This window comes from Mizuhopecten yessoensis, unplaced genomic scaffold (assembly GCF_002113885.1).
Source record: "Mizuhopecten yessoensis strain PY_sf001 unplaced genomic scaffold, ASM211388v2 scaffold11133, whole genome shotgun sequence".
NCBI lineage: Eukaryota > Metazoa > Mollusca > Bivalvia > Pectinida > Pectinidae > Mizuhopecten > Mizuhopecten yessoensis.
The window spans coordinates 2,864,986-2,927,517 of NW_018408896.1; the positions used below are offsets into that span (position 1 = coordinate 2,864,986).

Here is a 62,532-nt window from a genome sequence, read left to right on the forward strand (position 1 = left end):
TGCACTAAGGTAATGAGCAGGAGACTAGGGCAGGCTGTTACTCATCTACATGTTAATTAAGGTTTCTAATTAGTTTGATACTGATTAACAATGAGTGGCACTCCCTTGGCCTGTCACACCATTGTACACACACCTACACCTAATAGTGTTAAACTGCTCCTACCTGACATATAATGTACCAAGTAACACCAGGCAGCAGTGTGTTCTGTATGTATATATAGAGTCAATAAAATGTAAAACTCATTAAATTGATATTAACGTGGCTGGGATCTACAAAATGTCTAGCCTATATAACCTTAATAGAATTTGTACCACCAATCAATACTAACAATGTCTCAAAAAATAAATATATAATTAGGAAACATCAAAAGTGGCGATGGTAATTATATATAAAACTAGAACACGTCTGTAATACATGAATGCCCTCATTGCCATGTGAGTTTAATTAGTTTCAGTGTTTAATCATGTTCCATAAATAGTAAAAACTTCTTTGGTCTTAACACACTTTAAGGTTATCATACTTAAAGTTGATAAATGGAGAAATACAAAGAAAAAATTCTACGAATAGCAACATGCAGTGACTTTTAAGAGATGACACAGAATCGTTTGATGACTTGCTATATATAGCAACTGACTTTGGCCTTGACCTTCAAACTCTGAAACACAAAGATGTCTGAGGTATTATCATATCTTGACCTTTGAAACATGAACCAATCCGAGGTACTCTCATCCTTGAAATCTGTATATGAAGTAGCTAGCATTAGAACACTGAATTAGTTGATGGTTTTCTATACGCAGCAACAACGACATTGGCCTTGACCTCGGAACCCTAAAACACAGTGATGTCAGAGGTATTCTCATGCTTGACGTTTGTAAGTTTGATCAAAATCCGCCAAAGCATGAGTTGCCAGAGTGTTTACATTGGATTGCGACGGGACCGGTCGGGTCGGAACGGGGACGGGACTGGACGGGTCGGAACGGGGACGGGACGGGTCGGGTCGGGTCAGGACGGGACGGAACGGGACGGAACGGAACGGGACGGGGGACGGGTCTGAACGGGGACGGGACGGGTCGGGTCGGAACGGGGACGGGACTGGACGGGTCGGGTCGGGTCCGGACGGGACGGGACGGGTCGGGTCGGGTCGGGTCATGGCGGGCATGGTCAGCACTATATCCCTTACTATTACATGCTTCTTGCACGAGTGAAGGCTGAATAAATAAATACCTTTGCCTATATTAAAGATCACAGGGTCTAATGTGTTAAACTCTTTAAATGTCCCTGTTTTATTAACCGTAAGGCATATGGAAATGACATTGGCATATATATATCTTGCAGGTTTAAGGGCCTGTCACATTTGTCCAAATAAATGACAATGACTTATAGTCAAGATCACGGGTAATACATATAGCGGAACTGGACTGAGTGGATCGTCGGCGACCAGGTAGCTCAATTGGTGAGAGCGTCCATCCAAAGTTCGAAGGTTCCCGGGTTCGAATTCCGGTCTGGCCATGTATTTTCCCGCTCCTGTTATATATATACATAAAAATCTCAAACAACTCCTCAGACATGTAAGACCTGGATGCATTGAATAACAAAAGATCAATACAGATATCAGAGGCCTCTTGTTTTAATTATATCATAAATAATCAATTAGCACTAGTCGATAACAGTATCTATGTCTTTTAAGAAGTCCGTCAAACACTGTCAGATTTCCTTAACATGATTTAAATGTATATGATATATGTATACATTGATATACATATATAACATCCATTATAAATACCTTGCATCAAAATATTTCAAAATTTTGACAAGGCGGCGTTGCGCGAAATTTAATCTCCGCGATTAAGTTCTGGTCTGGACAACAGCGAAATAGTAGCCCGCGAAATTAAACAACTACTGCATTATTCTTTCGTACATTTCTTGTCTATATTAAATGCTCCGTCAAATATGACTTAAAAAGGAAGGAGATTAGAGCAATCCTCTCTCAGGCTGCTGGGGACTATTTGGACGACACCGGGGTTTTCTTACCAAGGCGTCTCCTAACAGCTTTTAAACAGCTATTAAAATACTGAGTAGAAATAAAGAGTCTTTTTGAAGATTTTGTCTAAATCTGCCAAATGAAATATTTGTAAGAATACTTATAGAAAAAAAATGAAAAATGTGTCCTTCCAGATATGACACTTCGAGGAGCAGAAAAGAAAGACAAAAAATGACTGTCTAGAACCTCATAAATAACCGGCCAGGGACACTGTGTATTTAGGTGAGAGATTATACAATGTACCGGGATTTCTAGAGTCCTTAATACTGATCACCTGTATGTACTCGGTGATAAATCAGACTCGGGGTAAATGTCACGTTGTCCCAGTTATCACTTATCATCATCTCTTACGGCCCAGCTTGTTCCCTACGGAGGTAATGCTTTCAACATTACAAAATATCTTACAATAGTAATTTTCACACTCACTTGTTCATTTTTACAACTTAATGCCTTGCGTAGATTAGATAGTCTGTATGTGTATTTCCTATTTCCGATATCGAGTTGTTTAAATGTCTAATTTGTTTTTGAAGTCAATGCATTGATTTTTTTTATAGAAGTTGCAATGTAAAATTTGTCTTTAATAACATTGCAAAAACAAACCAATAGAAAAAAACCAGCATGTGTTCCAATTTTCAAGGAAATGGGAAGCATACATGTATTCCGTCCTGGTGATTTAAAGCATATTGTTCCAACAAGAGATAGTTTTGTTGTTGTGATCTGTTGAGAGTATAGGACTGTTGACCATGTATAACATCCAAACCTTCTTACTGAGAAGGTCTCTACGGCGTCATGACCAAAGTTGCGGGTATTTCTTGGATAGGCGATTTGGTGCTAGAGATATTGAGTTCGAGGCCTGGACAGGACAAGTCAAAAATGTCTTCATGTGTAATTTGTGTTTCCATGGTACATATGTGAGTATGTGCGTGCGTGCTTGCGTGTTTTATATCAATATTTGAATTTCAGGAAACAGGAATTCGAAGAGGGAATGAGAAAAAAATGAAAATATATCAAACAAGAAAGAAAGAAACAGAAAGATCAATTTGTGACAGCGATCGTCTAGAGTTCGGAGGATCTAGGGTTCGAACCCCGGTATGGCCGTGCATTTCAAAGGACCTGCAAGGCCTAAAGTCGTCATAAAATAACAAATGAGTGATACAGGGATCGTAGGCCTCTTGTTTTAATTATCACATAAATAATCAATAATCACATTCGATAACAGATGTCTCTGGAAAAGTCCGTCAAACATTGCTAGATTTCCTTTACAGAATTTACATATATGGTTACGGATTTCAGGTGGGAATCAACATTGTTGAACTTTGTTGTAAGGTCTTACCACTTTAGTATACTGACTGTATACATGTTTCTGTACTTCATTCAAAGATTATTTTAGTTTGCAAGTTTTTAAGGATTTCGAGCATTTTGAAATTGTTCCAAGGAACGTTTCACAAAAGTATTTATTGTAAAAATCAGGACCCGCGCAGCAGGCCCGATGATCAAGATGTGTATTTGAAAGTAGATCATATACTGTATAGTTTGTAATATTCGCGGGGATTTAGTTTTGCTTTATTCATGGTCACCGAAGATAGTGTGATATTAAAAGTCAGCTATTATTAATATCTTGCATTAAAATATATTAAAAAAAAATACAAAGCGGTGTTGCGCGAAATTTAATCTCCGGTAACTAGTTCTGGTCGGGATGACAGCGAAATATTGCACCTTTTAGGTGTGTTTGTCTTAATTTCCTAAATGAAATATTAGTAAGAATAAAAACCCTTACAAATTAAGCATTCATAGGGAAAAAAAACTTTATGAAAAACGTATCCTTCCACAAATGACACGTTTAGGAGTAGAAAAGAAAGACAAAAAATGACTGTCTGGGCCAAAGGTTAGAACCTCATATTTAGGTGAGAGATTATACAATGTACCGGTATTTCTAGAGTCATTAATACCGATCACCTGTATGTACTCGGTGATAAATCAGACGCGGGGTAAATGTCACGTTGTCCCAGTTATCACTTATCATCATCTCTTACGGCTTGTTCCCTACGGAGCGGAACAATTACATTTTTTAACTTTTTACCTCACTGTGTTAACTTTTAGCACACTTTTTTGCCCCCGCAGCACTTAATTAAAACGTTGTATATAAACAAATCCTGACGCTAAAAGATTTTTTTCTATTTAAAGCATATGATTCCTCATTGCTATCTATAGGTATTCATTTCGCCAAGAGATGATTTTGTTGCATGATCCTGTCGTGATTATAGTACTTTTTGACCATTGCAACGTCATATAACCTTCTTACAGACAGGCTCGTATAACTGTCTTTACGCTGATACGGAGGTGAATTCAACAAGTTTTCAAAACGAAAAACAAAACAAAAACACTGTTTGTTGTAACCCATTGTCCACCCTATCAAGACCCTGCCCTGGGCCCGCTCCTGAATGAATCTACTCCGAACAAGGGCTAGGCCTCTACGGCGTAATGGCCAAAGTTGCGGGTATATCTCGGCTAGGCGATTTGGTGCCAGAGATATTGAGTTCGAGGCCCGCTCAGGGCAAAGAGGAAATGTCTTCCTATGTGATTTCTGTTTTAATGGTACATGTGCGTGTGAGATTTTCAGGTATTATTAGAATTTCAGGAAAGAATGGAAATTCCAACAGGGTCAGAGATAAATACGTAAATTCATGAAGAACGAGATGGGGACAGAAAGAGCGAAAAAGCACGGACAGACAAGCTCGGTACTAAGCAAATAATATCTTACAGGAAGGAAATAACACTAGGCAATTGCGAGACAGGTAGTAGCAAATCAAACAGAGGCCAATAGGAAATAAAAAGTGTTGGCGAAGTAGAAACAACAAGGCCATACAATGAGGCAACTTCAAAGACAAAATTGGATACTGGTATTGTTTTTAAAAGACAAAAAAACGCACCTGGATAGAGTTTATCTACTCAAATTAACACAGGTGTCCAAAACACTAGTCGGACTACTATACAATTTCAGTAGTTTAATGACAAGGCGTTCGTTTTTACAATGTTCATATAAACAATTATCAGACAACATTGAAAGCACTCTGTTACGGCTCCACCTCCGATTTGACATATTTAAATTAGTAATTATTCCATTTTGTTTAGAATCCCTATTTATGAATATATTTTTAGGATGTCATCGATTCAAAGGCAGCACCCAAACGATGATACAAGTATAATTGTACCGTTCAGTCGTTCATTGGCCGACAGCCCCAAGGTGGCTTTACTGATTAGGGCACTGTTTAGCTTTGCGAAGTTAAAAGTACAAAGCGTACATTTTCACTAATTATTATCTAAGCTTATTAAAAGTTTTAAACAACATTACCAGCATTCTGTTTGAGCTTTAGCCCGTTTTCATATGTTTGAAGTAGCAATTATTTCATATTAAACGGAATTTCAATTTTCAAATTTGTTATGAGGATGGGCTTGATCCAAAAGCAGCCCCAGAACGTTTGATGAAACGCATGGTATGTATGCAACTGTATCATTCATTTGTTCAAGAATTCTTCCTTAGCCACCAAACCACTAAGGACTCCGAGTGACATACCAAGCGGCACCCCCAGGAAATATCGAGCCACAAACCCTCATGGTACTCGATGTCAATCGCTGATCCTTCGAAACAAAGCCAACAAAAAGCACATTTCAGTCCTGATGACAATGAGCACAAGAGCGGATTAGTTACTCGGGAAACAGGGCTATGTCAGTGTCGGAAAATGCAACGAATTAAAGCCTGTATTCAATAAGAGTCTTTATAACTCGTGGCGGTAGTTCACATAGGGTTAATTCACATATAAAAATAAGCCTTGCAGTATTGTATTTGTATGACCAAACTAAACCAGGTAACCTTACCATCCTTCATCGTCAGACTGTGTCTTTTCACATACCATCAAAATATGTCACTCAAACTGACATTAATTACAAATCGGCTAATAATCCCGATCTTGATTATATATTCAGACCAACCAGATGATGCTGGCGACAATAGAACATTGTCCCAAAGAACATATCACCTTTTACATGTTCAAGTTTCCAACTACCCTTGAAGGAAAAACAAACGACCACGTGTCTACCAGAATAAAAAAAACAAGGAAGGATTGACGGCGATATATGTCAAAGTCCAAGAAGCACCTTAAAAGGTGAAATTGTCCATGCCAATTAAAGACCCAACAGTATCATAGGAACTACCATCTGTTCTTGTATGAATGAAATGAAAGCAGCACGCTGGAATCAAAGCCAGGTACACTTTACCCACAGCAATTTAATTCAAGGACGTCTGTTCAACCTTGATCCATCGAGTTTCTCTAGTATTTCTTTTCCCTTTATTCTGGTACATTTGTTATTTAATTGTAGAAATGTTAAAGTTAAATGCAAAGGATCTCTAAGCCTATACCACAATAAAAACATGATCTGTCTGGTGGCTAACTTCGAGGCTCTGTTTCGGGATACAATCAAGTACCTAGATGTACCTCGAAGTTGGAGTGGTAAAGGGCCAATCTTGGCGTTGGCGGCGCGGCGGCTTAGAGGTACACTGATACAGCGGATAGTCACGGCAAGAACACACTTAATAACGTGAAAAGATGCAAAAATTGGGCAACTGGCCATATCTTAACTGTTGTAGTTCGCAAGTGTGAGATCGGGGAGAAAAAAATAATATCTCATGACAATCATGTTTTTTGTCAATCAAGAGTGCACTCCGTATTCATTGCAAAGTGAATTAGTGGTAGTTGGCAGTTATGGCTAAACTTGGGCAGTCACATTCGCACTGAAAATCCTGATGTTCCTATAACGCTGGCGGTAGAATTTTTTTCATATCTTATATTTTTTACAGGGTTACATATTTAGACATAGTTTACAATACGGCATTGTGTGTGTTGTACTTCAACCGTTTGTCCAATATCGGGTTAGCATTATTTTGTTGTAGGCCATCGAGTGTACCTCTTGAGTCTGTGGTTTACGTATTTCCTGTGTTGCAAAACATGGGATATGTCCGAATAACCTAAATTTTGCAACGAAAAAAACATCAGCTAAATTGCTCTTAGTTAAGATTGCCTTTAAGATGTGTTTGACCTTGCTTATTTGTTTGTCTTGCTATTTCTTTGACAGTGTCGAATCCCCCTTTGGTGATATGATACTACTTTGACCTTGCATGACACTTCCTGATTATGAAACAGAAAATGCTTACATTTCAGGAACACCTACTCTTATTAACCTTGTGCTCTTTTAAAGGTAATTATTTCCTTTGTTATGGCTTTAACGGTTTTGTTGACATCTCGATTTTCTCTCTTCTTTATTAATTCGTCCAGGCAGGGAGGTAACTGAACAGGAACGAGATGAGGTAGAACTTCATGTCATGTCTCGCTTTTAATACCTGAGAATGCATAAAGTTTGTTATAGATAAATGTAGGATCTATTGTGACATTTGTGTATAGGATTCGTTGTTATAGGACCTTGTAAATAGAAGTCTACAGTATACAAACCCAGTGATGTAAGTCCGATATCAGCCCTATTGTTCAATGTCTCGTGAGTTTATTGGGTTGATATTAAAGACATTAAAAATGATTCTTTTGAGGATATCTGAAAATGTGCAAATCTACTTTGCATTTAAAAGCCTTCGGAGGATAATCTGAAATCACTTTACATACGTAATTTAAATTAAAATATGATCTGATGATATGCCGTGTGAAAAAATCACGTGTCGCTGAGCTAATGTATGCCCTGACGACATAATACCGCATCAGCACGTTTCATATTTGTAAATACGGAGCCCATGTCCTATATATTAACCCTTACGTAACTCACCATATATCTCACTTTCTATCACCCGATCTATATTTAATACAAACTACCCTTCAATTTACTTATATAGCCCATCCTAATGATATTAGATAATCTCGAGCTCAACTTTCGATAGTTAACACATCATTGTCGTGGTGTGAACAACAAACTACGTTTATACACTATACTTCATAAGCTTCATGATAAATAGTCAATAACACACAAATGCTTTAATGATTGGTGAAAGAATATATCGATATGTCCATGAGATCAAGCTAATCATCAACTGGCCTAATTAACACAACACGTCAGCCTTTATGATTCTTATTTTTCAAAATTTAGTTGCAAATCGGAAATGATTTTGAGAATGTAACTTATAAAGTATTTGCAAATATGGCAAAGAACCGTGATACAGTTCGTCCTAAAATATAATCGAAATGTCCCCCATTCTGTCTCTGATTAAGGTTGAAAGTTTTACTTCCTACTCTGTGAGTATTGTTATCCTTGTATTTTGGGAGTTTCCAATGGAACACGTTTTTAAGTAAATAACGGCAGTGAAGAATATGAAAAACAAGAATAAATATCGAGTTCTATTGCGTTAAACATGAAATTATGAATGTTTTGTACACATTTTGATTTGTTTTTCGTCATCTCTAGAAGAAAATTCTACAATGTTAACTTTCTACATTTACGATGGACCAAATCAAGGTCTCAAGTCATCAATCAAGACATATGAGGTAATTTAAATTTGATGGGGGTGTGGGGTGGGGGTNTAACCGACATCTTGCTGTACCGATCGACCGAGTTTACCTTGGGTATACTGACCCACTCGAATAACAAACATGATACACCCTTATACATTGTTTATAAAAAGGAAATGACATGTAGTTCAGACATGTTGTACAGAGTGATCTGGTTAGTAGGGTGTCTATCAAAGACGTCGGTAGGTGACTCTATTGCTGAACCCCAAATTAAGTGACCCTGTGATTGACATCTTCACTGGTAACCCTTCGACTGACCCTTTGTAGGTAGCTCTGTCCCTAACCCTTTTGTCTATCAAGGATAGACTGGTGAGCCCGTCACTGACCCATATTACTGTGCCTACGTGCCAATAGGCATATACGTGTACTGTGCTTCAGGTGACGAGGCCGTAATGACATGCGTGAACAACTGATACACAGACGGGGATAATTTAGATGATAATGTACTGTTGTTCTAGATTGAATATCAATATATAAAAATTCTCTAAGATCCTTTAAGACATAATGAATAAAGACAATATTCGTTAGAACACAAGCATGAAATATACAACAACAAAATAAAACCTAAAACCGAAATTCGAATTTAAAATCGATATGTTTTGGCAAAATATGAACGAAAGAAAGATATAGAATTACACGGAACCATTAAAAAGACTACAAAGATAACAACACCCATAGGTTATAGAAGGGTAAGTGTCTATGGCTTCATTGACTACAATCAAACTGTAAATCTAGGTCAAAAATAAGTAATGTCACGTCCTTCTAGCGAGAACCGGGGAAGTGACAAAAAACAACACGGCACTCTAAAGTGCATACTCAAAAACACAAGTTATGTTGTATTCACAGGAGAGCAGTATTTGTAACTTGCATGCAGTCAACAGTTCGACACAAATCAGTAGGTCTTCATTTCTTTCTTGTCTAAACCAGATTTCTCCAAGAGAAGATGCAAATGGCTGTTAGAACACTGGACCCGATTTTGTTGATGATGGAAGCATATCAGTGGGAGCAGATTTTGTACACTTTTTGAATATATACCTTGGAATAGGTTCAATGTCTTAAAATTTCGTTTGGAACTTTGTCATGATAACGAGCAACTCGTCATTTTAAGTTTGTTTAGCTGTGTCAGGCGACCACCAGTCCACATAGAAGCAATAGTTTCAATATCAAATCAATATCAATTTAATAGCTTTGCTTTCTTTTCTTTCTCTTTTTTTCCGAAGTCATTATCGTGTCTAGGCTGGATGAGAAGATTGCTCAACGTTTTTCATTGCTAGGTACATGTGATCGTTGACAGTAAGCTTGCTCCTTTCCAATAACAATTCTGCTTTACGTTGTTACTGTTTCTCAAGTTTCAAGTTTATAGGTTTCCTCAAATACCTTACAATGTACAACATGAGGTATCTTCTCACGAAATTCTTTCGTATGCAACGGTATGTTGGTACTAAACATCACAGCCTTTGATATCAGTTGTGCTTTGTCAATAAAGCGGTGTTCTAGGCACTTACCAGATCAACCAATGTGCTGTTCGTTGGCTAAAGCATGGGAGAGTATCGTAAAAAATGATCCGACACAGAAATATTTAGTATCTCCGAAAAGATACTTCCCTCCTGGTCCTTTGAGACTTCGTTGCACATAGCAAGGTATTTTAACAGCCAATTGTCTCTTGAACCGCGGAGATGATTATTCATGATGAAAGGAGGAATACTAAGGCTGAAATAACGTACGAAGGCAGCGACAAACATAAAAGGATGACTGGATCCTCTCAGAGAGGCTGCACCATCGATTCAAAAGTCGTAAATTGTCAATTAAACATGTTTTATGATATTTAGATGACAATTAAACCATGCAAGTTTAAGAGTATGTCACAAGCAACATTTGTTTAACTTTCTTGAGGAAATCAGGCCTTGTCAATGTTAATACAATTTTCGTCTTTATTTTTCTGACATCTAAGCAATCTGCATTTATGATTAAATGCAGTTAGCAAACACGTTAAGGGTGCGTCATAGAGTGTCTCGTGGCTTTGACTCGGTATTGGTAAAAGTATTACTATGGATATCCTTGGTTACAGAGCAACTATTTTTTATTTAAACACTCCATCACAGTGAAACAGTTAACAAGTTTATAGTACTTTGGTTAACCAAATGATATCATTTGACTTAATGGCGGCATTTTCTACCTTTCAGTACAAAGTTGGCTTACTCTTGGTGATGTTTTCTTGTACTGAGACACTGACCGTCCAATTGTGGCTATTGACTCAGCTGTCTCTTGGTAATAACTACTATAGTGTATGGTTAAAAAGACGTCCTTTGTTGTTTTTTGTTGCCTACCCGTGGTTGATGAGACGTCCCTTGGTGTTTTTGTGTTGTCTACCCGTGGTTGATAAGACGTTCATTGGTGTTTTTTGTGTTGTCTCTTTCTGGTTGATAAAACGTCCCTTGGTGTTTTTGTGTTGTCTCTTTCTGGTTGATAAGACGTCCCTTGGTGTTTTTGTGTTGTCTCTTTCTGGTTGATAAAACGTCCCTTGGTGTTTTTGTGTTGTCTCTTACTGGTTGATAAGACGTCCCTTGGTGTTTTTGTGTTGTTTCTTTCTGGTTGATAAGACGTACCTTGGAGTTTTTGTGTTGTCCCCTGCTGGTTGATAAGACGTACCTTGGAGTTTTTGTGTTGTCCCCTGCTGGTTGATAAGACGTACCTTGGAGTTTTTGTGTTGTCCCCTGCTGGTTGATAAGACGTACCTTGGAGTTTTTGTGTTGTCCCCTGCTGGTTGATAAGACGTACCTTGGAGTTTTTGTGTTGTCCCCTGCTGGTTGATAAGACGTACCTTGGAGTTTTTGTGTTGTCCCCTGCTGGTTGATAAGACGTACCTTGGAGTTTTTGTGTTGTCCCCTGCTGGTTGATAAGACGTACCTTGGAGTTTTTGTGTTGTCCCCTGCTGGTTGATAAGACGTACCTTGGAGTTTTTGTGTTGTCCCCTGCTGGTTGATAAGACGTACCTTGGAGTTTTTGTGTTGTCCCCTGCTGGTTGATAAGACGTACCTTGGAGTTTTTGTGTTGTCCCCTGCTGGTTGATAAGACGTACCTTGGAGTTTTTGTGTTGTCCCCTGCTGGTTGATAAGACGTACCTTGGAGTTTTTGTGTTGTCCCCTGCTGGTTGATAAGACGTACCTTGGAGTTTTTGTGTTGTCCCCTGCTGGTTGATAAGACGTACCTTGGAGTTTTTGTGTTGTCCCCTGCTGGTTGATAAGACGTACCTTGGAGTTTTTGTGTTGTCCCCTGCTGGTTGATAAGACGTACCTTGGAGTTTTTGTGTTGTCCCCTGCTGGTTGATAAGACGTACCTTGGAGTTTTTGTGTTGTCCCCTGCTGGTTGATAAGACGTACCTTGGAGTTTTTGTGTTGTCCCCTGCTGGTTGATAAGACGTACCTTGGAGTTTTTGTGTTGTCCCCTGCTGGTTGATAAGACGTACCTTGGAGTTTTTGTGTTGTCCCCTGCTGGTTGATAAGACGTACCTTGGAGTTTTTGTGTTGTCCCCTGCTGGTTGATAAGACGTACCTTGGAGTTTTTGTGTTGTCCCCTGCTGGTTGATAAGACGTACCTTGGAGTTTTTGTGTTGTCCCCTGCTGGTTGATAAGACGTACCTTGGAGTTTTTGTGTTGTCCCCTGCTGGTTGATAAGACGTACCTTGGAGTTTTTGTGTTGTCCCCTGCTGGTTGATAAGACGTCCCTTGGTGTTTTTGTGTTGTCTCTTACTGGTTGATAAGACGTCCCTTGGTGTTTTTGTGTCGTCTCTTTCTGGTAGATAAGACGTCCCTTGGTGTTTTTGTGTTGTCTTTTTGTGGTTGATAAGACGTACCTTGGTGTTTGTGTGTTGTCTCCCCGTCGTTGATAAGACGTCTCTTGGTGTTTTTATTGTCTGTTGTACTTTTTTATGCTGTGTCGTTACGGTTGATATGACGTCCCTTGGTGTTTTTGCTTCATCTCTTCGTGGTTGATTCAATGTGTAAATTCATTAAAACTTTGGTCCCTTAATGATTTTGTGCAAAGTAGTGTGTTTGTTGAGTACAAATATGGTTACCTCTTGGTGTTTTTGGTTGTTTTCACTTTTAACACAAACGTTGCGGTTCAACCACCTGGTAACATAGCAACAGTGCATATGGTTGTAAATGATTCCAGATTTATTGCTGTACATTAACTTGGCTGTTACATTAACTTGGCTGTTACATTGAAGCATGGGTTTCTCTTTGATTGAAGTGCAGTTTTGGTTTGGTTTGTTTGTGTTCTACGTCCAATTAACAGCCACAATCATTACAATTTTGGTTCGGTTTGTTTGTGTTTTACGTCCTATTAACAGCCATAATCATTACAATTTTGGTTCGGTTTGTTTGTGTTTTACATCCTATTAACAGCCATAATCATTACAATTTTGGTTTGGTTTGTTTGTGTTTTACGTCCTATTAACAGCCATAATCATTACAATTTTGGTTCGGTTTGTTTGTGTTTTACATCCTATTAACAGCCATAATCATTACAATTTTGGTTTGGTTTGTTTGTGTTTTACGTCCTATTAACAGCCATAATCATTACAATTTTGGTTCGGTTTGTTTGTGTTTTACATCCTATTAACAGCCATAATCATTACAATTTTGGTTTGGTTTGTTTGTGTTTTACGTCCTATTAACAGCCATAATCATTACAATTTTGGTTTGGTTTGTTTGTGTTTTACATCCTATTAACAGCCATAATCATTACAATTTTGGTTTGGTTTGTTTGTGTTTTACGTCCTATTAACAGCTATGGTCTTTACAATTTTGGATAAAATATAGAACCTTGGTTGTCAACACACTTAATTAAAGTGCAATCTTAGTTGCAAAACACTTAATCATACTGAAACTGTGTTGTCTCTAGGTTACATAGTGGCATTGTTTACCCAAACACTTAACAACAGTGCACATATTGTTAAATTGCAGACTTGGTTGTCACACATTTAGCTACAATGCAACTTTGTTTTCTCTGAATACAAAGCAAAACCCTCAAGTTTGTATTGTTAAGAACTCTGTTGTTCCTTGGTTCCAGTATAACCTGGGTTGTCCTGATACACAAGTACATAGTAGCTGATGTCTTTGGGTTACACAGCAATCTCAGACACCGGGAATACTTCAAACTTATGGTTTTCATTCGTTACTTGCAACATGGGTTGTGAAAGTATAATGCAACTTCGTTGTCTTTCTGGAACATTGAAAAATTGGTTGTCTGTACATTTAAAAACAACGTAACTTTTGTTTCTTGGCCATAGTGCAATAATGGTGGTCAATTCATTTGACTACTAAGACAACTTTGTTGTCGTATGGCAACATAGCATCTTTAGAAGTATTTGTGACCTGTTGCTGCAAAATAATACTATACAAATACAAGAGAGTTGAATGTATTAAATACTCGTTAATCAGTCATCAATCTCTCTATCCAGTCTGCATCTAAGTTTGTGGACACATTTCCCATTTTTATCCAAAAGTGTTAAATTAATTTAGAGAAATCAGTCAGAACCAAACCATTAAAACAAAGGGGACTGGATTTAACAAGGCTTGATTGCACACATGAAATGAAAACAAAGACTATAGAGTTATTTTTTCTGTTTTCAAACATTTTATTCATATTCAGTTGTTGTTGGTCACCATCCCGTCATCACACACTGCACAGTACCACAGGTAGAGTAGCCTCCCCAATTAGGTTAGCTGGAAATGCCATAACTTAAAGGAATGCTGACATATTAACACTGTGTAGTAAAACAAAGGAGAAAAGACTATTACTTCTAGTAGCTTTGCCGGAGGAGGATAACCATTGTGTACAATTTTTATGAGTGAACAGTGTGGCTAAAATGAGGACTAAATGTAACTGCCCTACAATATCATTGACTTGCCATAAATATATGTTTACCAACAAATGGACAGGGCAATGGGTTTACCTCAACAACCACTTAGTCATGCATCAATGTCATGGCTTTCGTATGATTTCCTCTCACTGCTTTCTAATGCAACTAAAATGACTTGTTCCAAATTCTGCTAAAATACACATAAAAAATAAAAACAACAAAAAATAGGCTATAAATGATTATAATGTGAAGTCCCATTTCTAATAAAATGCGATTTATAAAGCACAACTTGTTACTAGTATTGAGCAAATTAAAAGATGTCAACTCATTTCTTTATCATTTGGTTCACAAGTATGATGAATCAAGTATGTTGGGACAGATAATGATCGTTGCCTTTGATCATTGATATCTAGATCTGGCCAAGTTTTTCATGACTTTGATTTGTTGTTTAAAACATCTTCCATCAAAATTTGTGTTAAAGTCACTTCAAGTCCTGAGAACTTAGATATATAAGTTTTTGAGCGATGTCTTGAAGAATTTGGCCCGAAAATCTACACATTATTCATAAATATACTGAAGCAAGTTAACTGCTCTTTGAACATTGGACGGTTTGTGAGTGCTGTTCTGACTCCAATTTCATGAACAAATATCAGATATTAATCTTCTCTTAGGTTTGTTTTGCCATCCTTTAATTTGTTATCAATGTATTAAGCTATAAATCCCAAATATTCATGATTTTAAATTTCACAGCGCAAAATGTCACTTGCATGGTAAAGAAATTCTGATAATTGACCTCACACAGGGACAATATGGATTCTCAATATTGAATGACCAATCACAGAAGTCGTTACATAATCCACTAATTATAGAATGCAAATATGTACTGGAGAGTTGACTTAAGCTGGAGTAAAATATTAGTACTACACTTTTATAATAATTCAAAGAAACTATGAAATATCTAAAACTTAAAAAGAAAAAAAACCCACTCATATTTGTAAGTAAATTTCCTCTAGCATTAGTTCAAAAGTAATGAGATTGTAATTATTAAAACAGTGGTTTCTATATCTTGGCTAAAATGCAAATGTAATAAAGTGGAATACACCAACAGTTGTATTCTGCTATCTCAACCATATTTCTTTTATATGCCAGGGTTGCACCTTTTGTTTTCTTAATTTGAAATTCAAACATGCCAAATTGACTATTTTTTATCATAAATTTCTGGACTCACAAAAAATATTTCAAATCTTTACTAATATTAAAGTAAACATTTGCTAGTCCAATCATATAGACATCTAGAGTAAATGTCATGCATAAATGGCAAACATAATATTGAGAAAATTAAAGACTGATCTAGATATTCCCTTTGATAGAAATTGGAGCCAGCTGTCAGTGAGAAAGGGTGGAGGGAGTGGACAAACGGTAATGGGTGAATAGAAAACAAGGCGATAGAATTCTAACCTCTAACCGCAGCTTGATGACATGGATGAACAACTCAAGTTTCAATGTCTACGATGTCCAACTGATGTCGGTGCATACTGATGTCAGTGCATACTGACAGTTCATACTGATGTCGGTGCATACTGATGTCTGACAGTCCATACTGATGTCAGTGCATACTGATGACAGTCCATACTGATGTCAGTCCAAAATGATGTCGGTGCATACTGATGCCAGTGCATACTGATGTCAACTGACCTATTTTAGCACAGACTTTATGAACAGCGCCAACATTTCTATTACATATCAAGTGCAATGTAAAGGCTGATGTTCTATAATAGATGATAGATAAGTGCACTGAAGTAGGCAGCACTACAATGGTGTTTTGCTACTTTAAGTAAATTCACAGTATCTCATCATCAAGCCGGCAATGAACAGTAAAGCTAACTTAGATATACATAACATGTATATAACTAAGACGCTAAATAACTTTATGCATCATTGAACGAATCATGCTCCTCACCAACGTCACTCATGGACACTATACCAGAACGTCAATGGAAAATAAAATGGTAAATAAAACAGAAATGTTAATCGGAGGTAAATGCCACTATTGAGGTACATGTTACTAGCCTTCATAACCTATTGCCTGCTTAATAAATAGACTTTCAATTGCAGTGGTAAAACAAACACAAGGTAATTCGGATAGTTAAAATCAGTGTCATGTAGTCGTTCAGACGGGTGAAAGTTGTCGTGAATTCTTCAAAGGCCAGTAAAATCACATATCTATAACACATATATTATATGGTGCATATTGGCATCTTATATTTCAAACTGCAAAAAGTATAAATTTTCTGTTTTGGATGGATATTTTAACTTCTTGATTAATTTTAATCATTGTGACATATGAATTTCAACAATCAGATATATTGTACTTGTAAATCAAGAACATGGTATTTTATAAATTTTGTTCACAATGGTGGGAACAATAACTATTGCTTCCTCCTCCATCAAATCATACACTAGTTTATTCACCTCAGTGGCAACATACATGTACAGAATAACGGGCACTAACCTGAACTCGCTTATTTCCTATATCTATATTTCTTTTATTAACAAAATAATCTTCACTTAAATGGTACAATTTTTATTTTTTTGTCAAGGAATGAGACCATGTTATATACATGACACTCTAAGAACGAACCATTTGATGGGGAAGACCATTTCATACCATGTGATGTGATTTTGACCAATCAAAGAGCTCCACTTTAATTTATCAAAGTTGTAATAATTCAGAATCACATCTTTTTTGTAATATTTAAAACTCTGATATAAAGACATATATAAATGAAGAGAGTAGGCACGGAACTGAAGTTGATACAACATAACTATAACACAGCAATGACGACAACATCAGAAGTTGCGAAATACAGACTCTCTACTTCAGACGACAGCCATCGGAAAAACATAGAAACAGGAAAGGACGAAATATGTCCAAACTGTTGATACAAACTGTAACGATTTTCATTAGTGACCACACGTCGTGTCCAACTCCTAAGACTAGATTTTGTAAATAAGACATGTTTGGCCTGAATTGCTATTTAAGCCGTAATCAACGACAACAATTAAAACTGCAATACATTAGGACTGACTATTGTAACAACAAGTATACTATCACACTCCTAACAAATCTCAATCCAAACACCCGTCTCTCTCAAACATACAATCAATAACTTTCAGTGGGTGCATGTGGCAATTATAGAATTCCTGGCCCAGTGCTAGCATTCACTTCTCAAGTTCTTGAATGTATATATATATATATGTATATATTTGTGTAGACAATTGTCTACGCAATTGTGATAATTGTTAATCGCATTTATTGAGTGTCCTGGTTCCTGACCTCAAGGTCACCACAGAGCGGGACCTACAAGTGTAGTGAAGGTCTTATATCAATCCATACTTATTCATTCCAACATCTTCATAAAACTTGTACAGGGGATATACAGGGAAGTTTCACATCCTTCATTCACTTCAATATATAAATCATAACGCTGGCATAGGACACAGTCTCTCATCTACTTTCTCTTCTCCATGTGAATATACAACATGACAATTATCCACTTAATGATATACATGTCTATGTATATATTATATTATATAATACAGGCAGTCCTCATTTTCCAACTTTGAGCTGAACACATGTGTAACTTAAAACAAGCACCCTACTTTATATGTGACAGGTAACAAGCATGTGTTGGAGCACACTGCATAGGATCTTCTGTAATAATACAAACTTTACTTTGGGACCAATACACTGGTCTAGTCTCCTCTGGGGAAACAATAGCATTGTTGCATTATCTGTAACACATCCAAGTAGTTCACTCTACATTTTTGCATTTTTTAATCTAAAGAAACTGTCATATCAGTCTTTCAGGATAGCACTTACAATATTAAATATACATATCCAATATATTCAGCGGCACACAATTGTCTTCATTCACACCAGGAGGAATTCCCATCATATGCTGATGGTCATTCTAGTGTTTGTATTTGTCAGTTGCACAGATAAATGACATCACAGGGTGATTGTCACCTTTCATAAAATAGTCAACACAGGTTTGCGATATAACTGGCAGAATCATCTATTTCGAACAGCAAAGAACAAAGTCACTTTCCAATTTTCAGAGTATGTCATAAAAAATTGTTAAGTGCACAATGAATGGTAATCATTCTCTGTGCATGAAAGTTGAAACTTTCCTCGAGTGTTTTTGGCTTGCCAATGACGCATCGTTCTTAGCTATAGCTAGTTTCCTGTATTTGACAGGTCCCTATGATCCCCGGTAAGAAAACATTATTGTAGTAACTCCTTATGAATGACACATGTTGTACATGTCCAGGAAGCGGGTTGCTTCCCTCTTGCCAGTCTCCAGGGCACCGTGGGTAGTGGAGTAGTATTCTGAGTGAGTAGCTTCTCCCGCGAACAACAGTTGTGGCTGCAACAAAATGAAAACCTCAATGACAAAGCAGAACCAATGACATATCAATGTTGCACATCAGCACATTAATTTGGTGGGAGTCAATAAAGCAACTTATATCTGATGACCCTAATAAATTTTAATATCAATACAGAAGGATCTGATGACCTTAGTCAATTTTAGTATGTGGGGAGACTCTATTCAGGCAAATTGACAATGCTACATTTGCTCTTTCAGTTTTCAAAATTTTAGGGTAGGAAGGTCAACAAGACTTTCTATTTTGCAGAATATTTTGATAATGGTTATATACAGACATCATTTTAGAAGTGTTTGTCAAACAAGCCCAAGAGCCATTGGAAGCTGAGTAGTCAGATATTGAGGTACCAAAGCTTTACCTTGTCAGATGCAGATCCAAATACAGGTTCGGCCAGGAGCTCGGTGTCACTCATGCTGGCTCCTACTTGGATGAAGCTGTAGGATCCCCGTGTGTAACGGTTGTTTCCCCACCTTGTCCTGAAACAAAACACTTCATCTTTCAGTACATTTCTTCCTTTTTGGTGAATTTACATACATGAATCAAACTAGCAACAACAATCTGAAAAGGTACTAGGAGAATGTCTAAGAAAAACTTAATATTGCAGAAAACCCTGATTCACGAAAGAGTGTTAACACTGCATTAAGTGCTATTGTTTGGTTCTAGAACTTTGTTATCAGGGACAGCGATAATGTCACTGAATTAGCTGTGATCAAATCTCACTTGTCAAGTCATAATAGCATCAATTGACTGACATTTCTGTATAGTGGCTAGCCATGCTTTTGCTTTATCATGTCTGCATGACCTCCTTATTATGTTATTTATTTTATAAATGATTGATGAAACTCGTCCAGGTTATTAAGTGAGAATTCAGACCTCATATGAAATGTTATTATATATACATGGTGGTATATTTTCTGCTTGTAGCATTTCAGTGTTCACCTGTACACATGTATATAATGAATAAATGAAAGGGTCTCAGAGACTCAAAAATATTTATAACAAACCATATTATACACAAATGTCCTCATTTCATAAAACAGATTCTACATTTTGCCTTTTTAAGTCTTCTCCACTGCCATAACCCTATTTGCAGCATAAGTAATAATTTCTCAATTTTGTTGTTCTTAAAGGAAGAACCTGGTCGTCAATAAATCTGCCATACCTCAATAGAACAAAAGCCCTGTACTTAAAAATTGCTTCCCCTAAATCAATAGACCTTAAACATGGCAACAGTAAGAGTACTTTATTTGCAGAGTGGCAGTTAAGCCTGGGGGATGGGGACTTATAGGTCCATATATCTGTGTTTGTACTGCTCCTCCCAAGCTGTCCACTGAGTTATTGACCTAAGTGATGATATACTGCTTATGGCAATATGTAAATCAAACTATTTTATCTTCTAAATGCTCTATGCATGGGCAGGTAGCAGTGTTGGCTACATTATAGGAATTGCTCTACAGCTTATGGCGTTTATATGTCCGCCAGGTATGAACTTGTACAGGTTCAGCCCGTTATCATTGTATGGCTATAAAGACAGGGCCATTGAGCTTATCAGTGACACCTATACAGTTCACCACAGTACATGTACACTGTACTAGATCTGTAGTATTTGGGACCTATACTCTATTCATTTAGAAAGAATATAAGCACATTTGACTGCATGTCTGACAGTATAGACTTTAACGCTTGTGTTGAAGAGTTTCTATTACCTGTATACTAGTATATATACCTATTTCTGACAATATATGTTTGTCATTACAGTAATCTATCTGGGGATATGTATTTTTCAACCTATATGATATTAACTCTATATGTAGGTATATCATAGTGTTATTCTGCTCTTTCCAAATATGTTTTGAATTATTTTTTAATACATTGCAAATTTACTATACCTACTATTTACTTTCGTGTTTGCAATGACTGTCAAATTTGGTATAACCAACCTCTTACTGATCATAACCAATTACAATTTCAGTTGAAAATTCAAAATGATAAATCAGCTTCTTAAAGAAGGTGATCAACGGGAAAGACAACTATTGAGAGACAGCATGGTGAGGCATTACATTTATTACTTTCGGCAACTGTATCCGAGTGAATGCTTGAAGGTCAAGTAGATGTCTCAAAACTGCTATCCAGCAGATAGCTTGGATCAGCAGATGGCAGATAGTATGGGTAAAGTGTTAGCAGTACACAGAAATAGCTGCTGGGGAGTTCACATGTACTGATCAGCCAAAACCTATGCTGCAGTTGTCATTATTTAGTCTGCAGAAGCTAGATAAAACCTGTACACAAATCATATACATCCCTTCCACAGGCACAGCTTTCTTATCTGTTATAGAACCTCGGACTATAGTATACAGGGATTACATCTATCAAAATATCCCATGGTTAGTGTCTGGATGTTTCAGGCCACTGCTCACCATAAATACAGGTTGAAACAGACACAGGTACAAGCAGGTAACACTTTTAGTTGTTGCATTGTCATGTTGCATAATTATAACAAAACCAAAGCACAGTATGTGTTCCAGATCACTGATCAATGACTAAATCCTTTGATTTTCCAGCCATGAGAGGGTGAACATATATAAAGATGCAATCAATCTTACATCATGATCTTACCTAACATACACAGACATCTATATATTAAAGGAAAACTATAATCGTGTGTCCCAGGTTCAAATCCAAATTTCTACAAACTTGGCAAAAAGGGAGTTAGATAACAGTAACACTTTGTAGGGTAACAACTGTAGGGTAACAACTGAACACCTGGTGTAGGGTAACAACACCTGGTGTAGGGTAACAACTGAACATCTGGTGTAGGGTAACAACACCTGGTGTAGGGTAACAACTGAACATCTGGTATAGGGTAACAACACCTGGTGTAGGGTAACAACTGAACATCTGGTATAGGGTAACAACACCTGGTGTAGGGTAACAACTGAACATCTGGTATAGGGTAACAACACCTGGTGTAGGGTAACAACTGAACATCTGGTATAGGGTAACAACACCTGGTGTAGGGTAACAACTGAACATCTGGTATAGGGTAACAACACCTGGTGTAGGGTAACAACTGAACATCTGGTATAGGGTAACAACACCTGGTGTAGGGTAACAACTGAACATCTGGTATAGGGTAACAACACCTGGTGTAGGGTAACAACACCTGGTATAGGGTAACAACTTAACCCCTGGTATAGGGTAACAACAGAACACCTGGTGTAGGGTAACAACACCTAGTATAGGGTAACAACTTAACACCTGGTATAGGGTAACAACAGAACACCTATTGTAGGGTAACAACAGAACACCTGGTGTAGGTTAACAACTGAACATCTGTTGTAGGGTAACAACTGAACACCACGTGTAGGGTAACAACACCTGGTATAGGGTAACAACATAACACCTGGTGTAGGGTAACAACTGAACACCTGGTGTAGGGTAACAACACCTGGTATAGGGTAACAACATAACACCTGGTGTAGGGTAACAACTGAACACCTGGTGTAGGGTAACAACACCTGGTATAGGGTAACAACTTAACACCTGGTATAGGATAACAACAGAACACCTGGTATAGGGTAACAACAGAACAACTGTTGTAGGGTAACAACTGTAGGGTAACAACTGAACATCTGGTGTAGGGTAACAACACCTGGTATAGGGTAACAACAGAACACCTGGTATAGGGTAACAACAGAACACCTGTTGTAGGGTAACAACTGTAGGGTAACAACTGAACACCTGTTGTAGGGTAACAACTGAACACCTGTTGTAGGGTAACAACTGAATACCTGTTGTAGGGTAACAACTGAACACCTGTTGTAGGGTAGCAACTGAACACCTGTTTTAGGGTAACAACTGAACACCTGGTGTAGGGTAACAACTGAACACCTAGGATAAGGTAACGACTCAACACTTGGTATAGAGTAGCAACTGATCGAACACTGGGGTAGAGTACCCGTAACAATAAAAAGTCTACAGTGTAAAATCAAGCGGTGCAAATACCCCAGAAATGATAAATTACCTGCAATCTCTATCTGACAAAAAATGTGTGCACAAATTGGCAAGCGATTGTTCCACCATGATCAATACATTCCACACCAGATTAGCATGCCAGTACAATACTCCTGTGAGACATAGTAACTGGCATGTAACATGACCCAGTCATCCACACAATGTGCAAGGCTGGAAAGCCGGCACTGTTTATAATTTGTAGTTTTCCTTCATACTTGTAGGCACCGGTATTTCATCTGCTACTCAAGTCTACTACTTTCAAGTACATAAGATAATCTATTAGACCATGCAGTCCAATTTCCATCCTATTTTTAATCCATCAGTGTACTTATGTTATCATTAAATGTTAATCATATACCTCATTCTACAGATCTGACAGTGAAGACTTGATGGAGAATGTACCCCAGGTCATTGGTAGGGTGGGAAGTGTGTGTACCTATAGTCCCCATTCTAACCAGTCTGTTGTACAGGTTCACCTCTCAACCCTTTCTGTGTACTGTAAGTGCTCGATGAATAATACATGTCTACACAAAGGAAGTGGGACCTTTGATATTGAACCCAATCTGACACCGGTGTATAAACATGCACAGAAAGTGTGAGGATTCTGTCAGATATGAAGTAGAGGAATCTTCTATCATGTCTGAATATTTCGCTAAAAGTGTCCATCACAGCGCAGAGCCATCAATACAGTGATATACAGAACATGAACAGTACATGTATACTGCCTTACATTCTACATATAGTCATATACCTATGTACCTGGTACATGACAAAACAACTAGCATGTGGTAAACATGGTTATTATTTCAAACACCCAAACATGTCACACTGCAATTATAGCTTTATACTGCACCGGGAGTTCTGACTAAATATTGCTAACAAAGCCATGGTAACCATTACTATAGACATGGTTCAATGTCCATAAAGTCTGCTTTTCACTCATTAAACATCGGATGGTGGTGTCTGACATTGACAGGAGAGACCTTGAGAGCAGACATGAAGGTGTACCTTGTCAAAGATGACTGGCTCTGTGGGAGAGCCACTAAGTCATTCTGTTTAAGCAGTTTGACAATGGAAACCTCTCTCACGGAATGTTAACAGGGGAACCTATCTGGTAGAAGTAACCACTTGGCCTGCGTGAACCCCTTTCAGTGTCCTATTGTATTTTTTGTAACACATGCATGCCCACAGACAACAAGTTTCCTAGTGATGCCAGGTCATTGGACACCTGACATGCTTTACAGTGGGAACATACATGGGAAGAGGGAACCTATTGTCTTGTAAAATAGCTAACAGTAGCAATGAACTTCAGTGCAATCTGTATTTACACTTGGCCTGAAGAGGAGTTATTTATAACGGCCTTTTACCCTTGTGATACAGGAATGTTATACATGTATATACACACACAACTTTCAGATAAGTATCAAGTTCACCCATCATTCTAGAACTGGTAAAGCTTTTCTTAATGGATATGTGACACATCTCTTCATCTCTATGGTACAGCCTTCCCCTTTTGGTTTTACCAATCTTCCTATCTATTTTGCCAAAATGAAACACTTTTTTGTTTGTTTTATCATGACAATTCACAGAAGGTTTTTCTCTGAATTATGAATATGATCCATCTGTTTAGTTGTCTTCCCCGATAGATGATATGGCTTTTTGAAGCACAATAAATCGCATTCCAGTATAGATTGTTGGATATGATTTCAGGTTAATTACATTCTATACTGTACTAACTAACCCAACAAAATGTAGCCTTGTACAATGATGAGGCTGGATTGATTTAGTGAGTAAGCCCTCACCTTTGGTCTACACAAATGCATCATTGGGTAATTCGTCATGACTAAGAGCGAATCTCCCACTCATCAGCAGTGAGTGTCCCACACCTGTACCTAGTGACTTACTTAACCCCAGTACTATTGACATATATGTTTACAGGTCTGGCAGTAATCTAGGCCACCCAATCAATAAACCCACAGATAACATGCATTACACTTTCCTGGTGAACAGCAACCCAAACTAAGTCAGAAACCAGGCTTCTGAAGCTATTTATAGACACAAACTTGACCACTGACCCCCAGGGAACAGCGACAAGGTAGTATGGCTACCTAACACTGGGCATTAATGAGCGATTCAAAAATTTCATGAGTGACCCAGACTGTGGTTTGCAGAGAATTACCAAGAGCTAGACAGAGTGGCACACATTCTCCTTTACAGATACTCTAGGCCTAGGAGCTGAATACATCATTATAATGTATTTAGGTCTTCAGCCGCCTGCCAGCCAGCCATGCAGTCTCTATATATGTCGTGGTTGCTGGCAATACTGCCTACATGTAAGCAGGCACATATTGCAGTTGTTGTGTATATTCAGGTATAATGACCTGTGTGGTGGTACTACTGGAGACACAGCTGTGGCTATAAAGTATCTATCTATTGCACCACAGCTATATAACCCCCATCCCCCTTCCCACACACACACTTGGATACTGTTGTTGGTGACAGCAGTAAACAAGTTGTGTTTTTTCACGGTTTAATCTACTGACGTAAACAAACTGTAAACAGGCCTACTAGTGATACACGGTTGCATAACCTACGTCATTTAAACTGTGCTTCGTACTATGATTCTGACATTTGAATATATCCTACACTCTTTAACTATACTGCTCTGTAGGTATCTTATTGATCCGTACATGCCACACTGAACATTCTGAAATGCCTGCGAGGTAGATGTTTCACCATTTAAGTCCTCAATACCTTTTTATCAAAGAACATTCAGAGGTATAAGTGAAGTGATCCCAATATGTCTGTCAATGCGTAGTTACACAACTACGCCCTTTAAGTAAGAAATAATCGTAAACACATCTGATACTTAATGCAGATTGATAACTGAGTTTCAATTTTCATTGATAAATAATGTGACAGCTAGGAAACAAGAGTCCACACTCACTTGACCCCCCCCCCCCCAAGAAATTAAAACTGTAAACACCATGTGGTTTAACTTTAACAGGTGAACAGTTCAGATAAACATGTCATTACAAATTGTTGTTGGTTCCCTCACCATCCTTATGAAATGTCAGATTCTCTATCCCCCCTCCTAAGTACAGAGATTGCCTACATAGAGCTACTACACACACTTAGCAACACTCTATCTAACCCAACTTTTTTCATTTCCCTAAATCAGTAAGTAAGTAGTGTTTCCTTCTTCCTGATCCTAGCACAGCCACACAATCTCCAATGATCCCACAGGACACATTACTGGGTTTCAGTTTCCTGCATACCACCACTTCCTCTGAAACTCAAGCTTTGGAAGAGTGTAATGTTTCCTGTGTATGTGGTTTTGTGGTGACCAAAAATGGGGACACGTATTGTGTTAAACAGTGCTTCTTCCTCTTAGACAGAGAAGAACATATCCCCCTGCTGTAGTACTCTGGCGACACATCATTTAGCCGGACATGGCTAACAATGCTTGACAGCGTTTTCAGCCTTTTGACGTGTGAGGAACCAGTCCCTTCCCCACCTACACTAATCCCCCAGCAGTTTTTCATAGCAGGTAACAGATACATGACGTACGTCCAGTGTGAGAACGTTATACAATCAATAAGATGGCATTACTGAGTTGACAGATGTAGGAGACACTGTTATAAACAGAATTTGATGTTACTTGTGTATACGTATATATAAAAGAATTGTATCATAACCCATGTATGTTTTTATATGTTCTAACTGGAAAATGTCCTGTAAACGGACGAAATATTCAAATAGTCCTGCTCTGTCAATTCCAACATATATAGCGTTTTGAGATTAGTTTTTGCAGACAGTTGATCAATGTCAGCTGATGGTTTGAGTGATCGCTGTATAAAGGTTAGATGTTGAATACATTACAATACAAGTACTAAATGTTACGTGGATAGATGGGAGAAAAACAATACAATAAGGGTGGTCGGGTGGTCGGTGGTCGGGTGGTCGGGTGGTGGTCGGTTGGTCGGGTGGTCGGGTGGTCGGTTGGTCGGTGGTCAGGTGGTCGGGTGGTCGGGTGGTGGTCGGTTGGTCGGGTGGTCGGTGGTCGGGTGGTCGGGTGGTCGGTTGGTCGGGTGGGCGGTGGTCGGGTGGTCGGGTGGTGGTCGGTTGGACGGGTGGTCGGGTGGTCGGTTGGTCGGGTGGACGGTGGTCGGGTGGTCGGGTGGTGGTCAGTTGGTCGGGTGGTCGGTGGTTGGTGGTCGGTTGGTCGGGTGGTCGGGTGGTCGGGTGGTCGGGTGGTCGGTTGGTCGTGTGGACGGTGGTCGGGTGGTCGGGTGGTGGTCGGTTGGACGGGTGGTCGGGTGGTCGGTTGGTCGGGTGGACGGTGGTCGGGTGGTCGGGTGGTGGTCGGTTGGACGGGTGGTCGGGTGGTCGGTTGGTCGGGTGGACGGTGGTCGGGTGGTCGGGTGGTGGTCAGTTGGTCGGGTGGTCGGTGGTTGGTGGTCGGTTGGTCGGGTGGTCGGGTGGTCGGTGGTTGGGTGGTGGTCAGTGGTCGGATGGTCGGGTGGTGGTCGGTTGGTCGGGTGGTAGGTGGTCGGGTGGTTGGGTGGTCGGTTGGTCGGGTGGTCGGGTGGTCGGGTGGTCGGGTGGTCGGTGGTCGGTGGTCGGGTGGCACAGTGGATGGGTCACCAGCCTCTCACCAAGACGACTGGGCTTTGATTCCCTGATCGGCCTCCACAACATATTTGGTCACCTGCCAGACCATATGGGTTTTCTTTGAGTATACTCAGGTTTCATCCCACATTTAAGCCACTTTCTTCCAGGTCAACAAGAGTGTTTTATTAACTTGGAAAAACTTGGGTTATAAACTGTTTCATAACTGTTAGAAAATAATGTTTATATTATGAATAATAACAACGAATACCGCTGAGATTGAGGAGATAAGTGACGAAAATTTGTGTGTGCATGTGAATGTACAAATGTATGTGGTGAGAATTACCACGGACTTAGATCTAATTCCGTGGAATTACTGAAAACATTAACTCGAAAGTAAAACATTTATTCTAAGATTGATGCCCTTGAATAAGTATAGTATGTGTTGAATAATTCACGAGACTCACAATAATTATGTACATGCATGTCATCATACCATGAATAGGGAAGATCTGAGGTGAACGGTCCCTGCATGAAGGCTGCAATTGTTCTTTTGAATGTTTCTAGTAAGCATGTGTGTACATTGTACAGTAAGCTGTAAGGTTGCTGTAATGCAAGTTTAACACTTTTACAATTCTGATTGATGTTTTAGAATTCCTTGTAATTTATTTAATTGAGTTTTCTTCCTGCTTCAAGATTTCAAAATATAGTCAAGTTTAATGTCAAGTTTAAAAATCATCTTGTAGCTATTGGGAACTTTTTGACATGAACTCTGTGAATACATCAAACTGGAAATAATCAATAGTATCACATATGCCAACACAAGTTGGTCCATGTATCTGTAACGCTAACAAAACCTGCAACTATGTAGTCCAGGAAATCTTAAGATTTAAATTTGTTGTGTTATTAATATCAAGAGACAATTAATTACTATATTAAAGTCACGACACTGATCCTCGAAACATTCAAGTAAAATAATATTACGTTCCAGGTCACAACTACAATAAAACAAGCCAGGTATTTGAAAACAAGATTTAAGGGTGAAGTGTTTCATGGTTTATATTATATATGAACCAAGACACCTTTTCTTGTACAATGTATCTTGGTATTTACTCATTGTGAGGGCCACACCGGTACCAATGTCCCCATTATAGCTAGTGTAAACAGACCACATTTCTCTTTCAATAACATCAGAACCTTTGCCTTTCCCCACCTACCTGTATAAATGACAGGTGTGCCAGTCTACCTGGATTGTCACACCGGCTATATATATATGGACACTCATGATCACTCCCTAATAATAGGTAACTCTATATGTCCAAACTATAGATAAGGTTCGTTTCAGTCAAATATTTCAATACCTTAATAAAAATTACATCTCATATTTTTTTTAAAAAGATTATGACTTTTAAATTGTCAATGCATCTTACATGTGTTTTCTTGTAAAGTAATATATAAACAGGTCCATTAGAGTAGAGATTAGGGATGATACCCTATATTGACCACACTGGGTATTACGGTGTAAATTGTTACTCGACACCACTTCACAGCCTTACTCCCTCCCCCACACTACTCCCAGGAAGATTACATTCCTCTGGCTTTCAAACCCTTTCAAATCCCTTGTAAAAGGCAGACAAATTATCTAGTGTGGGCTTCACACAATGTACCCTTCCTTCCTGCAAACATGGCCAGTCACAGGAAGCTGGTAGTTTGAATCACTTTATTACACACCATTAGCCTGTAAGGCTGTGTGCCAGTCAAACATTTGGAAAATTCAAACAAAACCCACCAGTACTCTTTCAACTTTACTTAGCGTGATACAGTATATGTAAATACATTAGCAAGCCCGCTCCTAGGATAACCTACTTGAACTTTGAAGCCACTGAAGACCCTTCCCTTGATCAGTCAGTAAAAACCCACTTCTTCCATAATTAAGAGACAAATTTTCATATTGAGGTCAGACAGGTTTGAAGTTTGAAGCTATTGAATTCTATTGATTTGATAATTAATTTGAACAGTTGATGCATACTTCATGTTTCTTACACGGTTTGAACTTTCTCAATTGATGTCAGAGGTAAAACAGTAAATATTTTCATGTAGGACAAAATATTTAATTTAATATTTTCTATTCACTTATCTATTTCATCAATCATATTTTGATGGCACACTATTAACAAATTTGTAAACTGCTACAAAATCTAATATCTTAAGATTTCCCCTGAATTAAGTTGTGCTTTGGTGGAGATATTTTCTGACAGCTGACTTCAGTTTAAAAAAAAAATTAAAAAAAAATTAACTTAATTTTCCTGAAGGGAAAGCCTTGTTTAATCTTGACAAAAAAATTGTCAGTTTAAATTATTACACCTCTACTTTATTTACTCTATATAAAAGTAATCGGTTAAATCAAATATATCCCCACTTTTGCCTGAGTGTTTTTTAGTCCTGTGTGTTAGTCTGGGAACTAAAACACACCTACACTCGGGTGTTTCCGCCGAGCCAATCCGGCGAAAGGTGGGCGGAGCTTGTTACCGAACTCGGAAGCGACGCGCGAAGTGGGCGGAACTTGCTACCGAACTCGGAAGCATTTGGCTCCATTGCCATCAAAGGGGTAGTTGGGACGTGAAGCTATACAGCTTATGGTTTGCAAATATTTTCTAGTTAAAACTATCTCTCCAGTGTGTATCGGTATAATAAAACGGTTAAAGTATGGGGTTGAGGGATATACCAAGTTTCTGGTGTCCCTTGACCATGCCTATTTCCCTCGGCTTCGCCTCGGGAAATAAACCTGGTCTCGGGACACCATAAACTTGCTATATCCCTCAACCCCATACTTTAACTGTATACTAAGGCATGTCCCTGAAACCAGTGTCTGTAGGTATAACAACGTGTACAGACCAATACTTAAAGTGTTTGTGACAGGATGCATAAACAGTACATGTCTATGCATAGGATCAATGTTTCCAGTAAAATGTGTGAAAGCAGGAAAAGGTCAATCCTATAACCTATCATCACACTATACGATAGTCAGTCTGCATCTATCCTATACTGGTAGTCATATAACTCTATATACCGGACAAACTATCCCATAATCAGTCTACATCTATCCTATACTGGTAGTCACATAACTCTATATACCAGACAAGCTATCCCATAGTCAGTCTACATGTATCCTATACTGGTAGTCACATAACTCTATATACCGGACAAACTATCCCATAGTCAGTCTACATCTATCCTATACTGGTAGTCACATAACTCTATATACCGGACAAACTATCCCATAGTCAGTCTACATCTATCCTATACTGGTAGTCACATAACTCTATATACCGGACAAACTATCCCATAGTCAGTCTACATCTATCCTATACTGGTAGTCACATAACTCTATATACCGGACAAACTATCCCATAGTCAGTCTACATCTATCCTATACTGGTAGTCACATAACTCTATATACCGGACAAACTATCCCATAGTCAGTCTACATCTATCCTATACTGGTAGTCACATAACTCTATATACCGGACAAACTATCCCATAGTCAGTCTACATCTATCCTATAGTGATAGTCACATAACTCTATATACCGGACAAACTATCCCATAGTCAGTCTACATCTATCCTATACTGGTAGTCACATAACTCTATATACCGGACAAACTATCCCATAGTCAGTCTACATCTATCCTATACTGGTAGTCACATAACTCTATATACCGGACAAACTATCCCATAGTCAGTCTACATCTATCCTATACTGGTAGTCACATAACTCTATATACCGGACAAACTATCCCATAGTCAGTCTACATCTATCCTATACTGGTAGTCACATAACTCTATATACCGGACAAACTATCCCATAGTCAGTCTACATCTATCCTATACTGGTAGTCACATAACTCTATATACCGGACAAACTATCCCATAGTCAGTCTACATCTATCCTATACTGGTAGTCACATAACTCTATATACCGGACAAACTATCCCATAGTCAGTCTGCATCTATCCTATACTGGTATTCATATAACTCTATATACCGGACAAACTATCCCATAGTCAGTCTACATCTATCCTATACTGGTAGTCACATAACTCTATATACCGGACAAACTATCCCATAGTCAGTCTACATGTATCCTATACTGGTAGTCACATAACTCTTTATACAGGACAAACTATCCCATAGTCAGTCTACATCTATCCTATACTGGTAGTCACATAACTCTATATCCCAGACAAGCTATCCCATAGTCAGTCTACATCTATCCTACAGGACAGACTATCCCATAATCAGTCTACATCTATCCTACAAGACAAACTATCCCATAATCAGTCTGCATCTATCCTATACTGGTAGCCACATAACTCTTTATACCAGACAAACTATCCCATAGTCAGTCTACATGTATCCTATACTGGTAGTCACATAACTCTTTATACCGGACAAACTATCCCATAGTCAGTCTACATCTATCCTACAGGACAAACTATCCCATAATCAGTCTACATCTATCCTATATTGGTAGTCACATAACTCTATATACAAGAATATCCTTAAACAAACTCAAAAAGTACAACAATATCTGGGATCCTAAGCACAAAATTTGATGGTAGGAACTATTTCAGAGATCCTAATGCACACAATTTGATGACAAAAGTGATTTTTGGAATCCAACAGCACAAAGGTTTGATGGTAGAATTGATTTCTGGGATCCTACAGCACAAAGGTTTGATGGTAGAATTGATTTCTGGGATCCTACAGCACAACGTTTGATGGCAGAAACTTTTACACGACTCTACACATCACTTCATCACTTTTTAAAAGAACTTAACAGAAGTCCAAATATTTATACTAGTAGTGTACATAAATTGTACTTGCATGCATATTCAGATGTGAATATGGACCCACATACTGTTATCATCTGTAATATTTGCCGTTGTATAACATTTATATTATATAACCCACATCCAGATGGCATTCATATACATATATGATATGAATGCCATGACACCATTGTCGACGTCATTAATATGACGTTATAATTATGATTGATACCTGGGCCCACTTGTATAAAACATCTCAACTCTTGAGATTTCCTCAAGTCTAAGATTTCCCAAAGACAATACATTGCTTGAGATTTTCCTTAACTTTGAGATGTTTTATACAGGTGGGCACTGGCACTACCCCCTTGGACTGATGGCTGTTTTATTAATGGTACAAACATATAGGATACTAGTATACATTATTTGTTATTATATGCATGAACATTTCTCGCAATCACATTGGTCGGATCCTTTACACGTGACCAGTCCTCAAAAACTCATGTAGACTGGTTATCCGGTGAATATCGATTTCTAAATATAGCCTGTATGGAAAATCCCCGAAACCTGTCGTAGCGCATGCTCAGTTAGACTGGAACGCGATCTGTCAGACGACATTAGAAGATGGCTGCTGGCGAACGTTTCTCCTCCGTTAGGAAAATTACCAAAACTATTCGAGGATAAAGATGTTGTTAACGTAAAAAAGGCCATTGAACACGCAGTGCATGTCCTCCATGCTTATCTTAAGAAAAAGAATCTAGACGATACCTTCGAAAGCTACAATGATGAACTGTTGTATTCAAACCTGGCTAAATTTTACACGGAGGCTCGCGTACAAAAATCAGAACCTTTAGTTTTGTTTTGTTTTATTTAATTGCTGAAGCATATAATAAAACAGTTATGGGCTTTTGTGCTGGTAAATATGATGTGATATGACCCTGAAAGATTGATATTGACTGAGGCGAAGCCGAGGTCAATATCACTCTTTCAGGTTCATATCACATCATATTCACCAGCACAAAAGTCCATATTTGTATAAAGTTAAGCTGATCAGTGTAATAAAATTTCTTTTAAGACAGATTCCCAAAATGGTAAATTAAAGTAATGAACAGATTTCAGTTGGCAATTCATAGGCAACATGAATGCCAACTAGACAAAAGACAAATCCAATATGAAGCATGCTAAGGATTTGCTTTTGTTCAGTTGGAATTCATATTGCCTATAAAATGCCAACTGAAAGCAGTTAAATGCTTTATAAATACAAAATGTTCATTATTTTTTAGGCCTGATTTTCAGTCTGTATTTTTGTTTTGGGAATTGAAAGGGCAGTGCGTGTATTTGTAGCATACATATATCAAAAGGATTGAGGAAATTACCTGATGACTTTCTTTGGTTGAGGAATGTCTTTTTTCTTGAGGAATTTCTTCAGAAATGAAACTATGTCTTGTCCCACTTGTTCTTCCGTCAGAGATTCCATGTACAGGGCCTCTTTACCGCTTAACCAACCTGAAACAAAACAAGCATTCTAACTATCACACACACAAAAATAAAATCAGCTTCAAGCGAAACAGCTCTTTGTGAATCAATCTCATTATTATTACGATACATTTTGTACCTCAAAGATAATGAGTATGCGTGCACTGAAGGATTTAATACACTTATATGACCAAAACAGTTCCATTGCCTGATCCATCAAACAGAGCAGAAATACTGCCAAGGATGAACAGTTGAGCATTGCCAGGTCAGTACATTGTATACCTGTGGCGGTAGACCGAGGCCCCAGGCCAGGCTACAAACCATATTTAGTGTGAAGATGATGTGATGTGTCTATCTTGGTTTTTAGTAGTCTACTGTCACCAGTAAATATTGTCAACACCACTATAAAGCCAAAGTTTTTTGGATTGCACTTTTTTTAATTTCTGAAAATAATGAACCACTCCTAGTATTGCTTTAGCTCTTATATGCAATGTAAAATATTATAAATCTTCATTTCTTTTCCCCAAAATAAAAAAAAATTGGAAATATGAAAAATTTGACAATTGAAACAAATTGTTACTTAATCTTAAAGAATTTCGTAAGACATTTTCTGGATTAAGGTGAAAAAGTTCTTTTAGATTAGGGCTGAATTGGTTAAAAAAATGCCACTCATGATCAGATAACCGTGTGTGCTTATCTGAACCGAAACCAGGTAACCACCTTTTCTTGTGACAATGAATTACGGCCGCCAATGGCTCTTTATTTTGATAAAAATATGATAATTTGATAACAAAGATAACTCAATACTTATGTCTTGTGAATACAGTTGTACAACGTTGCTAATTCTCAAAATGTACTCAATAGAAAATCAAGTATACTGATCACGAGTGTTTTCAAGGTCTGTCAATCAGTAATCAGGAGCAACATTTCTGCCCGGGAAGTCAATAAATATAATACTGACCTACATTTTGGGATGGTTTTCGGTACGTGGATTTGGATTTGCTAACGGGATAGTTCTTGTAACTGAACTCTGTTACCCTTTCCAGCCCTATTTTAGATCTATGCATACAGTTTCCAAAATAATGTTATACATTCTGTATATATTATCTGTCTATAATGACAGAGTGTCTCTGGAAATACAGCTGATCTGCTGCACTATATAGTCATTACTTCTTTGTCCCCTCACTTTTTTCAAGTCAATCAATATGATTCATCAATTACTTCCTGATCTATTAGATAGGGAGTTCAGTCATGTTTACTCTGTATTCCTTTTAACTTAATTAGCATAAACTTTGAATATATTTCTTCACATATGGACTTAATAAAACAACTCTAAACACATGAGAATGCAGAGGACATACATGTACATATGTATAGGGTCTGTTTATGTGCCAATGAACTGTGGAAAGATCCAGGTCAGAAATAGGCTTATCATAAACTACTGTGTACATGAACTTAAACCAATTATACTGATCATGACCACAAGTTCAACAGTTGAAAGGTTACAGGTTACTGGTGGATTACGCCTGGACATTGGCTTTACACTGGGTAGACATGTATCAATGACTGACCCTTCATGCTCTGTCAAAACTTGAATAATATCAACCCAAATGTTTATGTTGGGAATTGGATGAAATTCAATTTCAACCCGATCAAAAAAGTCTTACACTTTAAATTGATAAATTAATTTCGAGCTTCCGTTCACATCTTGTTTATTACACAACTTCACTTAAATAAACCTGAGTAGTTAGTTAAGGGTTCTCATCGTGGTAACAGTAATTAATAAGGTCATATATGAAAACAGGTGTAGATAGATAGTGGGGCCACTATATGTGGTCATCCCGACAGAAACCTCACCATCTGGACATTGAATCATGATAGTTGATCATGACACCCCATCAAATTATATTAACCTGTCAAAATCTTAACTGGACAGATAAATATCAATTAATTTTCACTATGGTAGATTAAATATAATTACCAAAACTTCTTTATTATTTCTGGCATACATGTAGAATATTTGGGCATTCAGATATATATGCTATTTCCAAAATAGCCTAAGACATGAAACTTAGTCCCCTTGGACTGATGGTTGACATAAGTTTACTGTAGCATCAGTGACCTTGGCATCGACCTTGGGACCTGAAGTTATAAATGAACTTCTGACCTTTAATAGTATAAAAAAAAATTGATTTTTTTTATCAAATACAGTTGTTAGAGTCACTAGAATGAATTGGAATGGGATGGGACTTGATTGGATGGAACCAGACAGAAATATTTAGGGTAGCACTGACTTGATGCACCCCCTCTAAAAAACAAATGAAGGTAGAAAAAAACACTTAATATCTTGTATCAGTAGTATATTTTATATGTCATGTATGGTTGATAGCTCATTAACTTAAATTCGTAATTTATTATAGCTCATTTCAAGAATATATATTCCTTCCATATTTGGGCCAAATACTGAGGCAAAAAGTTTGTTGAAGGGAAACAGTTGCCCATGTTCGATTATGCTCAGATCTGGTAAGAAATGGAGGTCTTTATGATAGATCACTCTTAAAGCTTTATCTAGCTATCATTGTTGGATGCCATCAGTCAGTAATATGGAATATGACTCAAAAATACATTTCGTTGTACTTCATTTTTCAATATTAATCATTAAACGACATTGCCACTACATCACATGCCATGGACTGATTGTTGACGTCATCATTATATTACTAGCTATGACATAATAATTGTTTCGTTGGATACTACGTACTGACCATCCACGGGAGATGGCTGTTCTATTCAATGAACAAGCATACAAAATACATACATTATTTAAACAAATTATATATAAATGCCAAATAACAATAAGTGTAATTGATTTTTTTTATGAATTTGCCTTTGTCCAGTTGGCATTCATATTGCCTATGAATGCCAGCCAACTGAAAGCAGTTCAATGCTTAATTACAATCTAAGCAAGTAAAAGTGCCAGGGTAGACAGTATGGAATCTTAAGAATGCAGCAATTAAAATGTTATAAGTCTGGCATACCTCATAAAACTAGCAGAAAACTTAAGTTAACTCTGATTACAACTGAAACAGATCTCTTTGATTCTCTAAGAAACCAAAGGTATACTGTAGCAACAAAAAGTAATTAAAAGATTAGGAAAGGTTGTTGGTCTTGCTAGTTGTGGTGCAAGTTAAAGAGTGCTCAATTATCAGTGGGAGGTAAACATAACAGCAAACACATGCGTTTGTAAGTAACTTGTAACACATAGCAAACTCATGAAAATTACAATGTACATCAAGGATAACATTTCTCCAAAAACTTAAAGAAATTACTTTAATGTCTTGTACATGTAAATGATTATTTTGCTATGTCATCGCATTAAATTATACAATTTATGACAGAACACAAGTTTTTTCCCCCAATTTCGACAGTCAGCAGCAGATCCGCTGAAAATGAGATAAAGATAAATCTAGAGAGTGAGATTTTCAAAACAGAAACAAGTCAAACAAAACATTCTCTGCATGTTTGTAAACACATTTAAACATCAGATGTAGGAATATATATTTATGTTACATGTATGCACAAACTATAGTGGGTGTATCTGAAGTGCCAAATTATACCTACAAACTGGTATGCCAAGAAATAATGAGGTCGCTTACGTCAACAGGAGATAATCTTACAAATTCCTAGCAAACATATATATAAACATAGCCTAGATTTCTGGAGTAAATGTGAGCATCAACAAAATCACTCACCTACTTCGATAGAGGAATACCCAAGCATGACCCTGTTATCTACAAGTATACATATCGCACCACCCCATGGAGTTAGTCCGACATACTGCAGGTTTATATTTAGCTGCATTTTACTTAAGGAATATATATACCAATTAAAATGGGTGTCACCTTTATTTGCTTGGTTACTTCCTATATTTGTAAGCCTTGAAGTCTGTTTTGGTTTAAAACCTCTGTATCATTCTATTAATTGGTCTTATCCAAGGTAATGAGTCTAGATACATTTTGCTGTGTCAAAAGTATGAGTACAATATGATTCATCCTTATAATTACCACACCTATCTTTTGTTATCAATCATGACTGTACTTGTTATCATGATCAGTAGGCCACAGTTACATAAGCCTCCAAGAACATATAAAGTTGAAATGTTTCAAAGGAGATGCAGTCCATGTTCTGGAAAATGTCAGCATCATGTTGTATATATAGTTCTTTATGAAAATATGTGGCATGACCAAAGCCTATTTCAACTTTAAACTTAACCTCAGCTTTTGACCTTGTCCTTTAATCTAATAATCACAACTTTAGCAGTAGTCTCCAAATAAAATAAAAACTACAATCAAAAGTGTCAAAAAAGACTTGAAACAAAAAAAGTCTAAAAAGAATTATATATGCGCTACTTTGCGGTTACATTCACACACAATTCAAAACAGCTGTAACTGAAAAATGCCTAACTCAACTCCTGTGCTTTCAACTTTCGTCACACTCAAGACAAAAAACCTCACCCGTCAAGGAAATTATCAATCAAAGCTGCCCTAGTATGTCATGAATGAAATTAACAATGTCAAAACAAATGTGAAGTGGACATAAATTATACAACTCTCCTACATACGTAAAAGAACTAATTGTTAGCTAAATCTGGAAAATTCTATGGAACACTTCTACAAACTGAAGTATTTAACAGTACCTGTTACATATATACTGATGTCCACAATTATGATTTGGGTACACAGTACAGACAATGTTGACCTGGAGTTTTAAACCAAACACTAGCTCTCATTAGAGTATACATGTTGTATGTAGATTCTTACACTCTCATTAAGGGATTACTAATCAGTTTTCTGGAATGTAAATGCTTAAAGCCTGGCCATGACCTCACAGTCTACACTTCATTTAGATCAATGTAAGCTTCAATTTATAGAGCTGTACATGATATTAGTGTACACATTAATTATTTTTTATGGAAGATCATACCATATACAGTAATACTGTAGGTACAGGATGAACATGCAGCTTCAAGAATTGAGTAATTTACTGTAAAACTAGCTTGTGAATCACATTCCCTGTTAGCTATAGGTCTACATATAATTATATGACAAACATCTCGTGTCATCTGGTACTGTCGCTTAGGTCTTTCTTTCTGAATGCAAACAAATTACCGACAGTATAGATGTACAAGTACGGAAGTAGACTGTAGAGCTCTATAATTGCTTGAAACAAACAGATAATTCATTTTTTGTTGTACTAGCTAGCTGTTATGATAATGTTATCCGTTTGACAATTTTTACAACTGCAAGTAGTTTTGGGGACTTTTGAAACAGCCACTTTCACAATCAAAACTTGTTTGAATTGTTTCAGTACATATCTAGAGGATATTCTTCATTTCTCAACCAACAAAAAAAATTAATGCCCCGTTTAATGTTGCGGTTTTCTTAAAAAACACATGAACCGACAGTCAAATCTTTTGTCAAAAACATTGAGACAAGGAATGCTGTATAGACATTAGTCAGGTTATAGTGATAACCCATTTGAAAATGTGCATGTCCATTATATAAATTTATTGATCTTTATTTTTCACATAAAACTCTGCTCTGTGATTGGTCATTTTTTTGTTGTGTTATTTGTCTCAGTAGGAAAATATCAATTTTTTATTAATCAAACACCACATATTTTACCTGGAAAAATGTAGTCTTTGAGATTTTTATTTAACACTTATTCATATCTGCACTGCCATGATGACAGAAGATGGCTGACACAATCCATTTTCTTGGCCTGGTTTCTGTGTGCCACTTAAGGGCCATCTGCAGGTGTCCCAATGCAAATGCACATCAACCACCTGGATGCATCCAAGGAACTGACCTGATTGAATTTGCGAAGATCAAAAATATGCATGTGGAGCAATGTTGGTAGCTACATCCCATTCATGTGGGTGGTACACTGAGGCCATTGCATGAAACACTGATCCAGAGCTCAACGATGTGAATTCTAGTTGCTACCATGGAGCAGCTGGAAGTAGTAAAGTCGTTATTTTTGGACTTGACTTTTTAATGTCCTGATTAAGGTATATGATAAAGCAGCATGTGCATAAAATCTCGAGCTCGAGATGATGCACGGCAGCATGTAGGCCAAAGTACATATATGCAATTATTACTTATTTAGATTTTAGCTAGCTTCTATGGATTTGGTAATCATCCATTTCCTGAAACATCTCTGGAAAGTGTTGGACTGTTGGTGTATGCATATGGTGGCCATGGTGGCAGTTTTGGCAGACAAACAATCGGTAGGAAATGAACGTACACATGTTCTTGAAACTCAGGTTAGAATTTTATCATTCAATCAATTTTCTCATCATATAAATTTTATGGTGTAACATGGTTTTTGTCAGAATATTTGGCTTGGCAATCCTTCCCAAGTCAAAATGTTAACCATCAGAAGAATTCTTCATGGTTTAACAGAAACGTAAAATAGAAATATTCAACAAATTAGTCAACTTTTAGTATAGCCATAGGATTGGTCCTGTGATATAAGGTGTTTCAACTGTCATAATTAAATGTACATGTCACCATGAACTTAAACCCTTAAATCTTAATAAAAATTCACAAGTAAATTACAAATGTAGAAGCACAAAGCATTGTATTTTCTACATATATACTTACCCACAAGAACATTGCCCCCAGTAACCTCCAAGGAGTAGATTTTGCGATACCAGGTGTGTCGCAGATCTGGAATTTCGACCTTTGTCTTGTCCCACAACATCTCAACATGGAACACCTCTGGAGGCGTGATTGGCTCATCAAATTGAACTATCACCTTGTCCACAATGCCAAATCCAACACGGTCAATGGCTAGCAGCTTGTCTGGCGGCAATGGTGGGTCAAACATGCGATCACAGGCTGCTTTCAGAACACCGAGCGAGACAGTCACTAACACATGATTTGCATAGAACACCTCTCCATTCTCACACTCAACTTTGACCTCGAACTGGTTGTCATCGGAATGCTTGCGATTCCAGTGAATACATTTGACTGGGGTGTTGAGCAGTATGTTTTCTGTGGGTATGTTTTTCTTGAGAATGTTTAACACTGATTTGAACCCTTTAGGAATGGAGTAGTGCACTCCAGGTAGTTCCTGGTAGCCCCCAAACTCACTGAGCGACACTTCATCTAGTGTGTCACAACCAGATATACAGCATTCCAGCAGTTTCCTTTGGTCAAATAAAATTTCCCGTACATGACGGTCTCCGTTGGAATACCTTTCAATCATTGATGAAAACTCACGCTCTAAGAATGCACCCACACTGTCATTTTCCTCTGGAGTGGGAATGTTGCTCTGATAATAATCCTCAGCCTGGATGATAAGTTGTCCATACAAGAGGTTGATTTGGTTTACAGTCCGCTCATTGATCTCCTCCCCATCCTCTGTACGGAACAGGTTCTTGTGGCGCAGACCCTTGTCTCCATGCCGCAGTTCCAACAGGTTGTTTTCATAGGCAATTTTAAAAATGGGATTTCTCTCGATGCCGTGGATCCAGTTGGCACCCATCTCCACTTTGTTGTGCTCATCATCTACAACAGAGCAGTTGGCAGAGTTAGCACAACACAACCACAACATGCAATTTATGGAATCAGGATTCACACTGGTCAATAGAAAAAGCACTATGGAACTTCTGATTTAACAACAAATCAATGAACTGTTGAATCAATTGTATCTCATATAGAACACCAAAATTTCGCTATTTTATGCAAATGTCATCTAATTCTTGTTTTTAGTCATCAGTAGCTTTGTATGTAACCCATACAATTATGATCAATATGTTCAACACAATTATACTATACAGGTATCTGTATACTATATGTAATATATAGAATATATATAAGGTAAGGTATTATGTAGGTGTATGCTGCGTGTACACATTCCAATTATAATTTATGTTAAAAGTAATCACTTCTTCCATATCTCTTCTAGGTCACTTAAAAATTTGTTTAACATACATGCATGATGCACATTTGAGGTTCAATGGTCACAAAAACAGTTTGAATTCCTACACCATAGGAATAAGAAACAAATTAGTCTGTCAATCACAGAGTTAAAATATAGAATAAGCAAGATTGCTTTAATAGTCTTTGATCTCCATGATGCATGATATCATCACAATATTAAAATCAGTGTTCAAATCAAATATGCCTTTGATAAGTCACATTCTAATTAAATAACTTTACAGATGTTTTTGATGTATGTAAATATAAAAGTTGCTTTGTGCAGAAACTAATAAGTTGGTTTTAAATTTGAAATATGACAAGAAATAAAATTCTGTGAAAAATATTCAATTTTGTAACATTTGAAGTTTCAACTCAGGAATGCTTTGTTGGATATATATTTAAACATTTTAATTCCACTATTGTTTTTCATATACGTATAGTATAATCTTGCTTTAATTTGTTTTCATTTAGGGAACTACCAGGGTAGCACAGTTGGTTTAATAGAGCAACAGTATTACAACTGGTGGCCAAGGGTTCAAATCCTGTCCTGTTGGTTATTTTTCAGAACAATGTTGATTTTAAAATTTTTGCAAACATTTCATCTACCGTGTATGTAATTTTTTCATGCAAGTTCTGCAAGGTATCTGTCTCATTTCAGAATAAAACTGTTGTCATGCTGCATTGGTAAAAAGAAGTTTAAAATTCATATGTACAGCTTTTGACTATTGGTAATGGAACTGTAAAGTCTAATATACCATTTCACGATCCAGGGTTTGTAATTGATATCAATAAAGCTATGTGGGAATGGGTTAACAAGTTCTACCTAACATAATGTCGGGTAAAAATGACTGGTTGGTAATTCTTTGGATTTTACCAGACCGAAAGTTAAGAACATATATTACAAATTTGGTATATATATAATTATATGCACTTTTATTTCGTAACATACCTCGAGTGATATTAATAGTACATTCTATAGGGCACAATATATATGACTATTCTTTTTTAAGATTGAATGATGGGCAAAGGAAGCTGGAATCCTGAAATTTGCTTTTGTGCATACATTGTCACATTAAGCTAGCTAAAACAATGAATAAAAAGGGGTTTCCCTTTAGAGGAATGCAGTATATTTTTTCCTTGTATTGTGGCGTTTATTGTAAGATCATTATGGCAGCTTAAATCATATATGATGTCATAATGTGTATTTCATTGCTTCATCATTCTGTATTCAGTTCTTGTCCTGTCAATATGATTGTTTACCAGACCTGAAAGGTGAAAGGGTTAGGGATCTCTGATCAATTTGTTTTTGTTGGTTTTTTCTTCTATATATTTACCATCAAAATGACAGCTGATGCTTTTTCTAATGTTCATATGCATGTACATGTATGTATACATATCTATCACCTCTAGATCTGTGCTTCTTTGGAAACCTCCTGACCCAAACATGAACTGACAGATATATTTATGTGTACATTACACTGGTGGGAATGGGTTAAAAAATTGTGATAAATCATCAGTTCTTTACCAAAGATTTATTAGTAATCTTTCCCCAAAGAAATAAATGTCTATTACTGGGCCTAATGCTTACGATAATGAAATAAAATCTGATAAAGTTATTTTTAAGCGAACATAAACATGCGAAAATACAAGAGACTTAGTGTTTTAATCCATCCTTGCTTTAGCTGTTTGATTGCTACATGCTCGAATTCTATCCCCTATCATTAAAATTTTAAGCTCAATTTTTTTTATCTATTTTCAGAATGTCATGTCTGACAGTCACAGCATAATCAATTTCATTTAAGTTATTTCTTTTCATGTAAATTGTCAAATATCAAACTCTATAGAGTGAAAGACATCGTCCTGTAAAATGTGTCTTATTCAGCTTGAAAAACTGATTTTACAACTGGACTATCGTGATATTCATATATACAAATATAGTCATGTACAAGATTACAGATTATAGCAATCTTTTTACATTTTATTGACCTTATGATCAGTTCACACTTAATAAGTTAAGGGCCACACAAAAATATTTGATTTCATAGTTACTTGCTTTCTAAAAAACTTTGGTTATATATCCTACAAAAGGCTACTAATTTTTCAGTGTTATCCAATCATCACACCCACAAATTAGATGGGGTGTTACTTTTCTTTATTATACATGAGCTGATCATCTTTATTAAAATATATATTGTGTTCTAGATCTTTACTGTAGGTAACTATGTTAAAATAATTGTTTTTGATATGCTGATTATAAATTACGTTTGAATTGTATTCAAACTGGACCTACTATATTTTAGTCTATTGGTCAGTTTAAACATTGGCAAAAATGTACATAGGTAAGATCTACTTTCATTTTCATAGCAAGTTACGTACACGTGATCACATCATGATTTACATAAATGACATCACTGTGATGATACATTTCGGTACATGACTGCCATTTTGGTTACCAATACAATGACGTTAATGTTTACATTTGACAGGGAAACCAAGCAAATCTAAATGAAATGCTGTCCGCCATTGGTTGGCCCCAATTCGACACGTAAGAGTGTACTACGTATACGTCTGCGTCCTTGCGTGACCTTCACACTGGGGGCAGTCATTCACAAAATTTAAACGTCATAGTCGCTGACAAAGAACAACACACACAAAGCAAATACATATAAACGCTCAACATTTTGAATACAATCTGCTCCCAAACCCACAATAGTGAACATTTTTAATTACCTACCTGCTCACATACAACAGAAACCTTATTCGAAGCGTCCAATCACGCAAGGAAAACATGACAGCTGATAGAAAGCTCAGTGGGTCATGAAAACTTACCAATTTTTATGGTCCATATTCGCCCTCCCGTTCGATCCGAGGCTTCAATTATTTTGAAGTCTTTGAACCCAGACTGTGAAAGATGGTTCCCAGCAGCTATACCTGATATACCGGCACCGATAATTAAGAGTTTATAGTTTCGTTTTTCATTTGTAGTTTCTTTTTCCGGCACAGTCGCATCCATATTCATGCAACAGTTTCAGACCAGCTGACCGAGAACGTCAGCAGTTGTTGAATGGAAATATATCTATAGAGGCGATATTTATAATGTAGCTGTGTGTTATAAAAACCAGTCGAACACAGTCCTACTCTCCTCACATATAAGCCTACAGTGTTTAAAGATGTAACTCCACTGGTTCATGAACATCTTCCCACATCGACTGCGACAAGATTTGTTTAACAACTGAAGCGTTTTCACAGCACATATTTTGATGACGTCAAAAGGTGTGGCCTCCACATGAGGTCAAGGGTTAAAGTTCATTACAGTCTACGTGTGTATTTTCTATCATGACAGGTATTGACGGACACGATGAAAAGGATAAGTATGTTTACGAAACGAAATGTTTGATGGTATCTTAATGTATACACGTACAACAATTATCCCGATAACTTCAAGTAGAAATGTAATTATAAGGAACGTTAATGATAAGCTAAACGTTATTCGTAAAACATGCCCGATGTCGTCTGCTGTATTTTAAGATGATGAATGCTTTGATAGGCATACTGTAGACATACTCAAATAACAATCAACATCTATTAACAATATTAAAATAGATTGGTTGAATTAAGAAATAACAAATATACCAAACATCTTTATTGTATATAATTTCTAAGTATTTACAAACATCTAATGCAAGTTTGTTTCAAACGAATGTATTCGTATGACAACGAGAAATAGTAAACGAAATGCAATCAAGACATCTTACATAAAAAAAATACAACGATGTAGACTAGGCCTACGGCGAAAGAAAGATGTACGAGGAACAAACCACTTATACCACGGACTTAGATAACATTCTAATTCCGTGCTTATAATAAATAAAAATATTTCTAAAACACAGAAAAATGAAGTTAATCCCGAACATAACACATTTTTTTTATCTATGTTTCAGGTACATGTACCTCGCCCGACCCTAGTTTTTACCTCCGACCCTAGCTTTTTTAATCTCACTCGAACGCACCTTAAAAACGCCCCTTTTGAATGTACCGAAAATCGGAGCGTCTTTCTTACACTGACCCCTCTTTTTCAAAGGCAAGTATCAATATTAAATTTAAATCCCATAATCCAATGTTATTATTTAAAAGACCTAAAAATGACATGAACAATGAATACAATTGGTCTGAACAACTCTAGTGGTTCTTCGGTGTAATTTCTTACCCCCCCCCCTTAAATAAAATACAAATAAATCCCAACCGATCGATCAGTTCTTTAGTCATGTTACCTAAAAAAATTAATACACCGAACCTCCAGAGTTTTGTATGTCCATTTCGCTTAACTGATTTAGTCCTGGTTTTTGTTTATAAAACCTCCGCAATTGATTGAAAGTGAGATGAAATTAGTAACATCCACAATAAAGGATTTTCCATCTACAACATTGTACACATTCTTATCACAGACTGAGATCCAGTTCCCTGGACTAATTATTCAACGTTATCCTTAGCATAGAATGTAAGCACCACAAGAACAAATATATTGTAAGAAACCCATCTTATTTTCTTAGATAATTTCTGGCTAAACTAGTCTGGAGGCAACACATTTTTCCGACAATATGCATGAATGTTTATTTTCATGTTCTTCCAACGTCTAAAAAGTTGCGATTCCCACTTTCAAAAAATAATGGTTTTTTTTTCTTTGGATATGTATCTACAGAGGGGAAAATTCAATTCAAGCTGAACAAGAGAAACTTTCAAGAGCATGTCGCAAAACTATTAAAGATATCAGAGCTCTTGATTCAGCTATAGTTTAGCAATTAACTTGAGCACTGGAAAATATCTAGACATAAAAAAAACGGTCACTTTCAAATTTTTCGTTTTTAACAAGACATTGTTAATAAAAATTAATGTAAATTTATTATAGTATGTATTATATCTTATTGACATGGATAAATTGTCAGCTTTCTGCCCGTGTTAATCTTTTTTCGTAATAAATTGTAATAATGACCCGACAGAGAAGTAGGATAGGTATCGAGTATCTAATTGATTACAGTGACAAGAGAAAATTTAACTCGAAAGGCTATTTTTACATGGTGAGACTCATGACATGTCAATAGGCTATTTTTTACAATGGGCGACTCATGTTGTGTCGAGAGGTATCGAGTATCTAATTGACCACAGTGACAAGAGAAAAAATACCTCGATAGGCAATTTTTACATTGTGAGACTCATGACATGTCAATAGGCTATACTTTTTTTACAATGGGAGACTCATGTGGTGTCGATAGGCTATTTTTACATAGGGAGACTCATATATGTGTCAATACATATATTTTTTACATAGGGAGACTCATATGTGTCAATATATATATTTTTTACATAGGGAGACTCATATATGTGTCAATATATATATATTTTACATAGGGAGATTCATATATGTGTCAATATATATATTTTTTACATAGGGAGACTCATATGTGTCAATATATATATTTTTTACATAGGGAGACTCATATATGTGTCAATATATATATTTTTTACATAGGGAGATTCATATATGTGTCAATATATATATTTTTTACATAGGGAGACTCATATGTGTCAATATATATATTTTTTACATAGGGAGACTCATATATGTGTCAATATATATATATTTTACATTGGGAGACTCCTATGTGTCAATATATATATTTTTTTACATAGGGAGACTGCTATGACGTGTCGATATTCGATAGCGAATTCCGTCTTTGCATATTGCAGAGTTATCTTCTCTTGGGAGCAGGTATTGATTGTTACGTCACTTGTTTGTGAGAGTAACGTCATCAATTTTTGAGAAAACGACGTAATTTTCTCACACAAACCAATGACGTAACAATCAATACCTGTTTCCAAGAGAAGATAACTCTGCAATACGCAAAGACGGAATTCACATTGGAAGACTAACGATTTGGTCCATAAATCAGGAAATGAGCATCAATAGCTAAAGAGGATATTTTCTTGCTTAAAATATTCACGACATAGATCTGAAAGTTTGATTGTCACTTTCTGAGAATTAAGGCGAACGTGTATAACGTATGTGGCGAAATACACGTGATTTATAGCTTACATTAATATGAACATGATCTCTGTACGCAATGATAAGGGCTATATTTCGGACTAACAGGATGTGTATTTAAGCTGTTCGTTCTAGCATGTTCGACTGAATGCTTCCTGTTGCAGTGTTAGTGATGTCCATTATTAATAGTTCTTTGAATTGTAAATATCCTTGATGACGTCAGAGCGACAGCTGTATGTGTAGAGATATACTAGCTTTATTTACATTTTTTCACGTTTGGATTTACTGTTATTTGCATTGTATGACGAGAGACAAGCATTCTTTGCTTTTGATTATTTCTATATTTACAGGAGAGAAAAAAGGAGTATATATAAACACATTTCAATTAGGCTTTGTGAAATATATTTCAAAGCATGTCATCTAAGTCGATTCAGTTACAAAAAGGTATATATACGGGGGAAAATCCTGGAATTTAAGATCAGTGGGCCATTTCAGCAATTTTTAGTCATTTTCAAAAATAAGAGGGGTAATTCTATGTAAAATTAAAAGAAAATTGGAACATGGAGGGGTCAATTCATGTTTATCCCTGTATATATATGGATATCATCAAGTGACATATAAAAATCCGAGTTTCCCAACATACCACTAGCCGATACAGAAATCCTAGGAAGGATACATATATCTGTTGAAACTGTGTCAATATATCTATTTGTCCTATTTTTGTAATTTTATGCACGCGTATAGGTATTTGATGAAATCGATGACTATATCGTAAGAATTTAGCTACGGATATTTTTTTATACACAAATGTATATAAATATTCGTAAAGGTGCATGTCTTCTATGTCAATTATAAATTTGCGCATTTTACATGAAATAATCAAATTCAAGGTTGTTATATTATCACGATAAGCCGGTAGTCGAATTCGATAAATCATTGTTGTTCTAAAAAGTTAGAGACGTTATATTGACAAAACCGTCAATTAGTAGTTCATTTATTTTGGAAAGACATTTTCGTCGTTGAAAACTAAATTATTGCACTTATGGACGTCCTTGGCGTATACCTATATAGAATGTGCTGTCCTTAAATGGCCTTATCTATAAATAGGATGTTAAACAAAATAAAACCAAACCCAATGTGTTCGGCCATATTAAGAACACGGAGTACGCTGTACACGTGCCCGTGAACATTTTAGCTGTTGACTGATGTGACAATCATATGTATTGTTTGTTTTTCTGCCTTGATTAGGTAATCACAACAGGTATCTAGTCCAAGGTTACCATCGGTCAAAAGCATATACACAGTAGGATTTAAAGCAGCGTTTGTAACGTCAATGTTAGTTTGAACTTTATAGAATGACACTGTTCTATTTATAAATGGTATTATGTTAGAAGTATTGAGAAACATCAATAGAAGAGAAATGTAGTAACGTCATTTTCATACCATATGTAACATGACAATTAAACCTATGACCCACAGGTGCTTGACCGATTGATCCCCTCAAGTTATCTCCACTGAAACGATCCTGTTTAAGTTTGAGATTGTAGAAATGCATCAGGAAGTATAGGGTTTTGGTACACATAGGGAAACGGACCAATCAAACTTATCCATTAAATACAAAACCAAAACTATTTGAAACAAATGAAAGTATATAATAAGCAACTCAAGTTAAACTAACTACTATAAATATAAATGAAAGACTAATGTCGAGTGCAAGCTCGCCTATGTTACATCACATACATGTCATCGGAGGCTGAACCCAGGGCTCATTAACCCTAGCAGTCCCCATACATATGTATAATTATATTTATACATTAATTTTGAACAAGAAAAGATGCGTTTTTGTTTTAAACAATATGATTATTGTTCTGTCTTAACTTGTACCCCCCCCCCNAAAATAAGTGTTTGGAGGTAAGAATAACAGCATATACAAAACATATTTACAAAGATGCGGGGGATCGATGTAGATGTCACAAGACATAAATAAAGCCATAATAATGATGCAAAATAAGAGGAAATGAGAAATTGATAAGCGATATTCTAGATGTAACTATATGTACGTACACTGTTATTGCAGTGAATCTGTTTCCCTGTAGAACTGTCAACGAATAAATCAAACCAAGAGATAAGGAAGATATACAACTATGCACACACAATGTGACGAAGTCCGAGGTACAGTAGACGAAAAAATAATTTATGATCAATTACTTTCTATGTTATATCAAGCTTATTTCACGTATTTAAAACTCCAGCAGATTCTGAAAAATACGTTCCAACACGCAAGTCATAATGTATAAGTTCGCTGGTATTTTCAAAGTCAACGGAAGAATGATAAATTATATCACGACACTTATATGACAATACTAGAGGCACACAGAGAGAATCAAAGAGTCATGATGATCAGGTTGTAACACGTCGACATGTAGCGGGACGTCGTTCTGTTTTTATTCTTTTATTCAAGTGCAGATATAGTTTGCACTTGAAAATATCTGGTTCAAAATTTAGCATGTCCAAAGAGCACGCTCGTACATCCTTCTCGACACTTAACATGCACATCCGCCTTGCATGAGGATAATTTCATTGGAAGTGACGTCATGTCAAACATCTAGAAATTGACGTCACCGGCAATTACATTAATCACTTATCACGATTTGTCAACCGTTACATGCAGGCAAATACATACACCAATGATTAAGATTTAAAAAGAATTTACAATTAACAGAACAAATCACGATTGGTTTTCATGTCTATCTAAAATGTGTTTAATGGGGGAATACGTAGTATACCAATTACATACATTATTTAAAAGAAAAAAATCACCACGCCCAAAAAATTGCCTTATGTAAGCACTATGTCACAAGTCAAGACGTCATCAATAATTATAAGCCAACAGAATGATTATTTACCATAAAGTGCCCAAAAATCTTGTTGATAGGGCTTAAGAATTGTACCTGCTGCCCCTCCATTTATATCGATCATATAATACTACATGTTTTTCTGTCCTTTTAGCACATTGGCCACGGGACATTTGAAGAAGACAAATCAGTTACAGAAGATGACCAAAGTTGCTAAAAGTAAAAAGGGAGGGAGGAAGCTTTACACCTTTTCTACTCCATACAGCCAGTCCACGATTAATCAGTCCACGGAGACCTCAGACCCACCTCAACTGACCCAGACACTGGAAAATGACAAAGGGTATTTCATTGACATGTGCGATATATTAGGTGGGACTACAACTACACACGGGAATCTTATACCCGAAGAAAGGGTAACGTCATGGACGAAAAAACATTCTCGATGTCCCAAGGAAACTGCAAACTATGGAGGTACATGTATACAAATGAAAAGTGAGAAACGGAGAATGACGACATCGACCATTGTAGTGGACGGGTTAGGGATTGCTGTGCATCAGAAGCTAGTGTCAGCTTCTGTAACGCATTCATCTAACCAATCAAGAAGAACTGCTGATAAGAAAATGGTATGTATCCGACCAACGTCACGCTGTCGTAGTGGCATTGTAAAAGCTACCACTGTTCGACACTTTGACGTTTATTCCGACAAACAAATATACACAACCTGTTGTGAAAAGTCCTAAAGTCCTGAATATACTACTGTTCAAAATCAAGGTTCTGTTTTCGGTACAGCTGCACCCCATAGAATATGCTTTGACAAAATCGAAGACTCCAGGTCTGCTGCTTGATTGGTTCTAGGCATAAAAAACAGGCCAATCGCAAAGCTTATAGACAGTGGTACCGTACATTGAGAATTATCAACGAGTTTTTCCGAGATCAAAGCCGGCTAGTTTTACCATTACGCTGCCACGCATTTTACTTTTACTTTCAATATAGTTTTACTTTTAAGATCAAAGGTATGCAGGACTAGTCAACTGGTATCGTCCGCAAGGTGGCGGGTACTGAGACTTCGATTCTGTCATATATAAATCAAGGAATGCAGAGAAGTTATATCTTATCGCAAGTGGAACCCTTGGATTCGAAGAAAGGATATACTTGAATGCGATTTATCATTGCATGAATGCATCAGTCACACTCATGTCCTGTGGATATTCAATGGCTCAACTACAAATTAAATGAGCTCGTCTGCCATTCTCAACTCGTCTTAAAAACCCACTCCATGTCCATCGTTTCATTTGTCACCACTCTAACAAACAATGCATTTCTAGGTCCCATTTACATGTACCATTATTCGACACAAAGGACCAAATGAGTACATGCATTGATAATTGGTGTGACATCCGTCGTCCGTCCATCGTCAACTGATATCTGTGGCACCCTTGGGCAAAGGAAATTCAATGTTGTATAAATGAATAGTAGGTATCGAAAAATATCGTGACAATTCCCACATGTGTTAACCATCAGAATCACATGATGTCACCACTGAGTTTCGTGATTAACTCGCGGTATTATAATGTTTTATTATGCCCCCGCCATGAAATGGGGGGAGGGGGGGGGGGGGGCATTTATGTCTTACAGACATTTTCTAGTATTTCCCTTATTCCTACTCAAATATTTAGACAGTTTCGGGAAACGTTTCATTCTCTGACATAACACTGATAAATCCAAATTGGACGAAATGGCTATATGGTTTAGTAAATGGTTACTTTGTGTAGCTTACAGGGTTAATTTAATAACATTTAAAATAGCTTCTTTATGACTTGGTGTTTCTAATGATATTTTACGCCACAGGTGATTGACTCTGCCAGTGGAATATCAGTTCCAAAGGTTGGGCATAACCTTGTAGCTGGAATGTATTCTGATTTACATGAGGTACTATTACAAAGACTGTTTATCTGTTCTAAAGGGTTCGGTAGGCACCTTATGTTTTGTCTCTACCTATGGGTCGGAACACTCAAGTAGGGATTAAAAAAAAATCAGTAGTAGTTATCGTAGCCAAAAGGTTAGACTTGTAACAAGATTTGATAATATAAAGGGATTTAAATGCACTTTTCCCCTTTTTGCTATATTTAAACATAATTAAGAAAAAGTTTGACACGAAATTTCATTCTTTTAACCTTAGTACTATTGATGTGCTCTAAACAAAATGGCCTTTTCGTACTAAGTTTTTAATAGGTATTTTCTTACTTGGCAGTCTTTGTGATTATGTGTTTTGACGCTGTGTTATTTTTTCTATTTTAATTTACTGATGTGTTATTTTTTTCCAAATTGTCACATGGTGAAGAAGGTCCGTCGGGTACTTTATTCTTGTTATTTTGTTTATTTTATATATATTAACATATTATTATATGTATAATTTTTCTTTAAGGAATCTGTTAAATTCTATTGGTTTATTAATGAGAAAAACATTCAGATATAAAAAAAAGTAAATTGCCGTGAAACACAATAAAAAGTAAATGCCGAAACCAAAAAAATAAAATGTTAATGCCGAAACCCGGGATCGAACCAGGGACCTTTAGATCTTCAGTCTAACGCTCTCCCAACTGAGCTATTTCGGCGGATGTTGTACTACTACGAAAATGGAACAATGTACAGCCCTACAGTACTGATAATATATTCTCGGTAACGTCGACTTCAATACTTATGACGTTATGGCCAACACTTATATCAAAAGATGTGACATAAGACAACAAAATAATGTCTTTTTTTTTCACACTCAAAACACACGTCTATAAACTGAAAATATTTAACAAAACCCCAATCATAAAAATTAAATACACAAAAACGGATACGTTAGGATAAATAAAACTTTTTTTTATAATATCATTAGGTAGGTTTTTGTATATAAATTAAGAAATAAAATCTCTCTAATTGTCAATTATATTTTGTTTCGTTTCACATACAAAACGATCGTACCATCAAGACAGAGGGCAAATCTGACATAGTCAAAGTCAAAAGTAGAACATAACAAAAGGTAGCTATACCGCATTAGTACTAACCAAAAGGAATCGAGGTACCGCAATAAAAGGAGACATCAGAAAGCAGACAAACAAAGTCCAAATCCGCTCTCTGGAAGGGTAGAATTTCACAAGAATCCAAATCAACTGCTGTATGGCCTTTATCATATCCCGAGGTTGGCGTTTAGTACCAATACAACGTCTTAAGTTGACAAAACAGATATATATTATGAAGTATGATTTGGTTTGGTTTGGTCTTGTTTTGTTTAACGTCCTATTGACGGCTAAGGTCATTTAAAGACGTGTCTCCATGTGTGTAGTGTAAACGTGCTTGCGTGTTAGTATGCAGGATACAGGGTATGTTGGTGTCCGTGCCTCCTTGTGATAGCGCGGATCTGATACCGACATTACAGTGTTATCTCACTGAAATGCCATGCCGAAGGCACCCATCACAGCATTCCGTCCGGTCACATTTTACTGACAACGGGTGAATCAGTTGTTGCTGTTACCCCAAATGCTGAACATTAAGCAGGGAATAACAACTACCATTTTAAGGACTTTGTTATGTCCCGGCCTGGGGACAGAACCCATTGCCTTCCTCACCTGGGCGAACATTAAGGCCAAAAGTAAAGTGTTGCAAAGTAAGGCGCTAGGAAATAAAAGGTAGTTAGAAGTAGAAGGAAGAATAAAGACCCCAAATATTGTAATGGGCGCAGCAGATTTATTTTGATCCCAAATTATGCCAGGGGTTCCCACACTAGTCGGCTCCTACGATACATGTGGTGGGAAACAGCATGTGTATACTTTTCCCAATCCCCCACCTGCAGGGGTGTATTATGAAGTACAAAATGTTTACCTTGTTCAACCTTTGTTAAACTGTATGGTTATGAGCTTTATTGGAGCATTATTTATGGGAAAGACACAACAAAGGCCAAGATCAAATGTACCGAGGATGAAATTGTAGTAAAGTCCTGGTTGACACTATCTTTGTTGTGTTCGATTGCAATATTTACCAGCAGACTGTTTGCTTATCCATGGGAACAGACCGTGTCGTGACCAGACCATGTCGTGTCTTGGCGGATTTCGTATTGTTTTCTCGCGAGACTAGCTTTATGGACGAGTTTAACAGGAATAGAAGAAAACACATTGCTTAATATCTCCTAGTTCACTTTATGTATTTGACGATGTGTTGTCTTTAAAAAATAACCTATTACTTATATTGAGCGTATTTATCTATATTTTAATATTTCGTGTGTGTTCTAGTCTGTGTTGGAACAAGTTCACTTGGAACTTCTATTATAAATCAATTTGAATTTGAACTTATGTACTCTTCTGAACATGGAACCAAGGTCACCGGAGATTCTTTTACATCCTTAGCCTATTTCGATCTTAAATCACCGCAAGAACTGCTTGCTTTTCATCTGTTCGGTAAACAGGATGATTTCGATTTTCCTATCTTGAATTTTCCCTCTCTTGATAGTAACAACCATCATTCCTCACATCCATGATTGATTCAATATTCATGGACTTGCTCGAAATAACACGATGCTTTTGACGAATGTCGAATGCAGATGGAAAATCATTCAACTCAACTTTTTGAGTATGCCCATTAGTTTTCCTTGAAGTTTCCTTGTCACAAATTACGTCGGTTTCCTCTTTGAAAGGTAATATTAGATTTGACCTAAATTTTGATGATGGGTGTCGTCAATGAATCAGTAGACACTTACCCTCCGCAGGAACAGGTCTTATTGTCTTCCTGCGTTTTCAGAAGGTCTCCATTTAATCTTTCCTTTCTTCATTTTATGCTCTAGTTGCACCGATTTTGAGTTCAAATTACGATTTTGTTTACACTTCGCCATGGTTTTTGTTTTATTTACCATATGTGACACGCGTCATGATCTCTGACGTCTAACTAATCTAGTAACCAAGCGTACCTGCTACCCTACTTCCAATTTTCATTAAATCTAACTACAGTGGTTGACTCCGCACGTCTACTGATTGGATTCCGAGAATATATATAGTTCTTTTATTTAATTTTGCTGCTGTAAAATTACGTCATAGCCATTGCTGTTTTTGTTGATTAGTCTTCCCGTATTGATACATTTTATTTAATTCCAATGAATATAGCATTACGATAAATTGGTGCATCGACAACCTAAGGGATAGCCAATTTAAATGGGTAACAGCATGACTTTTAACCATAGACAGCAAGAGAAATAGTATCCATGCAGGAACTACAGCGTATCCGGATAGAGGGTAGCCAATCTCTTTACGGTAAATCATGAACACTTCTCTTTGAAGTTTTTCAGGATGCTACAGTGTCATAAACCATTTCCCATCAGGAACTAAATTATTTGATTCGACCAGGCTGTAATGTGTGAATCTAGTAGCAGTTTAAACCGGTACGATATTGTTAGCTGAGGAACTTGGTCTTTCAAATTTGACACATGACATAGTTTTGTCTTGTAAGAAACTATTCCATTAAAACTGCTGGCGCATAATCTCATTGTTTTTTTTCTTTCTTTAACATATACTGTTGATTAAAAGATGAAAACTCCATTCCTGAAAGTGACTGAAAGGTAACGATGTGGTCGATTTCTTCCGAATGCCAAATGCGTTTCTCGGAATATTATCAGATTCAATTACAATGTTCGTTTAAATTGATATTCAGTATATAAACGGGTTTGATTATTTGCAGATTACTTAATCTGGCTGTTCCCTAAATAACAGACATTTTTTCAGAGATTTTATATAACAAGAATAGACAGCACATAAAATGATGTCGTCAAATACCGGAACTACTTATACACATCTCATTTCAATGTGAGTTGTTGATAAATAAAACATAAACATTCATTCACTGTACATCAAAGATATTGGCTGTCTTTTAATTAAGTAATAATGAATGAACAAGAGTTTTGGATTAGGCATGATATACTGAAAAATGTGTTCACGGTTATGTTTAAAACATGTCGCGGAATTATGCAAATTGCACAAAGTTCGTTCGGTATATACAGTGCAGTGTTTCAGTAGTCCCATTAATTCTTAGTTATTCTCCCTGTAGATATATACATTATCAGAGATATTACAACTTGTAGGGTGTTCATTTATCACCCATAAGCTGAATGTCAAAATCATTATAGATGCTTCAGGTACTGTGCTAAAAAAAACAGTAACCAGAGGTTCAGACGAATACTCCCTGAAGCTAACTATACATCTGATAAGGATTTGAATATCTACGTTGAGCAAAATTGTAAATATTATACAATATTGTTTAACTGAATCCTGCTTTCAAAGTATATTAAACCAACCTCCAAGATCAGTAAATACTTTGAACTAGCTCATAAGACGTTTTAACAACGTTCGTCTGTAAATACTATAACAAATATTGATTACGTAAACAGACCTTTTGTTGGACAATGATAAGTAAACTTTTTGTGATTTTTTTTTAACCCAATATTCACCACACAACGAGAAGTTTAGATCAATGTAAATTTCCGGTTTTGACCCCTATCATCAGCGACGAGTCCTGTGCTTTTGTTTGTCAATTTTTCAATTGATTTCATGAGCAAAATTCAAAACAAAACTAGTTAAATCCATAACTACCTAATCTCAGAATGAAAGGATATATATTTGTATCGACCCTTGTCATAACAGCAGTGTTTAATATGTATGTCGAACATATCACCCATGTCCTAACTAGGAAAACCATATACACCCGAGTTCGGAAGAGAACCATACTGGATATTGAAAACAAATGAATTAACGTGTCTGCTCGTTGCGTCTTGGTTCAGTTTGATAATTTATCATTAAGCTGACATCGTTAAAATTGTGTACCAGTTTCTGTTGTGGTGATAGATGCTTGTCTGGAACTCGGACGGCAACTAATGAAGATCGCTGTGTATGAACGAACTGAACTTGAAATAGGTCGTTAATTATTTATAGCCTTTCTAAATATAACAGACTCCAACACAATATGGAATAGATCCATGCATAATATATGAACTTTGGTCTCGGTGTTAAGTTCATCATAAATTTGTTGAATAAGTGCTCCTGTAAGTGTTGGATCCTTCGATTATTTCCAATGTCACTAACAGAAAGTATGTTCAGCTGTTATGTTATCAATAATTTAACAGGTACACCTTAACTTTGTTACTTTTTGTTTAGATGAACTTGAACGTTCTTGGAACCATTTTCAAAATGAAACACGAGTTGGACATTATACGAGAACGCCGGCTTGTATTGGCAAGTAAGTGATTATCATGTACTGATATCTTGATATATGATGATACATCCAGTTTTCAGGCTATGCATTGCAAGGTCGTGTATTTCACAGTGTGGTACAATGTTGCCAAACTCCTTTTTGGAAAGAACTTTTAGGTTGGTATCCACTGATCAAATCGACATGTTAAAACAATTATGAATTCCGAACATTTTAGCCTCGTTTTACGCTATGGTACGGTGACGTCATAATTCCATCCTCGACGATTTTTACAATAAAACGGGGAAATGATTGATAATGTTTGCAGAACAATGAAAACTAAATTTAAAAATAATCACAGTTATTTTGACCTGAATTGCAGTACCCTGGCACGTATACCTGTTCTAAATAGTGTATTGGTATTTTGTCAAAGCCTAAAATGATCTGATTTTTTTTGGAGATTGCTACAGCTTTTTAATTAAATAGTGAGAATGGTCATAGCTTTGACCATGATACTTAAATGGATCGCAGACTCGTTCAGAGTATCTTTTTACCTTACAGTTATTCGAAGCCTACTGAGAAATTCTGAAAAGCAAATCACTTTTTTATCATTCGTAACAATCGTACAATGACGATGACCTTAATATTGAGCGCAGAACATCACTAGAGATGATCTCATACCTAACACTTGCACCAGCCAAAATAGCGACTACAAAGGAGTTTCCATACGACGACCGTACGCACATACTAACGAGTAGAACCCTACGAGGAGATATTGACCTTTGTAAAACGTGTATTTTTGACATATATACAGACCACATGTGTCTAGTATCAAGAGCTCAATCGAGCCTTCAGAAAAAACTGCTTTTTTTTAGCATGTAATGCGTATTGATAATATATGTTGGCCGACTTATTTTGAATGTATACCTAGGCTTGTTCTCTTTATTGTTTTTCATTGCAGAGAAACAACGCAATACATCAACGACGCAAGAGGAATGACCTTCATGTATGATTCACGCTTCTTGTCATGGATAACGAGGAACGAAACACAATTTAGCACTGCAATGAGGATGTACTTAAAAAAAGAAGAGCCCCATTTGACATTAGGCTAGTCCTAGTAGCAAACAGTAATCCTGACCGCTTTTATATGTTTTGTTGTATCTGGATCAGTTATGGCCCATAGGTAAAATGCCGGCGTCTTTGTAATTGATTGTTTTCTGTTATTCTTCCTGGTTCTTGAAGCTTGATGAAATTCTAGTTTTACATCTAAACATTATGTAATAGGTCTTAATCAATAATGTCCATTGCTTACAAAGATGTTCTTATACTTTAGTTGACAAATGGTACACTATACCGGTATCTTTGTTGATGTTGTGTCTAAGGTTACATTGTAACTGTTGCTATATCCTGTCCTACATTTGCGTTGTTACAACTTTGTAACTTTGTTACGTTTTCATTGTTGTAATTTGTGTATGTTTGTACTTTGCTTTAGTTATAGATGTTGTCTAAGGTTACATTGTAACTGTTGCTATATCCTGTCCTACATTTGCGTTGTTACAACTTTGTAACTTTGTTACGTTTTCATTGTTGTAATTTGTGTATGTTTGTACTTTGTTTTAGTTATAGATGTTGTGTCTAAGGTTACATTGTAACTGTTGCTATATCCTGTCCTACATTTGCGTTGTTACAACTGTAGTATTATAACATATTTACAGAATCCTCGCATTGTTACAATGTATACCGTTGTTATATATTTTCGTTAGTACAACATTATTAAACTTTTTAAATACATTTGTTGTGTTGACGTATTTTGAACTGTGAGGACAAACATTTGTTATGATAATAGTGTTATACTGTGTATTCATTTATCGTATGTTGTAATTAGGTCCACATGTTATGATTCACAGTAGCAAATTCAAAATCTACTAAAGTGATATTTACAAAAAAACTCTGTGTCATGATTTCTTTTCTTTATGTAGACAAAATAGTAATGACCAAGAAATTCGTGAATAACATTTGACCGATAATCCTTTTGTGGCTTCACTCAATGCTGATGAGATTTTAAAGTAATCATTATGACATAGATTAACTCTATTTCTATTTCTATGTAAAACGCGATTAAAAACCTGATAACATTAGATATTCTATTTCTTACATTTCTTCCTTGATTTGACAGGGCGAATGATTACAGGTGCAACATGTGGTGGAAGAAATGACGGAGAAGGACATTCCAAAATAAAACTGTTTGTTTTCTTTGTTGCAGTTTGTGATGTCTTTCCGTTTGTTTTGTGTTGTCTTTTCGTATCGAACTGGAGTAACTTGTCATCGTTATATGATATTCTTTTTTAATCGAATATTTGTTTCCTAACGACTATTTGTCGTTTTTGTCATTTCCATTTATTAATCTGAGTGAATGACGCTATGTGTAATTCTTTCCAATCTGTCACTTCGCACTTCGATAATGTAACAAACATGTACAGGTTTACAGTCCAAAAAAAACACAACACGTCATTATTAGAGATATCAAGTTTCTGGGAGAATTAAGCGAAATAGTAACACGCCAAATGTATAAGTTGGTATATTCTACGACGTTGGGTAGGTGGAGATATGCCAATGTAATTCGATAACAATGTATCGTGTCTACAATAGGAAGAAAAGCGGAAGAATGTTGTTTCTACTCAACGTTACAATGTCTTTATACAATTTATTACAGTTTTGCGTGTACATTCATTTCTCTGTGAGAACGAAGATTTTGTATTGAATGAACTGACTACTTTGCTTCGTGTGATCGATTGATTTTTCATTGTCACGCCCTGATCTTACGCACATTGAGTTATTATCGCTGGGATTTTCGACGACGGAGGACTTTGACCTGTTATACGAGTTACAACATAGGTACATGGGAGATTAGTTCGATTGCAGCAATTTCATCTTTTTTAATTAATTAGTTTCACCGCCTACGTTCATTTCTGGTGCTTCCCCTTAGTCACCTACTTGTGCTGTGCCAGACAGTAATACCAGTAATGCGTCGTTGTCCAAACCAATATCGGGATATCTCAATCATTCCGATGTATCATTGTTGCGTCTGTTTCTTGCCCCTTGGATGATGCTCGGCTATGGCTTAGTCAGAAAACGGAATCTATGAAATAACAAAATGAATCGTCCTAAAAACACATATAACGTTAGGTAGATTAAACAATCGTCAGAAGTGTATGTCATTTCGGTTTAACTAGTCGTATAACGATTGTCAAACATCACCATACATGAAACGTCTTTAAAGGACATAAGAAGGTTATCAGTATTGATTGCTGCTATCGTTATAGCCTTTGTTTGAAGAACCTGACTGCGGTGCACTGGTGATTAAGTAGGTCAAACGTGATTAACCGGATTGCTCTGGACCCTGAGTAAATATTAAATGTTGCCTCTGTCGCTTCAGTCCGGACGCTGACCTAATTTCTATGGCCGTCAAAATAGTGTAATTGTGTTTTATTACGTTCTAATGGATTTAATAGTGTTTTCTATTTTAGCCCACCATCATCTGATGGTGGGCTGTTCAAATCACCCTGCGTCCGTGGTCCGTGGTCCGTCCGTCGTCCGTCGTCCGCCGTTCGTCCTGAAACAATTCTTGTTATCGCTATTTCTCAAATTTTATATGTAGGTTCCCCTTGGTCCTTAGCTGTGCAGGGCAACTTTTGAGACTGATCGGATAAACAACATGGCCGACAGGCAGCCATCTTGGATTTTGATAGTGAAAGTTTGTTATCGCTATTTCTCAAGAAATATCAAAGGGGTCTTTCTCAAATTTTACATGCCGGTTCCCCTTGGTCCTTAGCTGTGCAGGGCATTTTTTGAGAGTGATTGGATGAACAACATGGCCGACAGGCAGCCATCTTTGATTTTGATATAGAAAGTTTGTTATCGCTATTTCTCGAGAAGTATCGGAGGGATCTTTCTCAAATTTTATATGTAGGTTCCCCTTGGTCCTTAGCTGTGCAGGGCAACTTTCGAGACTGATCGGATAAACAACATGGCCGACAGGCAGCCATCTTGGATTTTGATAGTGAAAGTTTGTTATTGCTATTTCTCGGGAAGTATAAGAGGGATCTTTCTCAAATTTTATATAATTAATAATAATAATAATTGGAGGTTCTTATATACCGCTTTATCACAACCTAGTTTGTAGGTCGTCTCAAAGCGGTTCACAAATTATTATCCGTGGTTATAGGGCCTTTGCAGCTAGCCAGTACATTTCTCAACTCCCCTGGGAGCATACAGCCGGAGCTGCCATTTCGGCGCTAACAGCTAGCATTCAACAATTCTAGCACTGCCCAACCACGTACTCATTTACATCTGAGTAGACTGGAACAAGCGGAGTAAAGTATCTTGCTCAAGGATACAACACATTGCCGTGCCGTGGCTCGAACCCGCAACCCTTCGGTCACGAGCCCGGCGTCCTACCACTGGACTACCGTGCCTCCTTGGTCCTTAGCTGTGCAGGGCAACTTTTGAGACTGATCAAACAACATTGCGGACAGGCAGCCATCTTGGATTTTGATATTGAAAGTTTGTTATCGCTATTTCTCA

At 36.9% G+C, this 62,532-nt stretch overlaps 2 protein-coding genes and 1 non-coding gene across 5 annotated transcripts; 1 reads left to right on the forward strand and 2 right to left on the reverse strand.

Moving 5' to 3' along the window:
- Nucleotides 1–14,222: 14,222 nt before the first annotated feature.
- Nucleotides 14,223–45,075, reverse strand: LOC110466456 (spermine oxidase-like). Its single transcript, XM_021522956.1, has 5 exons — nt 44,668–45,075; nt 40,516–41,424; nt 33,751–33,880; nt 19,279–19,396; nt 14,223–18,901 (listed from the first exon to the last, which is right to left on the reverse strand). The coding sequence occupies exons 1-5, from the start codon at nt 44,855–44,857 to the stop codon at nt 18,776–18,778; spliced, it is 1,473 nt and encodes a 490-aa protein (XP_021378631.1). The 5' UTR covers nt 44,858–45,075; the 3' UTR covers nt 14,223–18,775.
- A 48-nt stretch (nt 45,076–45,123) lies between these two features.
- LOC110466457 lies at nt 45,124–60,189 on the forward strand. Of its 3 annotated transcripts, none has more exons than XM_021522958.1 (5): nt 45,124–45,209; nt 45,780–45,919; nt 50,888–51,356; nt 57,915–57,996; nt 58,910–59,613. In XM_021522958.1, exons 3-5 carry the CDS (start codon nt 50,934–50,936, stop codon nt 58,945–58,947), a joined length of 543 nt encoding a protein of 180 aa, XP_021378633.1. In that variant the 5' UTR covers nt 45,124–45,209; nt 45,780–45,919; nt 50,888–50,933; the 3' UTR covers nt 58,948–59,613. The 3 variants fall into 3 exon arrangements, 2 of the variants coding, with proteins under 2 accessions (XP_021378633.1, XP_021378632.1); XR_002464737.1 differs by lacking the exon at nt 45,780–45,919 and adding an exon at nt 60,125–60,189 and having other exon boundaries at nt 45,145–45,209; nt 58,910–59,131; XM_021522957.1 differs by lacking the exon at nt 45,780–45,919 and having other exon boundaries at nt 45,145–45,209.
- Trnaf-gaa lies at nt 53,276–53,348 on the reverse strand. The gene has a single exon. It is a non-coding gene; the product is annotated as a tRNA-Phe (tRNA).
- Nucleotides 60,190–62,532: the final 2,343 nt, after the last annotated feature.

Coding starts and splice junctions, on each gene's coding strand:
- LOC110466456 (XM_021522956.1), bottom strand. CDS start 44,857: ATGAATATGGATGCGACTGTGCCGGAAAAAGAAACTACAAATGAAAAA. Junction 41,425..44,667: donor AATATGGACCATAAAAATTG/GTAAGTTTTCAT, acceptor GCTCTGTTGTAG/ATGATGAGCACAACAAAGTG. Junction 33,881..40,515: donor TGGGGGCAATGTTCTTGTGG/GTAAGTATATAT, acceptor GTTTTGTTTCAG/GTTGGTTAAGCGGTAAAGAG.
- LOC110466457 (XM_021522957.1), top strand. CDS start 45,175: ATGACAGGTATTGACGGACACGATGAAAAGGATAA. Junction 45,210..50,887: donor GGACACGATGAAAAGGATAA/GTATGTTTACGA, acceptor CTGTCCTTTTAG/CACATTGGCCACGGGACATT. Junction 51,357..57,914: donor GAACTGCTGATAAGAAAATG/GTATGTATCCGA, acceptor CTTTTTGTTTAG/ATGAACTTGAACGTTCTTGG.